Source organism: Pleurodeles waltl, chromosome 10 (assembly GCF_031143425.1).
Source record: "Pleurodeles waltl isolate 20211129_DDA chromosome 10, aPleWal1.hap1.20221129, whole genome shotgun sequence".
Taxonomy (NCBI): Eukaryota; Metazoa; Chordata; class Amphibia; order Caudata; family Salamandridae; genus Pleurodeles; species Pleurodeles waltl.
Window position 1 is genome coordinate 581,006,753 of NC_090449.1, and position 72,089 is coordinate 581,078,841.

Below are 72,089 nucleotides of genomic sequence, written 5' to 3' on the forward strand. Positions count from 1 at the left end.
GTTTGCTACTCCCACAACCTGAACTGTTCTACCTGAAAGGGGCAAATTTAGAACTTCTGCACTTCTCACTGTAGAGTGTGTAGCTCCCGTGTCAACCAAGAATGAAACTCTGTGACTCATGACCTTTCCTTTCACATAGGGACCTCTCTGATCTACTTCTAAGGAAGTTACAAGCAGACATGGCTCCTCATCCAAACTGTCACTCGTCCACTCATCATTTATTCCATTCTCACTGTGTAATGGGAATCGGTGCACTGTGTTACTACTTTGGTTACGCCTCTGACCTGTGACCTGTTGAGAAAGTATCATCTGTTGCTGATCCATTGGAGCTTGAGGTATTTGAATTTGCTGTCTAGGTACCATGGGAACCTGCTGTTGTGTTGGCTTCAACTGTGACATTTGTGCACGTGGCATTTGCACTTGCTGCATGGGCTGAAAATTTTGCACTTGATTCACGTTATTCTGAAAATTTGGAACAGGACCTCTCACTCTCGGTCCTCTCACATTCTGGAATGAGTTGATGTCATTATGCTGCTGAACAACACCTTCCTGCACCATCATAGGACACACCCGTTTCTAATGTCCAATGGCTCCTCAAAGGTGACATGTCAATAATTTCTTCATTCCCTGCACATCATTCCGAACCACTACAGTATTTAAGTCTGGACCACGATTCATATTTCCTCCACGACCTCTACCTATCATTTGGGGCTGAAACATCATGTTTCCCTGCTGCTGCTGAGGCAACTGCTTTGGAAAATTCTCTTGCACTCCTGTTTGAGCTGCTTTAATCTGGATCACCATCACCTTCTCTTCTAACTTTTTCCGTTTCAACTCAATCTCATCACTACAGTATTTTGCATACTGCAACACTTCATCAATCGGCTTTGCTTGCCAGCAAATCAAATGACTCTTAATCATCTGGCTAATTTCAGGTCTCAATCCTTCCACAAATCTGAACACAAAATGGATCATGTCTTTCGCCTAAATTGTCTCTGTACCACTGTAATGCTTGAATGCCTGCAACAATCTCTCATAATACGCATGTATCGACTCCTTTGCTTCTTGAGCTGTCCTGTCAATTCTCTGCCAATCAATATTCTTGGGTTAAATTCTCATTTTCAAAAACTAAATCACCTTATAGTAATATTTCATTATCTCAGGAGATGGTGCACCTGTATTCTTGTCTCTCTCCGGTTCACTTGTTGGCCAATTTACACTCCATCCATAGATCAGCTGGAACCACTATCTCTAGTAATGTGTTCAAGTCTTCCCATAGGCACTTTGCAAGTTTCACAAACCTGTCTGTCTGCTGATATCACTCTACTGGTTTTTCTATCAACTTTTGATAATCATTTGTAATTGACAGAATGTCACTTCTGCTCCACGGGACATGAACAAAATTGCCCCTTGGGATCACTTTCATTGGTAAAATTTTCACGGGATCTTTATCCTGCTGCACATTAGCAGTCCACTCCAAAGAATCCCTTTTTCTCTTGTCTCTTTTCTTTACCCATCTGCCTTCCCACTTGTCTAATGCTCCCCAGGTCTGAGCACTTTGAAGCAATTCCTTAAGGATTCATTCTGGCAGATCTCATGTGTCCAAAAATCTTTAGCCTCAAAATCTAATCTGTATCTCCTGTTCAAATGCTTTGTTTTCTCTATTTCTATGCCGTACTTCTGTGCCAAGTCTGCTAATTTCTGATGCACATTACTCACTTCCCTTGTAATCTTCAGGAATAAATATCTCATCTCTGTCTCTGTATAGAATTCTAACCTGTCCATCCCCATAATTCCCTCAATGAGTTCACCTCCTTCCATGCTTAGCCTAGCATAATTCAAATACTCCTTTCCCTTAGGAACACTCTGTGGGGTATTCAGCTTGTCTAACCATTCAGTCAACTGCTGAGCTGTCAATCCTTGTAACAAAATGTTACTTGCTTGGACTAGTGGCACCTTCTGTGCAACTATATACGGGGTCTGTGGTGTCAACAATTTCAAACTCTGACTAACGTTTAACCCTGTCATAGTATCTGGAAGTGCTATAAATGGACTAAGGTCTAGCAATTATCTTGATCCATCAAAAGTCTGTCCCACAGGAGAGACTACTTGAATATTTTCAATATGTCTTCCCCTCATTATACTCTGGGACATTGCTCCCTGTTCACCTATGGTCACCTTCTTCTGTGCAAATAATGGTACAGCTGGACCAACAGTAATAGTTAGTGATATAGCATCTGGGGCACTCAAACTCTGTGGGAGAGTAACTCCCAGATTTTGATTAATTATCAGAGCCATATCTGACTGTGTCCCTGTTACTGAAGTGAATCTTGGCATTACCTGCGGCTGCACTTGGGGCAGTAAAAGTAGAGTTGGCTCAGTCTGAGCTAACATTGGTCTAGGGAGCACCTGTTCATTTGGCACCATTAAGTTGAAACTCATCTCCATAGTGGGCACATCAGGGTAAATTCTCTGAACCTGTGGCAGATGCAGCTGGTTTTGTACTACAGGAGTGGTCGGCACATTAAGACCATTGCGCATCTCATTCTGTGTCAGGTTAGAATTGACCTGTATCGGACTCATTGTCCTAAAAACCTGTGCCGGGGCTGTCAGATCAGCACTGGTACTCGGACCACTCTCATGTACTGTAAATGGTGGTAGATGATCTCTCAATAACTGTGTAATAAACTCATCATTGTCCGATTCCTCCTCTGCTGTTGAAGACTTTCTAGCCTCCTTACTTTCAGACAGACTTTTGTTTGTTTTCTTAGTAGATTTCCTTCCTTCCTTCTCATTGTCCTGCGTAATTGCTGGAAACAACTTAATTCCTTGCAAAGTATCCATCCTCAAAACTTTCTGAACACAGTCCCATCTAGTCTTTGCTACACTCTCTTCTGTCTTTCTCATCCTCCTCTCGAATTTCTTTTTCTGTCTGGCTACCAGCTCCAAAATAGCTAATGCCCCAAACTGTGCTGGTCTCGGAAGGGGCTTCGATTCGTATAGCACCATCCTTAAATGCTCCAAAACCCTCAAATTGAACGTCCCATTTGTAGGAAACACTAGGTTCCCATCCTTTTCTGTCAATTTGCACCATTGCTTTAGTCAAAGACATGGCGGGACACCCTTCTCTTCCATTACAATGTAAGCTGGTGTACCTTCTGGCTGTGTAGCCTCGCCTACACTTGCTGTAATATATGTATCTCCCCTTAAGGCACTTTCTAGAGCTTTGAAAAATGTCATCTTTTCTACCTTTTTGTTCTTCAAAATCAAATCAGGAAGTGACTTTTAATCCCAAGATTCCTTTGACCTATGTTCTCAACCAATTGCCTCTCATGGACGGCTGCCAATCCGTGCGCGACCCTTTTCACTAACCAACCTATCCCGGCACTGCGCCAATGACATCACACTTACACGTAATGCGGCTGACAAAGTCTTGCAGCTCATCCTCCCAACTCTGATTCACACAACTAATGCAAAAATTGCAAGCACTAAATCAAAAAAACTAAATGCAAAAACAAATCTGCTGGTTTCCTACAGGAAAGGTAACACAATCAGTTCAGAAACCTTACAGATTTTTCACTGATGGCTCTTACCGCACTTACAACTACTCCTTCTTTCTCAGTCTCCCAGATTCGCAAGCAAAATTTGACCCGCAAATTTTACTCTCAACTGATCAATGGGTCTGGCCTGGTGCACATAGGACTTGACAAATCTCAGTCGAAATTTTCTTTCACTCACTTTACTCACACTCTGACTTGTTGACCATGCCCGATCAACCTACTAAACCAAACAGATTACAACATAAAACCAAGTGTCTCATACACTTTTCAATATACTCCGAAGTCTTAGACCACGCAGGGTCCATAAATCAACAACCACATGGAAAATTTTGAGCACAAAGTGCCACATACATGTGAAGTCCAACGACTTCCCTACTTTCAAGCTGCGCAGTATGCACACTCCTTCTACAATTTCATTTGGAGTACGCAAGCTCCCTAAAACACTTACAAACCTCAAAATTCACCTGCGATTTGCAAAAGTTGTGCAAGCGCAACCTACTTCATTCTCACTGTCACTAGAACGCTGAGAACACCCTCAAACAGTCATTAGAAGGGCCCAGGATCTGGGAAAGTCATTTCTGGACTTAAGGGAACATATTCTCTCCAATTAGCATCATGGAAAAATGAAATCCAAATCTCAATAATGAACTCTGCTACCACCTCTGGGATCGTCAATCCTCCTACTATCTCTGTTTGCTTATTATTCTATACCAGGCGTCTATGGTGAGCTCTTAAGGAGACGAACCATTACCTCTCTTACCACCTCTGTTAATATCTATTACTCTGTACCGAACGTCTATGATAAGCTCTTAAGGAGACTACCCATTACCTCTGCTATCATCTCTGTGAACGCGTCTAACCTTAATAAGTAAACTTACAAGGAGACGCAAATAGGTCGATGAACCTTTTGACTCTCAATTAAGATGTTCTTACCATAACTCCAGTACATATTCAATAATCAATTCACAATAATCAATAATCAACATTAATCCATAATCATTGGAGTCAGTTATTGTCACGAACCATGACATTTCAGTCATGAATACCCACCCCTTTAGTAAAAGTTAGAATATTTATTTTCCTAAATTAACAATGCCAAGGTCATGTAGATTAATCTCAAAATCAAATGAAACACATACGGGAACAATACTGGCTGTCCAAAGCGGAGGAAGAAATGTAATCTAATCAAAGCTTGACCTACAACACATTCTAAAGTTATGGTGCAAATCAGTAACAAAGTCAACTGTGTCAATGTGATTACATATATTAGGTTTAGCAGATAAATTAATCAAGCATTAATCCCTATTAACATGATTTCCTTAGTGAGGATCCTTAACTAACATCAGATTAGCATCAGCATGTCGGGCTTCAAGCAAAACAATTTAGTAACACAAATTCAGAAAAACATCTAACTATGGCTGTATCAAAACAATGCAGTTGTTACCTAGGAAAAAAAGCAAATATGCATAATAACCAACAGTCTATTACATTATACCTATCCTTAGTGTCGATCAGCAAGCAGAGTAAGTCTTCGTCCTCAGGACATCAATCGATCAGCAAGGCATTAGGATTCAGCATCAAAATTCAGAAAACGAAAAGTGTCTAAGCATTAAAGTTAAGCATGCCTCATGTCGAGATGCACAAGAAATATTGACCTTTCGGACAGCAAAAAAATGGGCAATGGGCAACAGCAAAATGCAAAGGCAGAAAGTCTAGCTAAAAATGTGGCTTTCTTCTCAATGTAGTCCCGTTAAGTCAAAACTGCCAAAACTATTTCCCAAATCCCTATTTGTCAGTTAATCGCATGTTCTCACTCTGACCAATAAAACTAAAACTCCAAATCTATGAATTCTACTATTACTCTGTTCACATGTCATTGATTGGTTTGTCTTGTAATGTCCTCATCATCCGGCTTGTCAGGTAACAATATTGTTGCAGCTTCCACTCTTGTCAGTATCTCCATTGTTCTCCTCCTGAGAAAGTCAGTCTCACACACATTACACACAAAATGTTACATTAATAGAAACATCATCTTCTTGTCAGTCGGTTCTCATGAGAAAGCTTCCGTTATGAGCACATTTAAACAATACAATAGAAATCACAGTTTAACTCTGTAGGACAGCCATTTTATTAAACGTTAAGAAATACAGCTTTCACATGAGGCCTGGCAAGGAGGCCGAGACACTCGCTAAGTTAAAGCCTACAATTAATAAAGTTAAAGCTTACTGCATAACCCTTGATATGATGCACTACTACGTTAATCTACCAAATGCTCAATATTTCATATTATTGAATCATTGATTAGTACATTTTGTTAACATTGGTGGCCATTCTTTGTAATCACATTTTCAAATGCTCGCATTATTTTTCTATGTTATTATATTTTCTACACAATCTTATTATTCAGAACGCATGAACACTCATTAATAATTTTTATTATTATACCTGCGCTAGCAAAAGTAAGGATGAAAAGAATGTGCAAAAGTGGGGAAGATGCAAGAAGTGTCTGTGGTGGATTAGAGAGTCATGAGGTGGATTCACAACTACTTAGCATTAGTATGAGGAACCCTGACCTTTAATAGTGTCAGCTGTGGTATTCTCAACAAAAGTTTGAGCCCCAGCACTTATTCTTTTATAAGCAAGCACTGTCCTTGATGTTAGGAGATAATTCACCTGTGATCTCCTGTACTTCCTAAATTACATATTGCAAGATCTTACTGATATTATTTAGGAGAGAAAAGTAATAGAAATCACTTTATTGATATGAACTTCAAACTTACGCTGTTTATACACAATGACATCCATGTGGCAAGCATATGGCACAGGTGAGGAAGAGGGCCTAGAATGTCTAGCTACTAGTCACGGGAAAGGGTCGCTGAAGATGTGCATTTGAAATTGGCAATTTCACAGAGACATTAGATGGTTATTTCAGTGACCCTACATCATCTTCTAAAAAAAGGAAGATTTTTATGTTATTTCCATATGCAAAGAACTTGAAGGTGAAGACATCAATAGGCTTCACAAAGAAGAGAGGCAAAGCTGAAAACAGTATAACTTAAGGCAGAGCCTTATAGCACTCTTTGACAGATTTCAAAAGAGAACGAAAGTTGGCAAGAGATAGCAACTGCCTGCGATTAGTGAGAAATTAGGCAAATCAATTAGAGATACAATATCACTTTTCATTACTTCTGTTCCAATAATTTGTGTAAAAATGTTCATGAAGTATAAACCCCACAAAAATGTGTAGAACTGGTAAGGGTGAAAACGTAGGGGCATATTTACTAGAATTGGCGCAGTGCGGTGGCTGCACCAAAATTGGCAGCCCCGTACCACGTCACTTTTGAAATGGAGGGGTGCATCGTATTTAAAAGAATACTGTGCATCCCTGCATTTCTCCCTGCACCAGTGAAAAATTAGCTGCCAAGTGCCTACGCAGCCACCCTTGCCCAAGGGTGCAAGGATAGCTGAGTTGCGGGGGAGATTATTTTTGTGCAGGAAGGGATACGTGCTGCAGAACGAAGACGTGCTGCAGTACATCGAGGAAGATAAGAGTTTTTTTATATATTCATATTGGTGTGCATGTTATGTGTGTATGTTATGTTATATGTGTATGTTACCTATGTTATGTGTGTATGTTATATTGTGTGTGTATGCTGTAGTTTCTTGCACCCCTCCAAATTATTTTGCTCCCAGCTGCCACTGAAAATTTGTAGCTGAGTTGTGAAGTATATCCAATTGGCCTGTAAAGTAATTTAAAAATAACTATTGTAGTCCTATTATTTGTTCATCCAAGATTATCGACTGCTTTCAGGTTTTGTGATATTCTTGGCACTCGTTCTCTTTTTTTGTATGTTTTATCTTTTTTATCAATTAGCAATTTTAATTGTTCACAAGTGTGAATATAATCGAATTACTCTTTGGCTGGTGTAATCTTTTTTTATTTTTAATATGATGAATGTTGTTAGTTTGATAGTAAAATTTATGAGTACGAGCAATGGCGTAAAAACTATCTTTTCAAGCAACAGTTATCGTGCTGTTTTCATTTACTTACGGACATTCTTGATCCTGGGTGAAGCCATAGGAGAGGCACGTGCCATCTTGAACAATGAGACATTCTAAATTCAAATGTTCTAGTAGTGTCCCTCAGCTCTGATCCATGTGCATACATGACTTCTTACATATGCTGAAGTTAGAATCAGCAGCTATTGTTAAATCAGAACTTTTTTCTTATACTTTTCTACTTGGTTAGCTTCCTCCACATGGCGCAGTAAGATGTAGGGTCGTTTTTGTTAATTCACATAGTGTATGAAGCTATTTTTCACTGCCTAAAAATATTCAATATCCTTATTCGTCCTTGAAGAATTTGTTTTCTTGGTACTACGTGGAGAGTTATTCAGACACTGTTTCTATTTTTCCTAATAAATAATATGAATTAATCTGTTGCTATGATTTAAGCCAGACAGAAAATTGCAAATAAAGATTGGCAATGTTGGTAATATTTGCTAGACAATGAGTCAGACCCTTTGGGTTAGAGCTGAGTTTATTACTATTCCAAGGTCATCCTTGAACTTATCAACATTCTTATTGAATATCTCCCTTTTTCAGGGTCGAGCGCCCAAGCACTCTGGCCTCTGTTGTTATCTCTCTTTAGGCTTTTGACCACGCCCATGTCACACCTTCACTTTCATTGGTTTGTTGGCTTATCTTTTAAAATTCCCTTGATTTCATTCATACGTCATGCCTTTTCCGGTATTTAGCCCTCCTCGAGCGCACTGGCCAACTACTGAAAACATACAAGGCTCCATGTTTTCAGCATGGTTTCTGGACTACTATTTCTTTTTAGGAATTGAGTGCAGTGGTCACTACAGGCAACTGCTGTCTCAGAGAAGAGAAAATTAGAGAGTTCTTAACATACGGGCATGTGTAGCAAACTATTCTTCAGTCGCTAACTGAAACTGTAGCGCCCACCTCGGACCTGGGAATTTGGAGCCATGCTCACTGAAGTGCTGCAGTTTACCTAACAGGAACAGGAATATGTATGAGGGATCGTACATCTGTAGATTTGGTGCTAGAGATTTGAAACTCGCTGTTAGTGTGCCTAGTGATCAGTTTCCAGGTGCCTTAAGTTCTACTGTGTTCAGAAACAAAAGACAAGCTTCGACAAGGTCCTTTCATCCCTTAGCGCCGAGTCCAGAGCACCGTATCGAATATGAGAAAAACGCTGTTATTGTCACTACTTTGACTGCCTCTGCACACAGGCTCACAACAGGGGCAGTATCATAATGGGACAAGTGTCTATTTTGTCTGTGTAATGTTCAAATATAAAACTCAAAATTCTTCAAAGTTAATGCATGAATTTTAGACAGTATTATATTAAATAATATTTTCCATACAAATTAAAATAAATGGATCATATGTATTAACACTTAGCAAGATGCGAAAGGGGTATATTACGTCCATATTAGCTTATAGATAAGATTATAGTGCACAAGGTGCAGAACTAACTCATTGGACTCTAGAAAATATGATTCATTCATACACATGTTTTGAGTCCTGGTGTTTTAGAAAACTTTTTTTTTAAATAAAATGTATTTGCTTATATTTTGCTATTTTAATTGCACTTCATTAATCAGTTACCCTATTACCCACTAACAATTTTTCCAAGTTTCAGTTGACAAGTGTTTTGCTCACACCGAGGATCACATTAGGAAATAAGTGGCGTGGGGCTGGATCAGAAAGCAGTTTTGCCTGTTGCTGTTTCATGTTGCTGGTAGTACGGACGGCAATGCTTCTCCATTTACCACCACACCATGAAAGCAGATTCCTGGAGTTGGTAGTATGTGACAAGAATGTGTATTATACAATGTTTTGTTTGTGGTGATGGTTTGTTATCTTGTTTTGCTCTGGTGATTTTGTGCCACAATATTTCAATGTTGTGTTGTACTGTGGTTGTTAAATTGAGTTCATTTCTTTTCTTTTATGTTGTGTTCTTCCCAATTATTTTATAATTTAGCTGTTGTGTTGCTTTGTGTGCTCAGTAATAGCAACAGAAATTATAGCAATTCTGAAAGCTTTTAGAAAATAATGCTAATTCTCAAAAATCTCCCTTTCTATACCTAACTAATAAAACACAAGCATTGATAGCAAAAATATCAGTTAAAAATATTTACTTTTACTTATATCAATTAAAAACCATTGCAATAAAATGGTGTCCTATAAAGAAACAAATAAGTTGTTAGAAATATTACATCACACAATATTGACTATGTAATATCACCAAAAATAAAGATGTTTCTTTACTAACCATTAGAATAACAACATTTTACATTACCAAAAATTAAAAATAAACTTAAAAACTATATAAATACTCTAAAAGCACTATTACAATTTCATATCAATAAAATAGACTTAAAACACCCCCAAATAAACCCTACAGTTCAGTACATCAAAAATATATCTGCAAGTACTAACATATAGAAGTAAAAAATAAATGTAAATATATACAGAAATAACACATCCAAAATAATCCAAAGAAATAGAAATATGTATTCAACATTATAAAATAAACACTAATTAGCATTCGCCACAAAAGGCAATACTTGAAAAAAAACATTTAATCAAAATGAAGACTAACCAATAAAACAAACCACTAAAAGTAACCACTAAAATTATATCATCAATTAAACTAGCAAATAAAACGCACACAGAATATGGGGCCAGATGTAGGAAACGTTTAGCGACTCGCAAACAGCAAAAATTGCCGTTTGCGAGTCGCTAAACGCGTTTCCCAATGCAGAAATGCATATTGCGAGTCGGTACCGACTCGCAATATGCATTTCTGAATCGCAAATAGGAAGGGGTGTTCCCTTCCCATTTGCGATTCTGAGTGGTATGCAATACCATTTGCGACCGCATATGCGGTCGCAAATGGTGTCGCAGTTACCATCCACTTCAAGTGGATGGTAACCCACTCGCAAATTGGAAGGGGTCCGCATGGGACCCCTTCCAGTTTGTGAATGGACCCAAAAATATTTTTTCAGGGTAGGTAGTGGTCCAAGGGACCACTACCTGCCCTGAAAAAAAACCGAAACTAAAGGTTTCGGTTTTTTTTTTAAGTGCAGCTCGTTTTCCTTTAAGGAAAACGGGCTACACTTAAAAAAAAAAAAACTGCTTTATTGAAAGCAGTCATGAACATGGAGGTCTGCTGACGACAGCAGGCCTCCATGTTTGCGAGTGCCTATACTCGCTATGGGGCCGCAATTTGCGACCCACCTCATGAATATTCATGAGGTGGGTCATTGCGACCCCATAGCGAGTCGCAGTCGGTGTCTGAGACACCGTACTGCATACCAATTTGCGACTTGCAAATTGCGAGTCGCAGGGACTCGCAATTTGCAAGTCGCAAATTGCCGTTTTGCTACATCTTGCCCATCACTACTTACTACACCAAAACTACAAAAGTTGCAAGATGACAGGACTGAGCTGGAATTGCCAAAGACAATCTGAAAACAGACAAGGAAGAATACATACAACTAGCCCTTAAACTAAGTAAAAGGTTTATTCAAACTAATGTATAAATGAATACAATAAAAATATTAAATAATAAATAACAAACAAAGCACTCTATTTCTTTCATCTCCTAAATTTTAGATACTACAAAGACATTAATATACCACTACTAATCAACCTAAAACTTACAGCTAGCACACATCTGGAGAAAGGCACACAAAAAGTAAGTAACGAAAAATATTTCTAAAGACCAATTCACCTCAAAATGCTAAAAATAAAACTAAATTCCCTCTGCACCCGCTAGCTACCAACAAACAAATATTTAAAATAAAACTGAAACAACATTTTCTCCATCATTAAAGGAGCCACCTGACCCACTCCACCACAACCAGAAACTGCAATTACCAGCAGCAACACCTATGAAAGTATGAAATAGAAAGGAAGTACCACAATGTTGCTTGTCAATAATAAATGTAATATAAATTTTTTGACATTTAATATTGACAGAAACAGTAAGATGCAATGCATCATAGATATGGAAATGATTACTCTCTCAAATGAGCAAGACTTGCAGTCAAGATTGTAAATGCACAGAAACTATCAATTGGAAATGTACTAAATATTATTCTAATGCTTGCTACGGGAGTGTGAATGCAAAAGATGATGTAGGTATTAATGTAAGAGAAAACAACCACCATCCAAATGTCACCAGAATCTAAGGGAAGAATGTATTACAAGATTCAAGCGAGGTCTGCACTAGTTTCCAAGAGCCCACAACTAAAACACAAAAAGGTATACTCACTAAAGTCCCTGAACATATCGCAGGCAAGCTACCAGGTATATACACTTTAAAAAGCTCAACAGCACAAACTTAAAAAGCCACCATTGGTACCCCTCCTTCTCCTATAAGATACCAAGGCATCTAACTTTCTGAACACTTAACTACCACACATAATGAAGAACACTTCCTCTGACATGATAACCTAAACAAGGAAAAGCGCATTATATTTGCTACAGCAGATAATTAATTAAAGCTAAGCAAATATCAAACATGGGTCATGGTTGGGACATTCAATATGTGCTCCAACCCATCCACTCAGATATGAACAAGACATGGAGAATATCAAAGTACTAATATACCATTCATATACGCCCTGCTACCTAATAAACAAAGGAGCACTTACTACGAACTACTAAACCACATTTAAATTAAAACAACAACTACTCCCCATATTAGACAATAATCAATCTTGAAGAAGCCAGGATCCAAAGTATCCTTAAATTATAACCACACACACATCCTTACAAAGCTGTTACTACTATTGTAATCAAATAATTTGGAGGCACCTCCAACAATCTGCACTACATGTAGAATATGAAACAAAAAAACAATTTGCCATTGAAATTAAAAAAATAATTGCACTAGCCAATGTCCCTGTAAAAGACATAGCTAACTACTAAAACTTACTTATAGAAAGCCAATTTTACCATGAAAACTAACATGAACCCAGCCTACACCCTACAAATTCATAGAAGCTCTACAAAAACATCAAAGCTATTGTTGGAAATTGGGTTATTGGTTGACTTGGGTGTGAGCCCTGGTCAAGCAGGAACCACAATCCTAATTAGGGCACAGGCAAACCCCAAACTAACCAGTGCCCACCCTCTGGTAGCTTGGAACAGAGCAGTTAGGCTTAAAATGGAAGCAATGTGTAAAGTATTTGTGTAACACTACCAACAGTAAAACAGTGAAAACACCACACAAAAAGGACCCCATACCAAGTCAGACAAATAGAACGTGGTTTAATGAATAAATAAAACATGGCCAAAATGAACTGGAGATATGAATGTTTAAAGATTAAACTGTAAAATAGCTATTGAGAGCAAGAAGTGCCAACTGGGGCTGTCTAATTGCACTGGACTGGGACAAAGTTAAAAGTTCAGGCTGATTGCAATGGAATGCAGACTAGGTATAGGGACCCAGCTGGGTCAACAGAACCAAAGTACCTTACAATCCTGGTTGCAGAGCATTATGCTGGTTCGGAACCACACGGTGGAGGCGATGTGTCAATTCTGCTCCAAACAGCATCAGCAATGTGTCTGTTCAGAGATGCGGCGAGGCTGCGGAGCCAGTTCCTGCTGTGTTGAAGATCCGCTGTGAGGTTAGGGTGATGTTTCAGTTCAGAAGAGTGTAGAGGCTGCGATGCAGAGTTTTGGCGTTATTGTCAAGGCTGCCATCAATGGGAATGTGTGGACTTTGTGCTGGGAAAAGCATTGCAGTGACAGTTCCAAAGACTATTAACGAGGCCTAAGATGCAAGATGCAGAAGCGATGCGAGTCTAGTGGCACACATTACATGTGATCATCGGTTCTGTGCCTCGCAACAGTGGCTATGCATTGGTTCTGCTCTCGTAGCAGAAGGTGCATTCTTTCTGCTGGAGAAAAGCACCTCACACCCACTTCCAAAGGTCTAAAACTTGAGTGGCACAACTTAGCAGGATAGACTCAAAGTGAGCAGAGTTCAGGTGCAGGAGCATGGTGGTTGGAAGTCTTCTCTGTTCCTGAGACTTCAGATCAGAAGGTCCGCCAACAGGCCCTTGAAGTCACTCTGTACTCGAACGGTGCAAGTCCAATACTTCTCACTTCCGAGCAAGAGTGCAGAAGGCACAGGTCAGCAAAACAGGAGTCCAGCAAAACAGCAGTCCAGCAGAATGGCAGGCATTGAGCAGCACTGTTGTCCTTCCTGGCAGAATATCATAGGCCCAGAAAAGTACTGAAGTGGTTGTGTCTGAGGTCCAGTAATTAAAATTTGGTGCCCTGGTTCTGTAAGGGAGGAGAACCTTTTAGACAGAGGCATTGAAGTACAAGAAATCCCCTTTTTCCCCACCCTGGCTGCAAGCTAGCTAGAGTTACAATACAGAGTTGGTAAGCCCACTGTGTGTGGACAGGACACAGACTGTTCGGGTGTAAGTGAGACTGTGTCCAGCTTCTCCCTTTCATCCTGCCCAGGATGACCCATTACATCACACCTAAGCTCCCATTGTGTGTGGCTGTCTAGGAACTCACAAAGCCCAACTGTCAACTTTACCCAAAGACAGGCTGCAGGCACCAAATGGCTAAGGCAAGAAAAAGTCAACTTTCTAAAAGTTGCATTTTCAGACTGCAATTTTAAATCTGACTTCACACCATAAGGTAGGATTTTAAATTGTGATTCCAGAGACACCAAACATGAAAGGGGTATCTATTTCCATTTGGAAGCTTAACTCATAAAATGTAATAAGGCAACTCCAATATTATCCTATGGAAGAGATAGGGCCTGCAGTAATGAAAAATTAACTTAAGATGGTTTCCCTACCAGGGCATGTAAAATTAAAAAGTGCATGTCCTACCCTTTGCAAACATTTCACACTGCCTTCTGGGCTGCCCATGGCATACCCTGGGCATGCCTTATATGTATTAGAGAGGAAGGTTTTGGCCTGGCAAAAGGCTTTTTTTGCCAGGTTGACATGGCAGTGTAAACAGTGGCCGGCTTGAGACGTTTTAAAGGGCTATGTAAGCCGGTGGCACAATAAGTGCTATAGTCATACTAGAAGCATTTAGGCCCATATTCATTGCTAGAAAAAGGGTCTTTGTTTTGCAGTCGGGTTATCCCCTGTGCAAGCAAGGGCCCTCACTCTAGTCAGGGCAAAGAAGAAACACACCTGATTACCCCCATGGTAGCTTGGCACGAGCAGGCAGGCTTAACTCAGAAGCAATGTATAAAGTATTTGTACCAACACACACAGTAATACAGTGAAAACGCTACAAAATGGGCACCACACCAGTTTAGAAAAGTAGGTAACAGTTATCTAAATCAAACAAGACTAAAATGACAAAAATCCAACATACACAAGTTACAATATGAATTTTCAAAAGACTGAGTCTTACTCCATAGAAAATAATGGAAACGATGATTTTGCACAAAGTACCTGGTTAGCGTAAAAAATAAAGCTGCACAGGTGAGTGTCAGAAAAAGCAGTGATGCGTTGATTACCTCCTCGCAAGGGAGTTCATGCATCATTTCTTCTCCGCTCGGGTCGTCGATGTGTCGTTTTTCTCCCTTTTAAGAGAGAGATGTGTTGATTTCTGGACGGGTCACCTCGGATCAACGCAGAATCGGCTTGACTTTGATGCATAGAAAATCGTGTTGCACGGTGTTAGAAAATCACGCTGCATGGGGTTTGCATTGTTATCAGCAGCCGCAAGCGGGTGTTGCGTGTTGTTTCTCCAGCCACGATGCCTCCATCTCCCAGCCATGATGTAGCTGGAGCATCGATTTTAGCCACGAAGCCAGTGGTGCATCGTTTATCAACCGTGTTTCAGATGGTGCATCGAAAATTTCCCAGCACAGCATCCTGTTCATGGATTTTCAGCTCTTCTCTGCCAACTTCACCTTTCAAGGGCCCACGGACAGGATAGGACACCACTTGGCAGGACAGGAGTCTCAGCAAAGAGTCTAGATGTTAGCAGAGGAAGTCTTTGATGGCTATGAGACTTCAAATCAGGAGGCAAGCTCAAGTCAAGCCCTTGGAGATTCTTTACAAGCAGGAATATACCATAAAGTCCAGTCTTTGTCCCCTTTCACAGGCAGAAGCAGCAACTGCAGGATAGCTCAACAAAGCACAGTCACAGACAGAGAGGGGCAGCCCTCCTCCTCAGGTCATCAGCTCTTCTTCTTGGCAGAGGTTCCTCTTGGTTCCAGAAGTGATCCAATTTTCAGGGGTTTTGGGTCGAATACTTATACCCCTTTCTGCCTTTGATGTAGGCATACTTCAAATGAAAGTCTCTGTTGTTCACAAGATCCTGCCTTGCCAAGTCCAGGCCCCAGACACACACCAGAGGGTTGGAGACTGCATTGTGAGAGGGCAGGCACAGCACATTAAGGTGTAAGTGACCACTCTTCCCTCTACTCTAGCATAGATGGCTCATCAGGATATGCAGGCTACTCTCCAGCTTCCTTTGTCTCACTGTCTAGAGGGGATTTGCAAATAACCCAACTGTCAAACTGACAGAGACAGGCAATCCACAAACAGACAGCGTCACAGACTGGTTTAAGCAAGATAATGCCTACTTACTAAAAATGGCACTTTCAAACTATCAATCTAAAAACCAACTTCACTAAAAGATGTATTTTTTAATTGTGAGATCAAAGATCCCAAACTCCAAATTTCTATCTGCTCTCAAAGGAAATATGCACTTTCATAATATTGTAAGGCAGCCCCCATGTTTACCTATGAGAGAGATAGGCCTTTGCAAAAGTGAACACTAAATTTAGCAGTATTTCAATGTTATGACATGTAGCACACATCAGTACATGTCCCACCTTTAACATACATTGCAACCTGCCCATGGGGCTACCTAGGGCCTATCTTACGGGTGACTTACATTTATAAAAAGGGAAGGTTTAGGCCTGGCAAGTGTGTACACTTGCCAAGTCGAATTGGCAGTTTAAAACTGCACACACAGGCACTGCAGTGGCAGGTCTGAGCCGTGTTTACAGTGCTACAAAGGTGGGTGGCACAACCAGTGCTGCAAGGCCACTAGTAGCATTTGATTTACATACCCTGGGCACCTCTAGTGCACTTTACTAGGGACTAACTAGGAAATAAAATATGCCAATCATGGATAAGCCAATAACACATATATTTTACATAGGAACACTTGCACTTTAGCACTGATTAGCAGTGGTAAAGTTCCCAGAGTATCAGAAAAAAACAGCAGCACACATTAACAACCTGGGAAGCAAAGGCAAAAAGTTAGGGTAGACCATGCCGAGGATGGTAAGTCTAACATTTATGAAAAATGGCACACAGCTAAGCTAACACAGTTGTGTTTAATTTTTAACACCAGCTAATGCACTGTCTTAAAGCCATCCATGTTCCTTATTTATTACATGAGGCACGATAGCGCTAAGATTGGCTAGTGTGCTAGCCGGTGGAGGATGGCATTAGGGGAAATGGCGCGAGTGGGTAAGAAATTACATTAGGCTGGTTAGTGGCAAAATGTATGCTGCTAATCAGCCTGGCATCATTTTTTTACACACAAGCAGCCAAAAAATCACTCCTGCCTAAGTATAGACAGGAGTCATTACCACCACCCCAGTGCCCACTACAGGGCACCAGTGTCGCCTGGGCAAGGCCTACATACCCAGTGCCAGGCATGAGGCCCCCTGTAAGGGGCCCCCAATGGCACACCATACACATACACATACCCTTACCTGCAACTAACCTGGGATGGGCTCCCTCCTTCAGAAGTGTCCCTGTGGTGTGGGTGGTGGTGGGGTTGGGGTGGGCATCTTTGTGCCCATTCCATGGTGTTTCCCCATGGAAGTGGGCCTACCTGCACTTTAATGTCTCTTCTGATCAGACGTTAAATAACAGCGCTATGAGGGCTTAGCACCATTATTTTGGTCAGCCTCCCACCCGCGCCTTGTTTTTGCACCTGGGGTTAAATAAGGTGCTGGGGAACTAGCATCATTTTTAGGACTGTAACGCCTAACTTACTTATCGCTGATGAAAGGTGGGTTGGCACATTCTTAAAATGGTGATAACACCAATATTTTGACACTAGGCGGGTCTAGCGTTAAAATGTAAATATGGAGTTAGGTTTGCACCACTTTAGCGTAAAAAAATGACACTTAGGCGGTGCAAACATTTCATAAATATGGGCCTTAATTTACAGGTCCTGGGCACATGTAGTGCACTTTACTAGGATTTATAGGTACATTAAATATGCCAATTGCAGTTAAACCACTGCCACAGTTTAAGGAGTGAGCACATGCACTTTAGCACTGATCAGCAGTGGTAAAGAGATAAAGTCCCAGGGCCATCAAAAATAGGTGCAGTAAAATGGAGGAGGAGAGGCACAAAGTTTGGAGGAAGACCACCTTAAGGCTGACAGGTTTAACAGCTACCACAAATGGTGCAATCAGTAACCGAAATTAAACCTAAAATTAGCAAACAAAGCAAATGAATGTACAGTATGCTACAATGTACTGTAAGTAAAACCCTTAGTTAACAACAAGGGAGTACACTACTTAGAAAAAAAGCACTCTACATAGTAAGCAATAAGGCGAAGGCAGAATTCAAACCAGCAAAACTAGAGTATTTGTAACTAAATATTATACAAATTATACTTATAAATCATCATCATTCATCATTCATTTTCACTTTATTTCGGTAAGTAAAAGACATACCATGAAAGTACAATGCACAACAAAGAGAAAAGAGGCTTTTTAAGAGCAGGAGGATACTAAAAAATCAAAACACGGTTGAAAAGAACAAAAAAAGTTTAAAAAATAAACAAAATAAACAACCAGATGAGCACCACTTAATGTAAAAAAGGTCCACTCAGCAAAAAAACTGGTTTCATAAATCAGTGAATAATAGATAATATAATGAACCAATATCTATATCCTGAAGAGTAAAGACCAAAATCACGCATCCGATTTGATAAATATACACAAATAAGTCTAAAAATTGGTTCCCCAATCTTACTCCTTAAAATTGCTAATCTCAACCGTCAGAATAATACAAAAGATTTTACCACTAATAAAACTATCTGGACGGATGAATCACATTTTAAAATTCTCACAACATAAAACAAAGGACCGGTTCCATAGATCAATAAATAATCAATAATATAATGAACCAATATCTATATCCTATGAAACAAAAAACAACAATCATACATCCAAGTTTAATAAATATACATAGATAAAACTAAGAATTAACTACACAGTCTTATTCCTTAAAATTGCTAATCTCAACCGCCAGATTGACTCGAGAAATCTTGCCACTGGTAAGACTATCTGGACGGACGGGTCGCATTTTAAGATTCTCTCAGCATGAAAACAGGATCTAACCCCTATTTGTTTGCAAAGCGGGATGAGCCATAGTGCTCTTTGTTTATGATACGCATGACAGTGGAAAAAAACATGTGAAACGGTCTCTTCACTTTTACAACCCATCGGGCAATATTTAGATCTGTTAATTGAGCTGGACCATTTGTACGTTAAACAGCACAAAGGAAGAGACCCAATTCTGAACCTAATAAAAAGGGCACGAGCAAATGGAGATAACGCTGCGTCCATAAAAGGCTCAAATTCATAATGACATTTGACAAGTAAAAAATTGTCAGACATAGACAATGGGATGGAACTGACAAATCGGCCAACCTGAACATTATGCCAAAAAGCATCCTTTAACTGCTGTGCAGCATTTTTAGGAATGGAAATAGGATCCTGCCAATAGGACCCTAAGCCGAGCTGGGAAAAAGATTGTTCGACAAAGACACACCATTTAGTTTTAATAGTAGAATCACGGCCCACCAAATTAAGAAGGCCACAACGAAAAGGGATTAGGGCATCTGTTGTCCATAACCGAATCCAAAACAGCAGAGGCCTTAAGGCAGCAATCTGTGAAATTGAGAAAAGGTTTAGGTCCAGGCGAATGGGCAAGGATGGAGTGCTCGATGGAACCTTTAGCAACATTTTTAAAAACTGATTTTCCGCCCTTGCCAAATTCGCCAAATTACAGTGGCCACAGAGTTCGGCGCCATATAAGGCACCCCCCCTAGCTTGAGATTTGTATATTTCCAGGGCAGGGGACACTGCAAATTTGGGGGATCTGGAGGCAAATCTGGCAATGCCACCCGCCCTCTGCTTCAGGCATAATAAAGATTTTTGGCGTTGAGCATGCCAAAGATGTGAAAAAGGACTGCTGCCGGGTGCCTGGAATCCTGGGGGTGGGGCTGAGAGCCCTTTAAATCTACAGAGCGCGCCCGCTTCGCGGGTCGCGCGTTTGTTCAATTCAAGAAAGGACTGCTACCGGGTGCCTGGAATCCTGGGGGCGGGGCTGAGAGCCCTTTAAATCTACATCGCGCGCCCGCTTCGCTGGTCGCGCGTTTGTTTAATTCAAGAAAGGACTGCTACTTATAAATCAGTCATAGTATTGTACAACTAAAATAGCAAATAAGACTGATGCATAAATTAATATGTATAATAATAATTAGTTAAACATCAAAAAAGTCACCATCCACAAAGCACAAAATAAAAAAAATAAAAAACTTAAATAAAACTTTCAGTTCTGTAGTTGTAGATCTTCATCGGTATCTGTAAAGTGAAAAATATAATCCATCAAAACCGGGAAAAATAATTTCCAAAAGGCCTCTCAAAAAATTCAAAGCTAAAATAGGTTCTTTGTAGATCCAAAGAAGCAATCCAAAGTTTAAAGGAACCATAAAAAATGAACAAATTGCAAAAAAATAAAAAGAAACACTCTTGAAAACCTGAAAAATCAAAGGAAACCAAAATTAAAAAATGGCCCACTAGAAAACAAAATGATTTCCTTAAAAATCAACTTCTAAATACACATACAATAACTTCAGATCTGTCAACCTGTAAAAACATACAATATCCACCCACATAAACACTATCTTCAAAGGTAACATAAACAGTACAATAAAACTATGCAAAACACATGACATAATATTATATGAAATAAATATAAATTACTACCAAATTTTAACTAGGCCTAGCAGAGAACACTAGTAAACGAAACAACACAAACTACAAATAAACTTTCAGAAAACTTGAAAGCAATACTATGGCTACCATTTACTAGAACTCACAACATTTCTACTGTTTCCAAAACCTTACAGAACACATTAAAAAAGGTCGCACCTGATTCGACAAACAGCAATGCCTTCACATGACTCACTTCCAGGAAAATGAATGAAAACTGAGACAAATAGACTACAAAAGTTAAGTTAGAGAGAACTAAATGGTGACTAAAGGAAACAAAATAAAAGACTATGGTGGTCATTACAACCCTAGCGGTCGGTGTTAAAGAGGCGGTAAGACCACAAACAGGGCGGCAAAAAAAAAAATGGAATTACGACTGTGGCGGAAACCGCCAACAAAGACAGCCACTTTAACACTCCGACCGCCACGGCGGTACAAACAAACAGCGCAGCGGTCACCGCCATCAGACAGGCGGGAGACAATGTACCGCCTACAGTATCACAACCTACCAATCCGCCACCTTTTACGGGGCGGATTCACCGCGCACAAAAACACGGCGGAAACAGGACTTCGAAGGGAAACCGCTCACCTCTGCACACCCCACGAGGAACCCGGACACCATGGAACCAGAGCTCCACATTTTACCAGCCATTATCTTCTTGCTCCTCTACCAGGAGCACGAAAGCCGGCGGCAAAAACCACGGTGAGTACTGCACCTATGACACAGGGGAGGGGGGAGGGAAAAAACAGTGACACACACACGCAACACGCAACACCCCCACCCTCACCATCACCCACAACAACAAACACACTAATACAGCATGATACATTACAGTTACACCCACCAACCCCCCCGGAAGAATGCAAAAACAAAAGGAAATGAGGTGAACGATTGTAATATATTAAAATTTAGTAGTCAAATAACATACACACACTATTTACAAATATATCCACCAAGAATATTAGTCCAGGGTATTCCACCCTTAAAGTCCGTGGACCACTGGGCCCACACTGCATGGGCGAGGCCCACACAAGATACCGGAACATGACATAGAGAACACTGCAGGGGCATCAGATAGAAATAAAACTGGCACCTCAGGGGGAAGGGAAGGTGGGGGCACCTCAGCCGGTTGAGTGCACAACATCAAATCCACGAGGGGGCCCCATGCCCACTGTTTAATCCTGGGGAGTGCAAAGCCACAGTCTCAGAAGTCTCTACAGCGGGTGGTTTGCCCACTGTTCAATCCTGGGGAGTGCAAAGCCACAGTCTCTCAAGTCTCAACAGTGGGTGGTTTGCCCACTGTTCAATCCTGGGGAGTGCAAAGCCACAGACTCACAAGTCTCTACAGTGGGTGGTATGCCCACTGTTCAATCCTGGGGAGTGCAAAGCCACAGTCTTTCAAGTGGATAACAGTCTCCACTGGTTCTGGAGGGGGCCTTGTTCCCAGAGTGCTTCATCCTGCCAAGGACAGAGGTAGTGGATGCCTTACTCCACTGGTTCTGGAGGGGGCCTTGTGCCCAGAGTCTTCATCGTGCCAAGGACAGAGGTAGTGGATGTAAATCTCCACTGGTCTGGAGGGGGCCTTGTGCCCAGAGTGCTTCATCCTGCTCGTGGCAGCCTCAGTAGCGTCAGTGCTTTTGGCGCTCATGTGCTTGTGGCCGCGGTGTCTTTGGCAGCGGTCCTTGTGGCGGCTGTGTCCTTGGCAGCGGTGCTTGTGGCGGTCTTGTCTTTGCCAGCAGTGCTTGTGGCGCTCCTGTTTTGGGCAGGGCTTCAGCTGCTGGCGGTCCAGTCTTTGGCAGCGGTGCTTGTGGCGGTCATGTCTTTGGCAGCGGTGCTTGTGGCGGTCCTGTCTTTGGCAGCGGTGCTTGTGGTGGTCCTATCTTGGGTAGCGCTTCAGCTGCTGACGGTCCTGTCTTTGGCAGCGGGGCTGCTGCTGGCTGTCCTGTCTTTGGCAGTGGTGCTGCTGGCGGTCGCCTCCTGGGCAGCGGGGCTGCTGCTGGCGGTCCTGTCTGGGCCAATGGGGCTGCTGGCGGTCGCCTCCTAGGCAGCGGGGCTGCTGCTGGTGGTCCAGTCTAGGCCAGCGGGGCTGTTGGTGGTCGCCTCCTGGGCAGCGGGGCTGCTGCTGGCGGTCCTGTCTGGGCCATCAGGGCTGCTGGCGGTCTCCTCCTGGGCAGCGGGGCTGATGCTGGCGGTCCTGTCTGGTCCAGCGGGGCTGATGCTGGCGGTCGCCTCCTGGGCAACGGGGCCGATGGCGGTCTTCTCCGCCGTGATGATCTTCCCAGACTTGCCGGGTTTCTTGTGCTCCTTCCCCACCATGGAAGGTGTCGCTGCTGACTCCACACTTCCACCTGTACCCCTGGGAGCGGATTTGCTGGCTGTTGTCTTCCCCCTCTCCTGCCGTGCACTGGCCAACTTTTGATGCTTGACAGGTGGGGGACTGTCCGTGCTGTGGCACCTTGCCACACTGGATGCCCTGCTGCCTGGTGCACTCCAGAATCTGGTGACTACTGGCACCACTGGTCCCGCCGATGCTGTGGCTGAGGTGCTAGGTTGGGACCTGGAGAGTCGGGTCCTAGGAGACTGATGGGGTGGGGGAGTTGAGGGAAAGAGGTCAAGGGTGGACAGGAAAAGTTTTTTGGGCACACTGCGACGTGTAGATAGCTTCTTTGAAACACTGGGATGGGTAGCTGGAGGGGGTTTGGGAGTGGAGGAAGAGGTTGTGGTTGTAGGATGTGTACGTTTGGTGACTTTGGGTGAAAGTGCATGCGCTGGAGGCTGTTGTGAGGTGGCTGGCTGTTGGGTGGGTGTGTGCCTGAGTTTGTGTACCTTGGGAGGTGGCATCACAGACACACTGGGAGAGGACACGGGGATGTGTGAATGGTAGTGGGGGTGGTGACTGCACATGAGCGGGGTATGGTGGTTGGTGTGATGGTGATGGAAGTAGTGGCTGTAGATGTAGTGCATGCAGGTGTGAGTGGAGACGAGACTGGGAGGGAGGAGGGAGATGAGGAGGAGGGGGACACATTGGAGGCAGTGGATGTTGCTATGTCTGCATGTGTCTGATGCTTGCGTGAGTGCCTGTGGGATGTGTGGTGCTTATGTTTGCCTGAGCTTCCTTTGTGTGTTGAGGTGTGTGCATGCTGGTCGGATCGTGTGCTTGGGGTAGGCTGAGGTACAGGGGATTAGGTCTGGGTTGAGGAAGTTGGAAGGGGAGGCTAGAGACAGGGATAATGGCTGCCATCAGTGCTGAGGCCAGAGTCTGAAAAGCTCGCTGAAGGGCTACCTGACCAGAATGAATGCCCTCCAGCCAGGAATGCATTGGTTTGTTGCAACTGCCTCTCTACACCCTGGATGGCATTCAAAATGGTAGACTGCCCAACAGTGAGGGACCTGAGGAGGTCAATGGCCTCCTCACTAAGGGCAGCAGGGGTGTCTGGGGCAGGGCCTGAGGTGCCTGGGGCGAAGGAGATGCCCACCCTACTGGGTGAGCGGGCGTGGGGCAAAGGCTGAGGGGCTGCTGGGAGGGCAGTGCTGGAGGGGGGGTGGCGGCTGTACCTGTAGATGTGGGGGGCACAGATGGGGCCGCCACCACAAGGGAGCTCCCATCAGAGGACGAGTCCGTATCACTGGTGTCAGCTCCTGTCCCCACCGTGGAGCTCCCCTCACCCTCCAGCCCACTGGTGATATCAGACTCCGTAATGTCGCCCTCCAGGGCCATGTGGGATGCAGCTCCCTCCTGCTCCGGAGGCATTGCTCCTCTGCCTGATGATGCTAAAGCACATATGTACAGGGAGACCACAAAAAGGTGGGGGAAGACAGAAGAAAGACATGTTCAGTGCATGCATTACTGCTACCGTTGGCGGACACGACAGACACAGAAGCCCCCTGTACTACGCCACACACTTGGGGTCCACTATTCAATCCCTGGGACATGGCCTACAAGGCTATGGCCGATATCTGCACACATGGATGTCACAGGAGCCTGACTAGGTGTAGTTGGCACTGTATCCAGGTGGGGTGGGGTGCACAGGGTCTGCCTGAAAAAGGGGACTGAACTAGCACACTCACCCTGGCCTAGGGAAACCCACAGCCCACCTCCCCCACCCAGACACATCCACTGCGTGCTGAATCAGCAGAATGAGTGTGTATTCACCCCCTTGGTGCTGCTGTGATGCCCTCAAGCGCCCATCCAACTCCGGGTACGCCACCGCTAGGATCCTGAACATCTGGGGGGTCATGGTGTGACGGGCACCCCTCCCACGTTGGTAGGTCATCCCCAGCTGGGCTTCCGCCGTCTTCTTGCTCCAGCGGCGAATGTCCTCCCATCTCTTCCGGCAGTGGGTGCTCTGTCTGTGATAGACCCCCAGGGTCCGGACGTCCTTGGCGATGGCACGCCAAATATCCTTCTTCTGGTGGGCGCTGACCTACACGAATTTTGCAGGGGGAAAAGAGAAGTTATTACCAACTGCACCATCACAGTCATTGGCCCGCATCCCTATCCTTGCCATGTGGCACATGCACTCACCGTCGTTTCATGCACGCCTCATTCTCCCCCCCCAACTTTCATCCACACCACTCCACACAGGCATTGCCCATACAGCATGCTCCCAGTGTACTTACCTGTTTGTCTGGATGACCATAGAGTAGCGTGTACTGGGGGAGGACCCCATCCACAAGTTTCTCCAACACCTCCGTGCTGAAGGCAGGGGCCCTTTCCCCAGATGCACGAGCCATTGTCTCTTCCAGACTGAGGTCACAGCAGCACTTGCAGTGTAGGTCCTCTCCTGTCGAAGATCAGGTATCGAGTGATTTAACTGATAGAAAATGGCGGTCACGTCAGCGGCGGTGCGTACCGTCACCATCGGCGTACATCGTCATTGGCTCCTGGGACCCATAGGGTCCAATGTTAACCAATGCAGCATTGCGCTGCGGTCTCCGACCGCCAACCGCGACGGTGTACAACGCAAGCGCAGTTACCTCACATCCCATTGTCCCACTTTACAGGTCAGGCAGGCGCCATTTCAGGGGCCCACATGGCTTTATTTTTAACTGCGTCACAAATACCTAGGCCTTGCCTCAACACTCATACAGGCAAAATTGGGGTTATGAATGGTTTTCAGAGTAAGCTGTGTTTACGTTCCTCTGAGTTGGTTGACTCTGTGCTCGCTGTACTCCTCCATAGGCACCGTCCGCTGGGGCATGTGAGGCGATGGGGGCATCCTCCGGTGTACAGACCGCTGGTGGACCTGTCGACAATGGAGGAAAGACATGAAATCATTGCATACAGGCTTGATCGTGCAACAATCCAGGAACTGTGTGCCCAGTTGGAGCCAGACCTGATGTCAGCTATCCCCCATCCCACAGGAATCCCCCCTCAAGTGCAGGTGCTGTCAGTACTCCATTTCCTAGCAAGTGGGTCTTTTCAAACAACAGTGGCCATAGCCTCAGGGATGTCCCAGCTTATGTTTTCCAACGTATTGTCCAGAGTGTTGTCTGCCCTGCTGAAACACATGCGGAGCTACATCGTTTTCCTTCAGGTGGAGGATTTGCCAACAGTGAAAGGTGACTTCTATGCCCTGGGACAAATCCCCAACATCATAGGTGCCATTGACGGGACACATGTGCCTTGGTCCCCCCCGCAGGAATGAACAGGTGTACAGAAACAGGAAGAGTTACCATTCGATGAATGTGCAGATGGTGTGTTTGGCAGACAAGTACGTCTCCCATGTTAATGCCAAATTCCCTGGCTCAGTGCATGACACTTACATCCTGCGGAATAGCAGCATCCCTTATGTGATGGGGCAACTCCAGAGGCACCATGTGTGGCTATTAGGTGAGGACATGGACCCTATACAGTGTGGATAGTTGTCTGGGTCTGGGGTTGTCCCTAAGGGTTAGTGTGTATCTAACAGTTGTCCATCCCCATTTGCAGGTGGCTCTGGCTACCCCAACCTGTCACGGCTACTGACCCCTGTGAGGAATCCCAGGACAAGGGCAGAGGAACGCTACAATGAGGCCTATGGGCGAACTAGGAGGATTATAGAGCGGACCTTCAGCCTCCTGAAGGCCAGGTTCCGGAGCCTCCATATGACAGGTGGTTCCCTATTCTACTCATCAAAGAAGGTGTGCCAGATCATCGTGGCGTGCTGTATGCTTCACAACTTAGCTTTGGGATGACAGGTGCCTTTTCTGCTGGTGGATGGTCCAGATGGAGGTGTTGTGGCAGCTGTGGAGCCTGTGGACAGCGAAGACGAGGAAGCAGAAGAAGAGGACATCGAAAACAGGAACTCTATGATACTGCAATACTTCCAGTGAGACACAGGAAAGACGACAAACCTGCCTAGTAAATGTACTTTAACACTACTACCTCTCTACTGTCTGTCCTTTTCACCCAGTGTATGGTCACTGAGTTGTCACTTTCCCTTACGATTTCACAGATGTGGGTCCCACTAGGTGACATCTGCTTTGTTTCCTCATGGACTAGAGCTATGTGACATAGGTATGTTGACATTACAATTGAAAGAGCATTTTGTCACTGTAATTGCTAATACACTATTTCGAAATCACAGACTGACTCCAGATTGTTTTGTGCTTTAAGGGTGTTTATTTAAGTGCTCAATATTGGAGGGGGTTGTAAAATGGTGAGGGGTGATGGTGGAGGAATGTCCATGGCAGAGTCCAGTTTTTTAGTCTCACAGGTGCATTGTCCAAAGGGGCATAGGAAGTGGAGCTGGGGCAGTTTGAGGATGGACAGGGTGACAAGGTGGGACAAAAGGATGACATTCAGGGCGGTCTCATTTCTTGGTGGGGGTCTTGGCATCGTTCTCTGTCTTTGTCCTGGATCTCAGGGACCGCTTGCGGGGTGGTGCTCGATCTGCAGCGGGTGGGGTGCTGGTGTGGTGGTCCTGGGCGGTGCCTCCTGTCCACTAGCGCCGGCGGAGGTGGTGGGCAGTTCATTATCCAGGCTAGTGTCAGGGGTCCCTTGTTGTGCCACAGTGTCCCTCCTGGTGTTGAGGACTTCCTTCAGCACCCCTACGATGGTGCCCAGGGTGGAATTGATGGATCTGAGTTCCTCCCTGAAGCCCAAATACTGTTCCACCTGCAGCCGCTGGGTCTCCTGAAACTTGGCCAGTACCGTTGCCATCGTCTCCTGGGAATGATGGTAGGCTCCCATGATGTTGGAGAGGGCTTCGTGGAGAGTGGGTTCTCTGTTCCCTGTCGCACAGCAGCCCTCCCAGTTCCCCTGTTTCCCTGGGCCTCTGTCCCCTGAACAGTGTGCCCACTGCCACTGCCCCCAGGTCCCTATTGTTGATGGGGTGGTGGGTTAGCCTGGGTTCCCTGTAGTGGTGCACACACTGCTGATTGACGTGTCCTGGGGACAGAGGTATGGGCCCGCTGGGTGGGTGCTGTGCTGGTGTTTCCAGAGGGGGCAAGCTCTGTAGTGGCCTGTGCCAGTGTGAGGGGAACCGTCTGTCCCGAGGTCCCAGATGGGCCGGGCTGGTCTTCTAGATCCAGTTGGACAGAACTACTGTCATCACTGTGGGCCTCTTCTGATGGTGGTGTGGACATGTGTGGACCCTCCTGTGCGGTGACGTTGGGTAGGGGTCCTGCAGGGGTGTAAAAGCATGATTATTGCATCTGTGTGTACCATGGTGTGCAATGGGTGGGTGACCATGTACCCCAGTGCTTGCATTCCTGTGTGGGACCTTGTGTGATGATGGTTTAGGGGGTGTATGGGTATGTGCAGTGGCCATGCATTGGTGACGGGTGTCCATGCTTTGTTGTTGCATGCAGGGCTTGGTGTTGGGGTGCATGGTTTGTGATATTGGGACATTTGTGAGGAGTAGGAGTGATGGGGTGAGGGTGGGGGTATGTGAGGGCATGCAGGTAGGGTGGGGGATAAGGTAGTTAAGGTTTGACTTACCAGAGTTCATTCCTCCAGCTACTCCTTCGAGGCCCTCAGGATGCAGAATAGCCAAGACTTGCTCCTCCCATGTTGTTAGTTGTGGGGGAGGAGGTGGGGGTCCGCCACCAGTCCTCTGTACCGCAAGGTGGTGTCTGGAGACCACGGAATGCACCTTCCCCCGTAGGTCGTTCCACCTCTTCCTGATTTCATCCCTATTTCTGGGGTGTTGTCCCACTGCGTTGACCCTGTCTACTGTTCTTCCCCATAGCTCCATCTTCCTAGCTATGGAGGTGTGCTGCACCTGCGATCCGAATAGCTGTGGCTCTACCCGGATGATTTCCTCCACCATGACCCTGAGCTCCTCCTCAGAGAACCTGGGGTGTCTTTGCCGTGCCATGGGGTGGTGTGGGTGATGTGTGGGTTGGTGTGTGTTGTGATATGTGGGGTGATATTTAGTGGTGTGTTGTATGAGGTGCGTGGATGTTATATGGGTGATGGTATTGTGTGCCTGTGGATGCTTGGTTGTAGATTGTAGTGTCTCTCTGTGGCCTTCAGTCGCAATTTCGGTCGTAAGGGTTTGTGGGTGATGTGGGTGTGTGTTTTATATTGTATTGGGTGTGTGCATGTGTATCAGGTGTGTGTATTTAGAATTGTCCAATGTGGCTGTGTTTTGGAGATGTGTGTGTATTTTGAGTGCGGCGGTGTGTACCGCCAATGGAATACCGCGGTTGAAAGACCGCTGCATGGATTCGTGGGTCGTGATAGTGTGGGCGCATTTCTGTTGGTGTGACGGTGGAGGTTTGGTTTTCGCCAATTTATCACTGACCTTTGGTGTGGCGGACTTGTGTGGGTGTCTAGATTTTAGCGGATTCCGAGCTGTGGGTGATAGTGGCTGTGGTGGAATTTCGCGGCGGTGTTTTGGCAGTCTTCTGCATGGCGGTAAGCAGCTTTTACCGCCAATGTTGTAATGACCCCCTATGAGTCTAATTAGGAGTTTGGCGTTCTGTCCTCCAGATCATCAAGGCAGGGGTCCCAAAAAGACTGCTGCAGCAGCAGTCACCAGACTGTCGCTGCATTACTCTGTATACAGTCAGAATCGCCACCCACCAAGCCAAAGTGCTGACAGCCAGCCGTGCGGAAGTCTGTTATCTTATTGGTCTGTACTCTGGTGTTGTCAGCGTCACGGCCAACCACCGAGCTAAATACAAACACACAGTCCACGTGGCAGACCCCTTGTGGTGGATAGACAACCGCAGTCGACCACCGCAGTACGTGTTCAGCAAAGCAACAGACAAGTGTCCATTGGATGAATTAAATACAACACAGAGGACAATCATGGGTCTAGGGAACACACCTATAAATGACACAATAAAACGCACCCCTTCACAGACCATGATCCTTTGCATCTCCACTGCAACCAAGATTTGATTTTGTTCAGAGAGATAAGGCACCCCTTTGTTCACCATCCCTAAAACCCCTTTCACACACTTTCTCCATTTACTCCCCACTTCACTTTCCTTTTGTAAGTAACTTCCTGTCACCCACCAAGTCACATCTCAATAATCCCTGTTTCTCAGAGGATGAGTTGAGATTCAAGGTGGATTAAATCATAGTAAAACCACAATTGTTTGGAGCCCAAGTCCAATAAACTACTCTCAGTAGAAAGTAGAACTGTGGAAAAGGTTGTCGACAAAGTGAATTCTATACGGACAACCCTGCACACAAAGGAGGACATTAGGAATATGTGGAATAACCTGAGGTGCAAGGTGTGTTCCCTGGCCTCCAGGCAACAGATGCAGGTCAACAAGACTGGTGGTGGCCCTCCCAGTACCCATTACAACTCTTTCCCTCGGAGGAGAAGGTCTTGGCCATCCTGCATCCTAAGGGCTTGACAAGGATACGTGGGGGAGTGGAGTCTGGTAAGATACAGCACAAAAACTGTTGTAAAACTGCAATGTCATGCATGTTCACAGCTCAACTTTAGCCACTGTGTCATTCATTGACTTTACCAATATTTAATACCCAGAGTGTCTGAGATGTAAGACTGTCAATGTGTGTTGTTGGACCTAACATCAAAGCTACCAAGTCCCATCACATGCCATAAGTTGGAGTGGTGCCTGCAAGTGTTTCAATATCCAAAATGCAACCCAGGGCTCATGGTATGTCTCAACCTGTATATGTATGCTCCAACCTAAATTCAGTCTAGCAACAGATATGTAATACCCAACATTTGTCTAGTGTGTAAAGTAGAGGGAGTGACCTGACTGTAACTCCCAGGAGGCCTTGTTTCTGTAACTTCAACCACCAGCCCATTGTCCACTTGCCCAAATGCATCTATTGGTGAAGTCACAAATGCTCTTCAGTCACCTGGGAATATACCGATCTTCAACGGTTGGTAAGTAGAAGAAGTGACCTGATAGTAACTCCCAAGAAGCCTTGTTTCTGTAACTCCAACCACCAGCCCAGTGTCCACCTGCCCAAATACACCTGTTAGTGAACTCTCAAATTCCCCTGGGAGTATACCAGTTGTCAAGTGTTGGGAAATTGAGGGAGTGACCTGACTGCAATGCCCAATAGGTCCTGATTATGTAACTCCAAACACCAGCCTGGCATTCACTTTCCCAAATACATCTGTTTGCGAGCTCACAAACACTCTTCACTCACCTGGAATTATATCATTTTTCAAGAATTGGGTGGCAGAGAAAGATAACAGACTGCCACGTGGCTAGTAGTCAGCACATGAAGTGAAGCAGCTGCAGATGGACATGATCTAAAAATTGGATGACCAAAATTCCAACATGGGCACCCAAATGGGGTGCTGAGGGATACCTACACAACTCTGAGCAGTGTTCTTCCACCACCATCCATCCCTTCCTGTGGGCCAACTAACTTAATCTCAAGTACATCTGCAGCAGCCAAAGGAAGGGAGGCCCTGCTAGAGGCACAACCACCCTCAGTGACCCCTGACGTCCATGCAAGAATCCAGGAGTTGCGGATGGCTAGATACCTACGACTGCCAGCAAGAAACCTCTTCCTTAATATCCTCCTTTGTGTGTCACACATCACTCTGTGGACACTGTGGACTGATCCTGAACCACATTCCAGTTCCAATGGGCAGAGTACTTTGGACTTTGGACTTCCAATGATGTGACATCCACTCCAATGATTTCATACACCATGACTGACCCCTTCACTTTACATTTTTGTTTCTTTCTGTCCCAAATGTATTTTCTGTATTAGCATTGTAATACATTCACCTGTCACAAACTCATAGCCTGCAGTCTTAAAATTCACATTTAGCTATGTAGCTATTTAAGACCATGGGAATCATACAATGAAGATACAAGCTACTTGTGCAAGCAGGGATATGTTGCATGTACACAGTGTCCAGCTCAGGATTAAAATTATTACACACCAACACATACATACGAGTGTCTTGTTTCAGAAGAGATTCTATTACATTGCTAAGCACAGAGGCTAAGAGATCAGATACAAAGAAATTCACACATGATCATTTCAGATTGTGTAGGCCACATAATACACTGGTATAGACCCCCAGAACATTGTAGGAATTGGCATATCAGACATTGTCCTGTTAAATAGGCAAAATGGATATAGTTGATGTTGTCTGCGGGAGCCATATCCTCTAACTCTCAGACGGAAGCCCACCTCATAGAATGCAACACCCAGACAGATGGCAGTACATCTGTCCCTGATCACTGTCATTACAAGTCATTGCTACTGTATCAGTTGGTATGACACAAACAAAAGTCAGTGATGTGTCATAGGCACTTTGGCCTACAGTGATGAAACACATTAACAGCTACAAACAGTTCAGACAAAAAGAGTGTTTAGCTAATGTGAAGGGGAACTGACATGAATTTGGCCTACAACAACATTTTACTGACCGCATGATGACACACAATGTGCATCATGGCCACCACCGAACAACAACAAGTTCAACTGAGTCTTCTACACATCCACCCTATCGCTGTGCTAGCTATCTTGACACAGGTCGTCTACACCCAAAGTCTGTGAAATACATTCCAAGGAACAATCCAGGTCCACTTTGTATGTTCCAACAGCACAATATACATGCCAATTTCACAACTCTAAAATTCCCAAATGAGGATCTCATGGTAAAGGTACCTGAACAAAGAACCAAGCAGGGACTATATTTATGTAACTATACATATCACACAAAGCAAATGTCTCGAGAACCAAGGCACATCAGGGTAAATTCTCTGAACCTGTGGCGGATGCAGCTGGTTTTGTACTACAGGAGTGGTAGGCACATTAAGACCACTCTGCATCGCATTCTGTGTCAGGTTAGCATTAACCTGCATCATACTCATTGTCCTAATGACCTGTGCCAGGGCTGTCAGATCAGCACTGGTACTCGGACCACTCTCATGTACTGTATATGGTGGTGGATGATCTCTCAATAACTGTGTAATAAACTCATCATCGTCCGATTCCTCCTCTACTGTTGAAGACTTTCTAGCATCCTTACTCTCTGACGGACTTTTGTTTGTTTTCCTAGTAGCTTTCCTTCTTTCCTTCTCATTGTCCTGCGTAACTACCGGAAACAACTTAATTCCTTGCAAAGTATCCATCCTCAAAAATTTCTGAACACGGTCCCATCTAGCCTCTGCTAGAGTCTTTTCTGTCTTTCTCATCCTCCTCTCGAATTTCTGTTGCTGTTGCTATCTGGCTACCAGCTCCCAAATAGCTAATGCCTCAAACTGTGCTGGTCTCGGAAGGGGCTTCGATTGATATAGCACCATCCTTAAATGCTCCAAAACCCTCAAATTGAACCTCCTATTTGTAGGAAACGCTAGGTTCCTGTCCTTTTCTGTCAGTTTGCACCCTTGCTTTAGCCAAAGACATGACGCAACACACTTCTCTTCCATTACAATGTAAGCTGGTGTACCTTCTGGCCGTGTAGCCTCACCTACAATCGCTGTAATATATGTATCACCCCTTAGGGCACTTTCTAGAGCTTTGAAAAATGTCATCTTTTCTACCTTTTTGTTATTCAAAATCAAATCATGAAGTGACTTTTAACCCCATAATTCCTTTCACCTGTGTCAACCAATTGCCTCTCATGGACGGCTGCCAATCCGTGCGCGACCCTTTTCACTAACCAACCTATCCCGGCGCTGCTTCAATGACGTCACACTCACATGTAATGGGGCTGACAAGTCTTGCGGCTCGTCCTCCCAACTCTGATTCACACAACTAATGCAAAAATTGCAAGCACTAAATCAAAAAAAAAAAACACAAAATCAAATCTACTGGTTTAATACAGGAAAGGTAACACAATCACTTCAGAAACCTTACAGATTTTTCACTGATGTCTCTTCCCACACTTACAGCTACTCCTTCTTTCTCGGTCTCCCAGATTCGCAAGCAAAATTTGACCCGCAAATTTTACTCACCACTGATCAGTGGGTCTGGCCTGGTGCACACAGGACTCAACAAATCTCAGTCGAAATTTTCTTTTACTCACTTTACTCACACTCTGACTTGTTGACCACGCCCGATCAACCTACTAAACCAAACAGATTACAACATAAAACCAAGTATCTCATACACTTTTCAATATACTTCGGAGTCTTAAACCACGCAGGGTCTGTACATCAACAACCACATGGAATTTGTTTTTGCACAAAGCGCCACATACATGTGAAGTTCGATGACTTCCCAACTTTCACGCTGGGGAGTACGCACACTCCTTCTACAATTTCACTTGGAGTACGCAAGCTCCCTAAAACACTCACAAACCTCACAATTCACCTGCGATTTGCATAAGTTGTGCAAGCGCAACTGTGAAGTATTCGGCGTATAGTGAATACTCGGGAGTCGGTTGTCGGTGAGTTATGTAGTTTTATTTTCAGATAGTTTTGAGGGTACAGTCTCTCTCTGTTCTCTTCTCCGGAGCTCTGGTTCTCTTCCTGTCTTCTTTTCTCTAGTCTTTACGGAGTTAGTCTTTGGACTGCTCTTCACAGTCTTCTCTTTGGCTTCCTTCGTCTCACAGGTTCCCCGGGAAACCGCATGTGGAGAGACAGAAAGATACACCGGTAAATACTTTGGGTTACGTTCCTTTCGTCTTTACCTGCCTTTCTTGTCTTTCTTTCCTTTCGTATTCAGACCTCTGTTTTCCCTCCTTCGTTTCTCCTGAACTGTCTCCTCTTCTCCCTTTTCTTTGCCTGTTGTATTCGGTTTGCTCTGCTCTATCTGTCTCTGTTTCCAGCTCTTCTTGTTTCTTTCTTTCTAGGGCATCTTTTCTTCCTGTCTTATTTCTCTTGTCTCTTTTGTGTGTTAACCCACAAACCTTCTGTCTTGTACTATGTAGTTTAAATTTCTCCGTGCTATGGTTTTGTGCGCTACCCCTTGTCTATGTGCTATATAGTGGTTTGTGCATTAGTGCCCAGTCCAGCCCCACCCCCCTCTTTTACCCCCGTTTTCTTCCCCTTATTCACCCTCCCGCTTCCTCTACTCTACAGGTCCCACGCACCTGGTAGAGCCACGCTTCTCCAGAAGCGTGGCTGGAAATAGCGCTTCGCTTCCCCGGGGTCTCTCAATGCTGAGGCTTCCGGTGTTGTTGTTGGATGCCCGTTGTGATGTTCGATTCCTCGCGTCAGGCCACCGGTTTCCCTCGCCCTCCAGGTCAGCCTGATAGTCTTCTTCTCTTCCTCATGTGCTTTCTGCTTCCTTCTGGTCGTCTTCTTCTCGTCCTCGTGTGTTGTCGGTGTCCTTCAGGTCTCCTTCTCCACCTCCTACTACCAACCACTCAGGTGCTGGCGCTGCCACTTTTGACCTCCCGTCTTCCTGTGACTGGAGTGGAACCAGCCAATCGGGGGTAAGGAAGTCAGGAAGGCTGGAGTCAGATGGGGCAGAGACAGCACAAGTCCGGTTCCTGTGCGGGCGGGTCACTTTCAGCCCGTCACAGCAACCTACTTCATTCACACTGTCACTAGAACGCTGAGAACATCCTCAAACAACCATTAGCAGGATCCAGGATCTGGGAAAGTCATTTCTGGATTTAAGGGAACATCTTCTCTCCAATTAGCATCATGGAAAAACGAAATCCAAATCTCAATAATGAACTCCACCTCTGGGATCTTCAATCCTGCTACTATCTCGGTTTGCTTATTATTCTATACCAGGCGTCTATGGTAAGCTCTTAAGGAGACGAACCATTACCTCTCTTACCACCTCTGTTAATTCCTGTTACTCTGTACCGAACATCTGTGATAAGCTCTTTAGGGGACTAACCATTACCTCTGCTACCATCTCTGTTAACGTGTTAACCGTAATAAGTAAACTTACAAGAGGACGCAAATAGGTCGATGAACCTTTTGACTCGCAATTAAGATGTTCTTACCATAACTACAGTACATAATAAATAATCAATACACAATAATCAATAATCAACATTAATCAATAATCAGTGGAGTCAGTAATTGTCACGAACCATGACATTTCAGTCATGAATAACCACCCCTTTAGTAAAAGTTAGAATATTTATTTCCCTGTGTCAATATGATTACATACATTAAGTTTAGCAGAGAAATTCATCCAGCATAAATCCCTATTAACATGATTTCATTAGTGAGCGATCCTTAACTAACATCAGATTAGCATCAGCATGTCGGGCTTCATGCAAAACAATTTAGAAACACAAATATGGAATGATTAATATACCTGCGCTAGCAAAAGCAAGGATGAAAAAGAATGCGCAAACGTGGGGCAGATGCAGGAAGTGTCTGTGGTGGATTAGAGAGTCATGAGGTGGACTCACAACTGCTTAGCATTAGTATGAGGAACCCTGACCTTTAATAGTGTCAGCTGTGGTATTCTCAACAAAAGTTTGAGCCCCAGCACTTATTCTTTTATAAGCAAGCACTGTTCTTGATGTTAGGAGATAATTCACCTGTGGTCTCCTGTACTTCCTAAATTACATGTTGCAAGATCTTACTGATACTATTTAGGAGACAAAAGTAATAGAAATCTCTTTATTGATATGAACTTCAAACTTATGCTGTTTATACACAATGACATCCATGTGGCAAGCATATGGCACAGGTGAGGAAGAGGACCTAAAATATCTAGCTACTAGTCACGGAAAAGGGTCGCTGAAGATTTGCATTTGAAATTGGCATTTTCACTGAAGCATTTGGGGTCATATTTATATTATTGGGCACACAACTGCTGGTCAGTAAAAAATTACTCAAACCAGGAAGCGCCGGCTTAGGGGAAAATGGGGGTTGTGCGTCAAAAAATGGTGCAAGTCAGGTCTGTGGCAAAAATCATGCCTCAAACCGGACTTGCGCCATTTTTTGATGCACAACCCCCATTGAAATGACTCCTGTCTTAGCAAAGACAGGAGACATGCCCCCTTGCCCAATGGCCATGCCCAGGGGACTTCTGTCCCCTCGGGATGGTCATTGGGCACAGTGGCATGTAGGGGGGCCCAAGTTAGGCCCCCCATGCCACTTTAAAAAAAATAAAAAAATACTTACCTCAACTTACCTGTACTGACCTGGGATGGGTCCCCCCATCCATGGGTGTCCTCCACGGGTGGGTGATGGTGGCAGGGGGTGTCCCTGGGGGCAGGGAAGGACTCCTCTGGACTCCTTCCGAGCCCACAGGTCCCTTAACGCCTGCCCTGACCCAGGCATTAAAAAACGGCGCACATCAGCCTGTGCGCCGTTTTTTTAAGGCCCACCCCCTCCTGTGTGTCAAAATGACGCTGGAGTATAAATAAGGCGCAGAGGCTTTAAAGTCATTTTTTGGGCGGGAACGCCTACCTTGCCTATCATTAACGCAAGGCAGTTTCCCGCCTCCAAAAAATGACGCACACAGTGGAATTTTGACATCCGCGGGGTCGGGCGTCAGAGTTTAAATATGGGACAAGGTTTGTGCCGAATGTGCGTCAAAAATTTTGACGCACATTCGGCACAAACAGAGTATAAATATGCCCCTAAATGGTTATTTCACCGACCCTACATCATCTTCTAAATAAAGGATGATTTTTATGTTATCTCCATATGCAAAGAACTTGAAGGTGAAGAAATCAATAGGCTTCACAAGGAAGAGAGGCGGAGCTGAATACAGTATAACTTAGGGCAGAGCCTTATAGCACTCTTTGTCAGATTTAAAAAGAGAACAAAAATTGGCAAGAGATAGCAACTGCCTGCGATTAGTGAGAAATTAGACAAATCAATTACAGATACAATATCGCTTTTCATTACTTCTGTTCCAGTAATTTGTGTAAAAATGTTCATGAAGTATAAACCCCGCAAAAATGTGTAGAACTGGTAAGGGTGAAAACGTGGGGGCGTATTTACTAGAATTGGCGCAGCGTGGTTGCTGCACCAAAATTGGCAGCCAGTACTGCATCACTTTTGAAATGGAGGGATGCATCGTATTTAAAAGAATACTGTGCATCCCTGGATTTCTCCCTGCTCCAGCGAAAAATTAGCTGCCAAGTGCCTACGCAGCCACCCTAGACCAAGGGTGCAAGGATGGTTGAGTTGCGGGGGAGATTACTTTTGTGCAGGAAGGGATACGTGCTGCAGAACGAAGACATGCTGCAGCACATCAAGGAAGATAAGTGTTTTTTTTATATATTCATATTGGTGTGCATGTTATGTGTGAATGTTATGTAATATGTGTATGTTACATATGTTATTTGTGTATGTTATATTGTGTGTGTATGCTGTAGTTTCTTGCACCCCTCCAAATTATTTTGCTGCCAGCTGCCACTGAAAATTTGTAGCCGAGTTGTGAAGTATATCCAATTGGCCTGTAAAGTCATTTTAAAATAACTATTGTAGCCCTATTATTTGTTAATCTGAGATTATCGACTACTTTCAGGTTTTGTGATATTCTTGACACTCGTTCTCTTTTTTGTATGTTTTATCTTTTTTATCAATTTGCAATTTTAACTGTTCGCAAGTGTGAATATAATCGAATTACTCTTTGGCTGGTGTAATCTTTTTTTATTTTTAATATGATGAATGGTGTTAGGTTGATACTAAACTTTATGATTATGAGCATGCGCGTAAAGACTAACTTTTCAAGCAACAGTTATCGTGCTGTTTTCATTTACTTACGGACATTCTTGATCCCGGGTGAAGCCATAGGAGAGGCATGTGCCATCTTGAACAATGAGACATTCTATATTCAAATGTTCTAGTAGTATCCCTCAGCCCTGATCCATATGCGTACGTGACTTCTTACATATGTTGAAGTTAGAATCAGGAGCTATCTTTATATCTGAACTTTTTTCTTATACTTTTCTACTTGGTTAGCGTCCACCGCATGGCGCAACAGTAAGATGTAGGGTTGTTTTTGTTAATTTACATAGTGTATAAAGCTATTTTTCACTGCCTACAAATATTCTATATCATTACTCGGCCTTGAAAAAAAAAAATTCTTGGTACTACGTGGAGAGTTATTCAGACACCGTTTAAATTTTTACTATTAAATAATATAAATTCCTCTGTTGATATGATTTAAGCCTGACAGAAAAATGTAAATCAAGATTGAAAATGTTGGTAATATTTGCTAGACAATGAGTCAGTCCCTTTGGGTTAGAGCTGGGTTTATTATTATTCCAAGGTCATCCTTGAGCTTATCAACATTCTTATTGAATATTATTAGCGTGTCAGAGCCTTAATAAGTAAACTTACAAGGAGACGTGTTTAGGTCGACAAACCTTTGGACCACGTTTGGGGACTTCCTAGCACGAAATATCTTCTTGATATCACAAATCAATAAATCAATAAACAAACAATAAAAACAATCGCTAATCAATAAACATTTAGTAAGAATTAATCATCGAACTCACCATAACTTCTCAGTCACGAATAACCACACCAGTTTAGTCAAAAGTAAGATATTTATTTCCCTATTGGTTACAATCTAACATCATGTCTGTTAATCTTATTAACAATAAACCACGCCAAACAATCCTAATTAGTAATCAAAGCATGACTTTGATTAATGCATCAGTTATATTCATTCAGTATTCAGGCACATCATTAATATGAAGCAACTTAGCAGAGTCCCATTAGTACATGATTCAACAAAGCAAGAACTCAGTCATTTTTCTATTTGCATAAGATATTTGTGAACGCCTTAACTAACCACGCATTAGCATTAGCATGTTGGGCTTCATGCAAAACATTTTAGTGAACACGAATTTAGAAAACATCTAAACTAAGGCCTCTATCAAAAAAAACAGCAGTTGGTACCTAGAAAGAAAAGGCAAACAGACAATCACAATTTTGCATCGGATAGTTACCAATCCAACAGATCAGCAAACAGCGTCAGTCTTCGTCCTCAGGACATCAGTCGACTCACCATCAGTAGAAATAGGACGGGGTAAAGTCTCAAGATAGCATAACTAAGAAACAAATTACTTCCCTCGAATGGAGGCGAAGTAAGTATCAGGCAAGAATGGGATAGAGGATGGTTTAAAGTGGCAGGACAATTAAACTCTAAAGTATGGGTTTGGAGTGTCCGGAAGAATGGCAAATGGCAAAAGTCTTATGGCAAAGGAAAATGGCAAATGTCCCGATTTCTTCTTGAGTCACGCCGTTAAATCAAAACTGTCTAACTATTCCCTAATTCCTCATTGGATAAAGTTTGGTGCATTATTATCTCTGTCCAATAATTCGGTAAGCACATTACTAGAATTTTCCACCGTTTACAGTTCCCATGTCGCAGATTGGTACATGTTATTGACGTCTTCAACGGTTAGAATGTCAGGTAGAAAATGTTAGACTTTACGCTCCAGTCAGTGTCTTCATTGTCTTCTCCTAGTACGGTTTACCTTGCACCTGTTGCGAATTACACTGTTGCATCCAGCAAGAATCTCACCTTGAGCAAGCCGGTTCTCATGAGAAAGAATTTACTACGGCTACACACATATAGCTCCTGGAAAAGTACAGCTTTGTGTCCTTCAGGAAAAAAGCGCATTTACACGTTAGAAAATACAATTCAATATGAGGCCAGGCAGCTAGGGCCATACCCTTGCTAAGCTAAGGCCCTCTGAGTTAATAAAGCAAACTCTTAACATATAACTCTAATTATGATATACTAATACAAATTCAAAGAATTATTGCATAAAAATTCAGAATTAATAAGTCTTTCATTAGTCTTTGTTTATATTGGTAGCCACTTCCTGTGGGCATATTTCATACGTGTGCATTATTTTCTATGTTAACACATTTTCTATGCAGCTTCATCACACAATATATTGTCAGATTATGTAATTAATATTGTTTTTAAAAGACACACTCAAATAATATCTCCCTTTTTCAGGGTCAAGCGTGCAAGCACTCTGGCCTCTGTTGGTATCTCTCTGTGGGCTTTTCACCTTGCCCATGTCACGCCTTCACTTTTATTGGTTCGTGGGCTTGCCTTTTAAAATTCACTTGATTTCATTTGTGAAAGACATGCATATGTCATGCCTTTTCCGGTATTTAGCCCTCCTCGAGTGCACTGGCCAACTACTGAAAACATACAAGGCTCCATGTTTTCAGCATGGTTTCTGGACTACTATTTCTTTTTAGTTATTGAGTGCAGTGGTCACTACAGGCAACTGCTGTCTCAGAGAAGAGAAAAACAGAGAGTTCTTAACATACGGGCATGTGTTACAAACTATTCTTAAGTTGAATACTGAAACTGTATCACCTACCTCGGGCCTTTGAATTTGGAGACACGCTCACTGAAGCGCTGCAGTTTACCTGACAGGGAAAGGAATATGTATGCAGGATCTTACGTCGGTAGTTTTGGTGCTGGAGTTTTGAAACTTGCTGTTAGTGTGCCTAGTTATCCGTTTCCAGGTGCCTTGTGTTCTACTGTATTCAGAAACAAAAGACAAGCTTTGACAAGGTCCTTTCATCTCTTAGCGCCGAGTCCAGAGCACCGTATCGTATCTGATCGCTGTTATTGTCACTACTTCGACTGCCTCTGCACACAGGCTCAGACCCGGGGCAGGATCATAATGGGACAAGTGTCTATTTTATCTGTGTAATGTTCAAATATAAAACTCAAAATTCTTCAAAGTTAATGCATGAATTTTAGACAGTACTATACTAAATAATATTTTCCATACAAATTAAAATAAATGGATCATATGTATTGTCACTTAGCAAGATGCGAAAGGGGTATATTACGTCCATATTAGCTTATGGATCATATTATTGTGTGCAAGGTGCAGAACTAACTCATTGGACTCTAGAAAATATGATTCAGTTGTACACATGTTTGGTGTCCTGGTGTTTTAGAAAACTTTTTTTTATAAATAAAATGTATTTGTTTATAATTTGCTATTTTAATTGCACTTCATTAGTCAGTTACTCTATTAGCCACTAACACTTTTTCCAAGTTTCAGCTGACTAGTGCTTTGCTCACACGATGATCACATTAGGAAATAAGTGGCGTGAGGCCGGATCACAAAGCAGTTTTGCCTGTTGCTGTTTCATGTTGCTGGTAGTACGGATGGCAATGCTTCACCATTTACCACCACACCATGAAAGCAGATTCCTGGAGTTGGTAGTATGTGACAAGAATGTGTATTATACAATGTTTTGTTGGTGGTGATGGTTTGTTATCTTGTTTTGCTGTTTCAATGTTGTATTGTACTGTGGTTGTTAAATTGAGTTCATGTCTTTCCTTTCATGTTGTGTTCTGCTCAATTATTTTATAATTTAGCTGTTATGTTGCTTTGTGTGCTCAGTAATAGCAAATGATAATTCTCAAAAATCACGCTTTCTATACCTAATGCAACACAAGCATTGATAGCAAAAATATCAGTTAAAAAAAATTACTTTTACTTATATCAATTAAAAACCATTGAAATAAAAATGGTGTCCTATAAAGAAACAAATAAATTGTCATAAATATTACAGCACACAATATTGTCTACGTAATATCACCAAAAATAAGGACGTTTCTTTACTAAACATTGGAATAACAACATTTTACATTACCAAAAATTAAAAATAAACTTAAAAACTATATAAATACTCTAAAGGCATTATTACAATGTCATATCAATAAAATAGACTTAAAACACCACCAAATAAACTCTACAGTTTAGTACATCAAAATGTTATCAAACATATATCTGCAAGTACTAACATATAGAAGTTAAAATGTTTTAAATACATACAGAAATAACACATCCAAAATAATCCAAATAAATAGAAATTTGTATTCGACCTTATAAAATAAACACTAATTAGCATTCGCCACAAAAGGCCATACTGGAAAAAAAACATTTAATCTAAATGAAGACTAACCAATAAAAACAAACAGTAAAAAAGTAACCACTAAAATTATATTATCAATTAAACTAGCAAAATAAAAGGCACACAGAATATGACTACTTACTACACCAAAACTACAAAGGTTGCAAGATGACAGTACTGAGCTGGATTTGCCAAAGACAATCTGAAAACAGACAAGGAAAAACACATACAACTGCCCCTTAAACTAAGTAAAAGGTTTATTCAAACTAATGTATATATTAATACAATGAAAATATTAAATAATAAATAACAAACAAAGCACTCTATTTCTTTCATCTCCTAAATTTTGGATACTACAAATAAATTAATATACCACTACTAATCAACCTAAAAATTACAACTATCACAAATCTGGAGAAAGGCACACAAAAAGTAAGTAACGAAAAATATTTCTAAAGATCAATTCACCTTAAAATGCTAAAAATAAAACTAAATTCCCTCTGCTCCTGCTAGCTACCAACAAACAAATATTTAAAATAAAACTGAAACAACTTTTTCTCCATCATTAAAGGAGCCACCGGACCCACACCACCACAAACAGAAACTGCAATTACTAGCAGCAACACCTATGAAAGTATGCAATAGAAAGGAAGTACCACCATGTTGTTTGTCAAAAATAAATGTAATATACATTTTTTGACATTTAATATTAAAAGAAACAGTAAGATGCAATGCATCATAGATATGGAAATAATTACTCTCTCAAATGAGCAAGACTTGCAGTTAAGATTGGAAATGCACAGAAACTATCAATTGGAAATGTACTAAATATTATTCTAATGCTTGCTACAGGAGTGCGACTGCAAAAGATGATGTTGGTATTAATGCAAGAGAAAACAACCACCATCCAAATGTCACCAGAATCTAAGGGAAGAATGTATTACAAGATTCAAGCGAGGTCTGCACTAGATTCCAAGAGCCCACAACTAAAACACAATAAGGTATACTCACTAAAGCCCCTGAACATCTCACAGGCTAGCTACCATGTATATGCACTTTAAAATGCTTAACAGCACAAACTTTAAAAGCCACCATTGGTACCCCTCATTCTCCTAAAGGATACCAAGGCATCTAACTTTCTGAACAATTAACTACCACACATAATGAAGAACACTTCCTCTGACATGATAACCTAAACATGGAAAAGCGCATTATGGGGATCATTACAACATTGGCGGTAAAAGCCGCTTACCGCCGTGCAGAAGACTGACAACACACTGCCGCGGCCGTGGAATTCCACCACAGTCATTATGACCCACAGCTCAGAATCCGCCAAAATCCAGATACCAACACAAGTCCGCCACACCAAAGGTCAGTGATAAACTGGCGATAACAATCCCTCCACCGTCATGCCAACAGGAATATGCCCACACTATCACGACCCACAAATCCACGTGGCGGTCTTTCAACTGCGGTATTCCATTGGCGGTACACACCGCCGCGCTTAAAATACACACACATTTGCAAAACACTACCACATTGGACAATTCGAAACACACACACCTGATACACATACACACACCACTCCCACACATCCAATACAATCTAAAACACACACCCACAAACCCTTACGTCAACAATTGCGACAGAAGGCCAGAGAGAGACACCAACAGAAAGAACAATAGCATCCACAGGCACCCTACACCATCACTCACACAACATCCAAGCACCTCACACAACACACCTCTAAATATCACCCCACACATCACAACACCCACCACCCCACACATTACCCACACTACCGCAAAGCCACCCCAGGTTCTCTGAGGAGGAGCTCAAGGTGATGGTGGAGGAAATCATCCCGGTAGAGCCACAGCTATTCGGATCACAGGTACAGCACACCACCATAACTAGGAAGATGGAGCTATGGCGAAGAATTGTGGACAGGGTCAATGCAGTGGGACAACACCCAAGAACACGGGATGACATCAGGAAGAGGTGGAACGACCTACGGGGATGGTACGTTCCGTGGTCTCAAGATACCACCTTGCGGTTCAGAGTACTGGCGGCAGACCCCCACCTCCTCCCCCAGAACTCACTGCATGGGAGGAGCAGGTCTTGGCTATACTGCATCCTGAGGGTCACGCAGGAGTAGCTGGAGGGATGGACTCTGGTATGGCAAATCTTTACTACCTTATCCCCCCCAACCCACCTGCATGCCATCACATACCCCCACCCTCGCCCTCACCCCATCACTCAAACTCCTCACGTATGTCCCAATATCAGAAACCACACATCCCAAACCCAAGCCCTGCATTTAACACCAAAGCATGGACACCCATCACCAAAGCATGTCCACTGCACATACCCATACACCCCCCTAAACCATGATCACACAAGGTCCTACACAGGAATGCAAGCACTGGGGTACAGGGTCACCCACCCATTGCACACCATGGCACACACAGATGCAATAATCATGCCTTTACCCCCCTGCATGACCTCTACCTAACGTCACCGGACAGGAGGGTCCAGACATGTCCACTCCACCCACAGAAGAGGCCCACAGTGATGACAGCAGCTCTGTCCAACTGGATCTAGATGACCAGCCTGGCCCGTCTGGGACCTCGGGACAGTCGGTTCCCCTCACACTGGCACAGGCCACTACAGAGCTTCCCCCTTCTGGAAACACCAGCACAGCACCCACCCAGTGGGCCCATCCCTCTGTCCCCAGGACACATCAATCAGCGTGTGTCCACCACTACAGGGAACCCAGGCTAACCCACCACCCCAACAACAACAGGGACCTGGGGGCAGTGGGCACACGGTTCAGGGGACAGAGGCCCAGGAACACAGGGGAACTGGGAGGGCTCCTGTGCGACAGGGGGAGGACAGGCCCAGGGAACCCACTCTCCACAAGGCCCACTCCAACATCATGGGAGCCTACCACCATTCCCAGGAGACGATGGCAATGGTACTGGCCAAGTTTCAGGAGACCTAGCGGCTGCAGGAGGAATAATATTTGGGCTTCAGGGAGGAACTAAAATCCATCAATTCCAACCTTGGCACCATTGTAGGGGTGCTGAAGGAACTCGTCAACACCAGGAGGGACACTGTGGCACAACAAGGGCCCCCTGACTCTTGCCTGGATGATGAACTGCCCACCACCTCCGCCGGCGCTAGTGGACAGGAGGCACCGCCACAGGACCACCACACCAGCACCCCACCCGCTGCAGATGGAGAACCACCCGGCAAGCGGTCCCTGAGATCCAGGACAAAGACAGAGAACAATGCCAAGACCCCCGCCAAGAAATGAGACCACCCTGATTTGTCATCTTCTGTCCTACTTTGTCACCCTGTCCATACTTAAACTGCCCCAGCTCCACTTCCTATGCCCCTTTGGACAATGCACCTGTGAGACAAATAGACTGGACTCTGCTATGGACATTCCTCCACCATCACCCCTGACCATTTTACAACCCCCTCCACTATTTAGCACTTAAATAAACACCCTTAAATCACAAAACAATCTAGAATCAGTCTGTGCTTTCACAATTGTGTATTTGCAATAACTGAGGGAAATAGCAATGTCCATTGTATTGTCAACATACCTATGTCACACAGCTCTAGTCCATGCGGAAACAAAGCAGATGTCACACAGTGGGACCCACATCTGTGAAATTGTAAGGGAAAGTGACAACTCAGTGACCATACACTGGGTGAAAATGACAGACAGATGAGAGGCTGTAGAATTGAATCAGATGTAGCAGGCTGTGTCTCACTTGAAGTAGTGGTGGATCACTGTGTTCCTGTTATCTATGTCCTCTTCTTCTGCTTCCTCGTCTTCACTGTCCACAGGCGCCACAGCTGCCACAACACCTCCATCTGGACCATCCTCCTGCAGAAAAGGCACCTGTCGTGGCAAAGCCAAGTTGTGAAGCATACAGCAGGCCACGATGATCTGGCATACCTTCTTTGGTGAGTAGAATAGGGAACCACCTGTCCTATGGAGGCACCGGAACCTGGCCTTCAGAAGGTCGAAGGTCCTCTCTATAATCCTCCTAGTTCACCCATCCGCCTCATTGTAGCGTTCCTCTGCCCTTGTCCTGGGATTCCTCACAGGGGTCAGTAGCCATGACAGGTTGGGGTAACCAGAGTCACCTGCAAATGGCGAGGGACAACTGATAGACACACACTAACTCATAGGGACATCCCCAGACTCAGACACATATTCACACTGTATAGGGTCCATGCCCTCACCTAATACCCACACACGGTGCCTCTGGAGTTGCCCCATCACATAAGGGATGCTGCTATTCCTCAGAATGTAAGCGTCATGCACTGAGCAAGGAAATTTGGCATTCACATGGGAGATGTACTGGTCGGCCAAATGCACCATCTGCACATTCATCGAATGGTAACTCTTCCGGTTTCTGTACACCTGTTCACTCCTGCATGGGGGGACCAAGGCCACATGTGTCCCATCAATGGCACCTATGATGTTGGGGATATGTCCCAGGGCATAGAAGTCACCTTTCACTGTAGGCAAATCCTCCACCTGAGGGAAAACGATGTAGCTCCGCCTGTGTTTCAGCAGGGCAGACAACACTCTGGACAACACGTTTGAGAACATTGGCTGAGACATCCCTGATGCTGTGGCCACTGTAGTTTGAAAAGACCCACTTGCCAGGAAATGGAGTACTGACAGCACCTGCACTAGATGGGGGATTCCTGTGGGATGGCGGATAACTGACATCATGTCTGGCTCCAACTGGGCACACACTTCCAGGATTGTGGTACAATCAAGTCTGTAGGTGATGATCACATGTTGCTCCTCCATTATTGACAGGTCCACCAGCGGTCTGTACACCAGAGGATGCCGCCATCTCCTCACCTGCCCCAGCTGACATTGCCTATGGAGGAGAACAGCGAGGAGAGAGTCAACCAACTCTGAGGTACATAAACACAACATAATCGGAAAATGTTTGCAAATCGACATATGGCTGTATTAGTGTTTAAGCAAGGACTAGATATATGTGAAGCAGTCCAAAATAATGCCACGTGGGCCCCTGAAATGGCGGCTGCCTGATCTGTACTGTGGGACAAGGGGATATGAGGTAACTGCGCTGGCGTTGTACACCGTTGGGGTAGGCGGTCAAAGACCGCGGCGCAATCCTGCATTGGTTAACATTGGACCCTATGGGTCCCAGGAGCCAATGACGATGTACGCCGGCGGTGACGGTACGCACCGCTGCGGACGTGACCGCCATTTTGTCTCTGTTCAATCACTCGATACTTGATCATCGACAGGAGAGGACCTACACTGCAAGTGCTGCTGTGACCTCAGTCTGGAAGAGAAAATGGCTCGTGTGTCTGGGGAAAGGGCCCCTGCCTTCAGCACAGAGGAGTTGGAGAAACTCGTGGATGGGTCCTCCCCCAGTACACGCTACTCTATGGTCCTCCAAAAAAACAGGTGAGTACACTGCGAGCATGCTGTATGGGCAATGCCTGTTTGGAGTGGTGTGGATGAAAGATGGGGGGGGAGAATGAGGCGTGCATGAAACTACGGTGAGTGCATTTGCGTCATGGCAAGGGTAGGGATGCGGACCAATGACTGTGATGGTGCGGACGGTTATATCTTCTCCTTTTCCCTTGTACTATTCCTGTAGGTCAGCATCCACCAGAAGAATGATACTTGGCGTGCAATCGCCAAGGAAGTCCGGACTCTGGGGGTCTACCACAGACGGAGCACCCACTGCCGGAAAAGATGGGAGGACATTCGCTGCTGGAGCAAGAAGACGGCGGAGGCCCAGCTGGGGATGGCCTCCCAACGTCGGAGGGGTGCCCATCGCACCATGACCCCCCTGATGTTCCGGATCCTGGTGGAGGCGTACCCAGAGTTGGATGGGCGCTTGAGGGCATCACAGCAGCCACAAGGGGGTGAGTACACTCTCATTCAGCTGATTCAGCACGCATTGTAGGTGTCTGAGTGGGGGAGGTGGGCTGTCTGTTCCCCTAGGCCAGGGTGAGTTTAGTAGGCAAGGTCCCTTCTGAAGGCAGGCCCTGTGGCACCCAACCCCACCTGTGTACAGAGCCAACTACACCTAGTCAGGCTCTTCTGACATCCATGTGTACAGCAATCGGGCATAGCCTTGTAACCCATGTCCCTGTGATTGATTAGGGAACTCCAAGTGCACAGCGTAGTGCAGGGGGCTTCTGTGTCTGTAGTGTCCGATCTACGGTAGCGATATTGCATGCACTCAACATGTTTTTGTTCTGTCTCCCCCCCCCTTTTTGTGGTCTCCCTGTTCTTGTGTGCATTAGCATCATCAGGCGGAGGAGCAGTGGCACCGGAGCAGGAGGGAGCTGCATCCCACATGGCCCTGGAGGGCGCCACAACGGAGTCTGAATTCACCAGTGGGACGGAGGGCGAGGGGAGCTCCACGGCGGGGACCGGAGCTGACACCAGCGAAACGGACTCGTCCTCTGATGTGCCCCCGCATCTACAGGTACAGCCGCCACCCCCTCCTACCAGCACCGCCCTCCCCTCAGCCCCTCAGCCTTTGCCCCGTGCCAGCTCACCCAGGAGGGTGGGCATCACCTTCGCCACAGGCACCTCAGGCCCTGCCCCAGTCACCCCTGCTGCCCTCAGTGAGGAGGCCATTGACCTCCTCAGGTCCCTCACTGTTGGGCAGTCTACCATTTTGAATGCCATCCAGGGTGTAGAAAGGCAGTTGCAACAAACAAATGCATTCCTGGAGTGCATTCATTCTGGTTAGGCGGTATTTCAGCGAGCTTTTCAGACTCTGGCCTCAGCACTGATGGCAGCCATTGTCCCCTTCTCTAGCCTCCCCTCTCCAACTTCCTCCACCCAGACCCAATCCCCTGTACCCCAGCCTATCCCAAGCACACCTTCAGACCAGCATGCACAGACCTCAACACACAAGGGAAGCTCAGGCAGACATAAGCACCACACATCCCACAGGCACTCACACAAGCATCATACACATGCAGACATACCAACATCGACTGCCTCCACTGTGTACCCCTCCTCCTCGTCTCCCTCCTCCCTCCCAGTCTCGTCTCCACTCACACCTGCATGCACTACATTCTCAGCCACTACCTCCATCACCAGCACACCCACCACCACACCCCGCTCACGTGCACTCACCACCCCCACTACCATTCACACATCCCCTGTGTCCTCTCTCAGTGTGTCTGTGAGCCCACCTCCCAAGGTACACAAACGCAGCCACACACCCACCCAACAGCCATCCACCTCACAACAGTCTCCAGCCCATGCACCTTCACCCAAAGTCAGCAAACGTACACTTCCTACAACCACTACCTCTTCCTCCACTCCCAAAACCCCTCCATCTACACGTCGCAGTGTGCCCAAAAAACTTTTCCTGTCCAACCTTGACCTCTTTCATCACCTCCCCCACCCCTTCAGTCTCCTAGGGCCCGCCTCTCCAGGTCCCAACCCAGCAAATCAACCACAACATCTGCGGGAACAGTGGTGCCAGAAGTAACCGGCTTCTGGAGTGCGCCAGGCAGCAGGGCAGCCAGTGTGGCAAGGAGCCAGAGCACGGACGGTCCCCCACCTCAAAAGCAGAAAAAGTTGGCCAGTGGCCGGCGGGAGAGAGGAAAAAAATCTGCCACCAAAGCCGCTCCCAGGGGTACAGTTGGGAGTGTGGAGACAGCTGCGCCACCAACCAAGGTGGGGAAGGGGCACAGTAAAACCTGCAAGTCTGGGAAAACCTGCACGGCGGACAAGACCGCAACAAGCACCGCTGCCAAGGACACCGCTGCCACCAGCACCGCTGCCAAGGACACTGCCGCCACCAGCACCGCTGAACAGGACACTGCCGCCACCAGCACCGCTGCACAGGACACCGCCGCCACCAGCACCGCTGAATAGGACACCGACACCACTAGCACCGATGAACAGGACACCGCCACCACCAGCACCGCTGAACAGGACACCGCCGCAACAAGCGTCGCAAGCCAGTGAGCGCCAAAGATTCCGACGCTACTGAGGCCGCCACGAGGAGGATTAAGCACTCTGGGCACAAAGCCCCCTCCAGAACCAGAGGAGAATGACATCCACTACCTCAGTCCTTGGCAGGATGAAGCACTCTGGGCACAAAGCCCCTTCCAGAACTAGTGGAGACTGTTATCCACTTGAGAAACTGTGGCTTTGCACTCCCCAGGATGCAGCAGTGGGCAACCCACCCACTGTAGAGACTTGAGAGACTGTGGCTTTGCACTCCCCAGGATAAAGCAGTGGGCAAACCACCCACTGGGTAGACTTGAGAGACTGTGGCTTTGCACTCCCCAGGATAAAGCAGTGGGCAAACCACCCACTGGAGAGACTGTGGCTTTGCACTCCCCAGGATAAAGCAGTGGGCAAACCACCCACTGTAGAGACTTGAGAGACTGTGGCTTTGCACTCCCCAGGCTACATCAATGGGCATGGAGCCCCCTCGTGGATCTGGCATTGTGCACTCACCCAGCTGAGGTGCCCCCCTTCCCTTCCACCTGAGGTGCCTGTTTTATTTCTATTTGATGCCCCAGCAGTGTTCTCTCCGACTTGTTCGGGTATTGAGTGTGGGCCTCGCCCATGTATTTTGGGCCCAGTGGTCCACGGACTATGATGGTGGAATCCCTTGGACTTGTATTCTTGGTGTATATATTTGTTTATAGTGTGAATATCTTTATATATGTATATATTTTTGATTCATGTATTTGAATATATTACAATCATTCAACTCATTTCCTTTTGTCCTTGCATTCTTCCGGGGGGGTTGGGGGTGTAACTGTAATGTATCATGATGTATTAGTGTGTGTGTTGTCGTGGGTGGGGGTGGGGGTGTGGGTGTTGCGTGTTGCGTGTGTGTGTCACTCTCTTTTCCCTCCCCCCTCCCCTGTGTCGTAGGTGCAGTACTCACCATGGTCTTCGCCGCCGTCTTTGTTGTTCCTGGTAGAGAAGCAGGAAGATAAAGGCTGGCAGTATGTGGAGCTTGGGTTCCATGGCGTCCTGATTCCTCGTGGGGTGTGTAGAGGTGAGCGTTTTCCCTTCCAAGTCCTGTTTCCGCCTTGTTTTTGTTCGCGGTGAATCCGCCCCGGAAAAGGTGGCGGATTGGACTGTTGTAATTCTGTGGGTGGCACATTGTCCTCCGCCTGGCTGTTGGCGGTTACCGCCGCGGTGTTTGTTTGTACCACCTTGGCAGTCGGAGTGTTAAAGTGGCTGTCTATGTTGGCGGTTTCCACCACGGTTGTGATTCCAATTTTTTTACGCCGGCCTGTTGCCGGTTTTACCGCCGCTTTAACACCAACCGCCAGGGTTGTAATGACCACCTATATTTGCTACAGCAGATAATTAATTAAAGCTAAGCAAATATCAAACATGAGTCATGGATGGGACATTCAATATGTGCTCCAAACCATCCACTCAGATATGAACCAGACATGGAGAATATCAAAGTATTAATATACCATTCATATACGCCCTGCTACCTAATAAACAAAGGAACACTTACTATGAACTACTAAACCACATTTAAATTAAAACAGCAACTACTCCCCATATTAGACAATAATCAATCTTGAAGAAGCCAGGATCCAAAGTATCCTTAAACTATAACCACACACACTTCCATACAAAGCTGTTACTACCATTGTAATCAAATAATTTGGAGGCACCTCCAACAATCTGCACTACATGTAGAATATGCAACAAACAACCAATTTGCCATTGAAATTTAAAAAATGATTGCACTAGCTAATGTCCCAGTAAAAGAGATAGCTAACTACTAAAACGTACTTATAGAAAGCCAATTTTACCAAGAAAACTAACATGAACCCAGCTCACACCCTACAAATAGAAGCTCTACAAAAACATCAAAGCTATTGTTGGAATTTGGGTTGTTGATTGACTTGGGTGTGAGCCCTGGTCAAGCAGGAACCACAATCCTAGTTAGGACACTGGCAAACCCCAAACTAACCAGTGCCCACCCTCTGGTAGCTTGGAACAGGGCAGTTAGGCTTAAACTGTAAGCAATGCGTAAAGTATTTGTGTAAAACTACCAACAGTAAAACAGTGAAAACACCACACAAAAACGACCCCATACCAAGTCAGACAAATAGAACTTGATTTAATAAATAAATAAAACATGGCCAAAATGACAAAAATCCAAATTAGTAGAACTGGAGATATGAATGTTTAAAGTTTATACTGTAAAATAGCTATTGAGAGCAAGAAGTGCCAACTGGGGCTATCTCATTGCACTGGACCGGGACAAAGTTAAAAGTTCAGGCTGACTGCAATGGTATGCAGGGTAACTATAGGGACCCAGCTGGATCAACAGAACCAAAGTACCTTCCAATCCTGGTTGCAGAGCATTATGTTGGTTCGGAACCACACAGTGGAGGCAATGTGTCAATTCTGCTCCAAACAGCATCAGCAATGTGTCTGTTCAGAGATGCAGCGAGGCTGCGGAACCAGTTCCTACTGTGTTGAAGATCCGCTGTGAGGTTAGGGTGATGTTTCAGTTCAGAAGAGTGAGGAGCCTGCGATGCAGAGTTTTTGCGTCATTGTCAAGTCTGCCATCAATGGGGATGTGTGGAATTTGTGCCGGGAAAAGCATTGTAGTGACAGTTCGAAAGACTATTAGCGAGGCCTAAGATGTAAGATGCAGAAGCGATGCAAGTCTAGTGGCACACATTACATGTGATCATCGGTTCTGTGCCTCGCAACAGCAGCGATTCATCGGTTCTGCTCTCGTAGCAGAAGGTGCATTCTTTCTGCTGGAGAAAAGCACCTCAAACCCAGTTCCAAAGGTCTAAAACTCAAGTGGCACCCCTTAGCAGGACAGACTCAAAGTGAGCACAGTCCAGGTGCAGGAGCATGGTGGTTGGAAGTCTTCTCTGTTCCTGAGACTTCAGATCAGAAGGTCCGCCAACAGGCCCTTGGAGTAACTCTGTACTTGAACGGTGCAGGTCCAATATTTCTCACTTACAAGCAAGAGTGCAGAAGGCACTGGTCAGCAAAGCAGGAGTCCAGCAAAACAGCAGTCCAGCAGACTGGCAGACATTCAGCAGCACAGTTGTCCTTCTTCCTGGCAGAGCATCCATAGGCCCAGAAATATACTGAAGTGGTCGAGTCTGAGGTCCAGTAATTATAATTTGGTGCCCTGGTTCTGTAAGGGAGGAGAACCTTTTAGACAGTGACATTGAAGTACAAGAAATCCCCTTCTTCCCCACCCTGGCTGCAAGCTAGATAGAGTTACGATACAGAGTTGGTAAGCCCTTTGTGTATGGACAGGACACTGACTATTAGGGTGTACATAAGACTGTGTCCAGCTTCTCCGTTTCATCCTGCCCAGGATGACCCATTACATCACACCTAAGCTCCCATTGTGTGTAGCTGTCTAGGAGCACACAAAGCCCAACTGTCTACTATACCCAAAGACAGGCTGCAGGCACCAAATGGCTAAGGCAAGAAAAAGTCAACTTTCCAAAAGTTGCATTTTCAGAACTGCAATTTAAAATCTGACTTCACACCATAAGGTAGGATTTTAAATTGTGATTCCAGAGACACCAAACATGACACGGTTATCTATTCTCATTTGGAAGCTTCACTTCTAAGATGCAATAAGGCAACTCCAATATTATCCTATGGGAGAGATAGGCCATGCAGTAATGAAAAATGAACATAAGATGTTTTCCCTATCAGGGCATGTAAAATTAAAAAGTGCATGTTCTACCCTTTGTAAACATTGCACACTGCATTCTGGGCTGCCCATGGCATACCCTGGGCATGCCTTATATGAGTTAAAGAGGAAGGTTTGGGTCTGGCAAAAGGCTTTTTTGCCATGTTGACATGGCAGTGTAAACTGCACATATAAGCTCTGCAGTGGCAGGCTTGAGACGTTTTAAAGGGCTATATAAGTCGGTGGCACAATCAGTGCTATAGGCATACTAGAAGCATTTAGGCCCATATTTATTGCTGGAAATAGGGTATTTGTTTGGCAGTCAGGTTATCCCCTGTGCAAGCAAGGGCCCTCACTCTAGTCAGGGCAAAGGAGAAACACACCTGGTTATCCACCACTCACCCCATGGTAGCTTGGCACGAGCAGGCAGGCTTAACTCAGAAGCAATGTAAAAAGTATTTGTACCAACACACACAGTAATACAGTGAAAACCCTACAAAATGGACACCACACCAGTTTAGAAAAGTAGGTAATGGGTATCTAAACCAAACAAAACCAAAATGACAAAAATCCAACATACACAAGTTACAGTATGAATTTTCAAAAGAATGATTCTTACTCCATAGAAAACAATGGAAATTATTATTTTGCACAAAGTACCTGGTTAGCACAAAAGATAAAGCTGCATAGGTGAGTGTGCGTCGGAAAAACCAGTGATGCGTAGATTACCTCCTCGTAAGGGAGGTCATGCATCATTTCTTCTCCGCTCCGGTCGGCAATGTGTGGTTGTTCTCCCTTTCAAGAGAGCGATGTGTCAATTTCCGGATGGGGCACCTCGGATCCGCGCAGAATTGGGTTGACTTTGATGCATGGAAAATCTTGTCGCCCGGTGTTAGAAAACGGCGCAGCATGGGGTTTGCAATGTTATCAGCAGCCTCAAGCGGGTGTTGCATGTTGTTTCTCCAGCCACGATACCTCCATCTCCCAGCCGTGATGTAGGTGGGGCATCGATTTTAGCCACCAAGGCAGCAGTGCATCGTTTATCAACTGTGTTGCAGATGGTGCATCAAAAATTTCCCAGCACGGCATCCTGTTCATGGATTTTCAGCTGTTCTCTTCCAACTTCGCCTTTCAAGGGCCCACGGACAGGATAGGACACCACTTGGCAGGACAGGAGTCTCAGCAAAGAGTCCAGATGTTTGCAGAGGAAGTCTTTGATGGCCCTGAGACTTCAAAACAGAAGGCAAGCTCACCTCTAGCCCTTGGAGATTCTTTACAAGCAGAAATATACCAGAAAGTCCAGTCTTTGTCCCCTTTCACAGGCAGAAGCAGCAACTGCAGGATAGCTCAACAAAGCACAGTCACAGACAGGGAGGGACAGCACTCCTCCTCAGGTCTTCAGCTCTTCTCCTTGGCAGAGGTTCCTCTTGGTTCCAGAAGTGATCCAATTTTCTGTTGTTTTGGGTCCAATACTTATACCCCCTTTCTGCCTTTGATGTAGGCATACTTCAAATGAAAGTGTCTGTTGTTCCCAAGATCCTGCCTTGCCCAGGCCAAACCCCAGACACACAACAGGGGGTTGGAGACTGCATTGGAGACTGCATTGTGAACGGGCAGGCACAGCACATTCAGGTTTAAGTGACCACTCCTCCCTCCACTCTAGCACAGATGGCTCATCAGGATATGTAGGCTACTCCCCAGCTTCTTTTGTCTAACTGTCTAGAGGGGATTCACAAATAGCCCAACTGTCAAACTGCCCGAGACAGGCAAGCCACAAACAGGCAGAGTCACAGAATGGTTTAAGCAGGATAATGCCACTTTCTAAAAATGGCCCTTTCAAACTATCAATCTAAAAACCAACTTCACTAAAAGATGTATTTTTAATTGTGAGTTCAAAGACCCCAAACTCCACATTTCTATCTGCTCTCAAAGGAAATATGCACTTTAATATTATTTAAAGGCAGCCCCCATGTTAACCTATGAGGGAGATAGGGCTTTGCATCAGTGAAGACTGCATTTAGCAGTATTTCAATGTTGTGACATGTAGCACATATCAGTACATGTCCCACCTTTAACACACATTGCACCCTACCCATGGGGCTACCTAGGGCCTATCTTAGGGGTGACTTACATTTATAAAAAGGGAAGGTTTAGGCCTGGCAAGTGTGTACACCTTTTAACACACATTGCACCCTACCCATGGGGCTAAATAGGGCCTATCTTAGGGGTAACTTACATTTAATAAAAAGGGAAGGTTTAGGCCTGGCAAGTGTGTACACTTGCCAAGTCGAATTGGCAGTTTAAAACTGCACACACAGGCACTGCAGGTCTGAGCCATGTGTACAGTGCTACAAAGGTGGGTGGCACAACCAGTGCTGCAAGACCACTAGTAGCATTTGATGTACAAGCCCTGGGCCCCTCTAGTGCACTTTACTAGGGACTAACTAGGAAATCAGATATGCCAATTATGGATAAGCCAATAACACATATATTTTAAATAGGAGCACTTGTACTTTAGCACTGGTTAGCAGTGGTAAAGTGCCCAGAGTATCAGAAAAAACAGCAGCACACATTAACAACCTGGGAAGCAGAGGCAAAAGGTTAGGGTAGACCATGCCGAGGATGGCAAGTCTAACATTTATGAAAAATGGCAGACAGCTAAGCTAACACAGTTGTGTGTAAGTTTTTTAACACCAGCTAATGCACTGCCTTACAGCCATCCATGTGCTATATTTTTGACATGATGCACGATGGTGCTAAGAATGGCTAGTGTGCTAGCTGGTGGGGGATGGCATTAGGGGAAATGGTGCTAGTGGGTACGAAATTACGTCAGGCTGGTTAGTGGCAAAATTTATGCTGGTAATCAGCCTAGCATCATTTTTTGACACACACGCAGCCAAAAAGTCACTCCTGTCTAAGTATAGACAGGAGTCATTACCACCACCCCAGTGCACACTACAGGGGACCAGTGTCCCCTGGGCAAGGCCTACATACCCAATGCCAGGCATGGGGCCCCATGTAAGGGGCCCCCAATGGCACACCATACACATACCCTTAACTGCAACTAACCTGGGATGGGTTCCCTCGTTCAGAAGTGTACCTGAGGTGTGGGCGGTGGTGTTGCTGGGGGTTGGGGTGGGCATCTTTGTGCCCATTCCATGGTGTTTCCCCATGGAAGTGGGCCTACCTGCACTTTAATGCCTCTTCTGATCAGGCGTTAAATAATGCCGCTATGAAGCTTAGCACCATTATTTTGGTCTGCCTCCCACCCACGCCTTGTTTTTGCACCTGGAGTTAAATAAGGCGCTGGGGACTTAGCATCATTTTTAGGACAGGAATGTCTACCTTACTTATCGCTGATGAAAGGTGGGTTGGCACATTCTTAAAATGGTGATAACACCAATATTTTGACACTAGGCAGGTCTAGCGTCAAAATATAAATATGGAGTTAGATTTGCACCACTTTAGCGTAAACAAATGACACTAAGGCGGTGCAAACATTTCATAAATATGGGCCTTAATTTACAGGTCCTGGGCACATGTAGTGCCCTTTACTAGGCTTTATAGGTAGATTAAATATGGCAATTGCAGATTAAACCACTACCACAGTTTAAGGAGTGAGCACATGCACATTAGCACTGATTAGCAGTGGTAAAGAGATAAAGTCCCAGTGCCATCAAAAATAGGTACAGCAAAATGGAGGAGGAGAGGCACAAAGTTTGGAGGAAGACCACGTTAAGGCTGACAGGTTTAACAGCTACCAACAACTACAAATGGTGCAATCAGTAACCCAAATTAAACCTAAAATTATCAAACAAAGCAAATGAATGTACAGTATGTTACAATGTAAGTAAAACCCTTTGTTAACAACAAGGGAGTACACTACTTAGAAAAAAAAACAATCTACATAGTAACCAATAAGGCAAAGGCAGAATTCAAACCAGCATTACTAGGGTATTTGTAACTAAATATTATGCAAATTATAGTCATAAATCAGTCATAAAATTGTACTACTAAAATAGCAAATAAGACTGATGCATAAATTAATAAGTATAAAAATTAACCATCAAAAAAGTCAACATCCACAAAGCACAATATAAAAAAAATAAAAAACTTAAATAAAACTTTCTGTTCTGTAGCTGTAGATCTTCATCCATATCCATAAAGTGAAAAATATAATCCATCAAAACCGGGAAAAATAATTTCCTAAAGGCCCCTTATAAAAGTCAAAACTAAAATAGGTTCTTTGTAGATCCAAAGAAGCAATCCAAAGTTTAAAGGAACCATAAAAAATGAACAATTTGCAAAAAAAATAAAAAGAAACACTTGTGGAAACCTGAAAAAAAGGAAACCAAAATTAAAAATGATTTCCTAAAAAATCAACTTCCAAATACCCATACAATAACTTCAGGTCTGTCAACCTGTAAAAACATGCAATATCCACCCACATAAACACTATCTGCAAAGGTAACATAAACAGTACAATAAAACTATGCAAAACACATGTCATAATATTATATGAAATAAATATACATTACTACCAAATTTTAACTAGGCCTAGCAGAGAACACTAGTAAACAAAACAACACAAACTACAAATAAACTTTCAGAAAACTAGAAAGCAATACTATGGCTACCATTTACTAGAACTCACAACATGTCTACTGTTTCCAAAACCTTACAGAACACATTAAAAAAGGTCATACCTGTTTCGACAAACAGCAACGCCTTTACATGACTCACCTCTAGGAAAATGAATGAAAACTGACACAAATAGACTACAAAAGTGAAGTTAGAGAGAAATAAATGGTGACTAAAGGAAACAAAATAAAAGACTATGGTGGTCATTACAACCCTGGCAGTCGGTGCTAAAGCGGCGGTAAGACCGTCAACAGGCAGGCGGTAAACAATTTGCAATTACGACCATGGTGGAAACCGCCAACAAAGACAGCCACTTTAACACTCGGACCGCCACGGCGGTACAAACAAACAGCGCGGCGGTCACCGTCAACAGACAGGCGGAGGATAAAGTACCGCCTACAGTATCACAACAGGCCAATCCGCCACCTTTTCTGGGATGGATTCACCGCGGATAAAAACACGGTGGAAACAAGATTCCGAAGGGAAAACGCTCACCTCTACACACCCCACGAGGAACTAGGACACCATGGAGCCGGAACTCCAAATTCTCCCTGCAATAGTTTTCCTGCTCCTCTACCAGGAGCACGAATGCCGGCGGCGAAGACCGCCGTGAGTACTGCACCTATGACACAGAGGAGGGAAAAAAACAGTGACACACACACGCAACACGCAACACCCCCACCCCCACCATCACCCACTACAACACACACACTAATACAGCATGATACATTACAGTTACACCCCCAAGCCTCCCGGAAGAATGCAAAGACAAAAGGAAATGAGTGTAACCATTGTAATATATTAAAATCAAGTAGGCAAAAATATATATATACACCATAAACAAAATATACACCAAGCATAGTAGTCCAGGTAGTGCTCCAATTAAGTCAGTGGAACACTGGGCCCACACGGTATGGGCGAGGCCCACACAAGATCCCCGACCATGACGGAGAGAACACTGCAGGGGCATCAGAGAGCAATAAAACAAGCACCTCAGGGGGAGGGAAAGGGGGGGCACCTCAGCCGGTTGAGTGCACAACGCCAAATCCACGAGAGGGCCACATGCCCTCTGTTCATTCCTGGGGAGTGCAAAGCCACAGTCTCTCAAGTCTCTACAGTGGGTGGTTTGCCCAATGTTCAATCCTGGGGAGTGCAAAGCCACAGTCTCTCAAGTCTCTACAGTGGGTGGGTTGCCCACTGTTCCATCCTGGGGAGTGCAAAGCCACAGTCTCTCAAGTCTCTACAGTCGGTGGGTTGCCCACTGTTCCATCCTGGGGAGTGCAAAGCCACAGTCTCTCAAGTCTCTACAGTGGGTGGGTTGCCCACTGTTCAATCCTGGGGAGTGCAAAGCCACAGTCTCTCAAGTGGATAACAGTCTCTACTGGTTCTGGAGGAGGCATTGTGCCCAGAGTACTTCATCCTGCTAAGGACTGAGGGAGTGGAAGTATCTCTCCACTGGTTCTGGAGGAGGCATTGTGCCCAGAGTGCTTCATCCTGCTAAGGACAGAGGTAGTGGATGTATCTCTCCACTGGTTCTGGAGGGGGCTTTGTGCCCAGAGTGCTTCATCCTGCTAAGGGCTGAGGTAGTGGATGTGTCTCTCCACTGGTTCTGGAGGGGGCTTTGTGCCCAGAGTGCTTCATCCTGCTAAGGACTGAGGTAGTGGATGTATCTCTCCACTGGTTCTGGAGGGGGCTTTGTGCCCAGAGTGCTTCATCCTGCTAAGGACAGAGGTAGTGGATGTATCTCTACACTGGTTCTGGAGGGGACTTTGTGCCCAGAGTTCTTCATTCTGCCCGTGACGGACTCAGTAGCGCCAGTGTCCTCTCTGTCCCAGCGAGGCTTGTGCTGGCAGTCCTCTCTGTCCCAGCGGGGCTTGTGCTGGCCGTCCTCTCTGTCCCAGCGGGGCTTGTGCTGGTGGTCCTCTCTGTCCCAGCGGGGCTTGTGCTAGGGGTCCTCTCTGTCCCAGCGGGGCTTGTGCTGGTGGTCCTCTCTAGCCCAGAGGGGCTTGTACTGGCGGTCCTCTCTGGCCCAGTGGGGATGATGGCGGTGGCCTCCTGGACAGCAGGGATGATGGCTGTGGCCTCCTGGGCAGCGGGGATGACGGCTGTGGCCTCCTGGGCAGCGGGGATGATGGCGGTCTCCTCCGCCGTGCTGCTCTTCCCAGACTTTCCTGGTTTCTTGTGGCCCTTCCCCACCTTGGAAGGTGTCGCAGCTGACTCCACACTCCCACCGGGACCCTTGGGAGTGGCTTTGGTGGCTGGAGTCTTCCCCCTCTCCCGCCGGGCACTGGCCAACTTTTGATGCTTCACAGGTGGGGGACTGTCTGTGCTGTGGCTCCGTGCCACACTGGCTGCCCTGGTGGTCGGTGCACTCCATATTCCGGTGACTACAGGCACCACTGGTCCCGGAGATGTTGTGGCTGAGGTGCCAGTTCGGGACCTAGGAGACGGACGGGGTGGGGGAGGTGTGGGAAAGAGGTCAAAGTTGGACAGGAAAAGTTTTTGGGAGACACTGGGACGGGTAGCTGGAAGGGGTTTGGGAGGGGAGGAAGAGGTTGTGGTTGTAGGAGGTGTTCGTTTGCTGACTTTGGGTGAAGGTGCATGCGCTGGAGGCTGTCGTCAGGTGGATGGCTGTTGGGTGGGTGTATGCCTGTGTTTGTGTATCTTGGGAGGTGGCGTCACAGACACACTGGGAGAGGACACAGGAGACGTGTGATTAGTAGTAGGGGTGGTGACTGCAAGTGAGCGGGGTGTGGTGGTGTGTGTGCTGGTGATGGCAGTAGTGGCTGCAGATGTAGTGCATGCAGGTGTGAGTGTAGACAAGACTGGGAGGGAGGAGGGAGACGAGGAGGAGGGGGACACAGTGGAGGCAGTGGATGTTGGTGTGCCTGCATGTGTGGGTTGCTTGCGTGAGTGCCTGTGGGATGTGTGGTGCTTATGTCTGCCTGAGCTTCCCTTGTGTGTTGAGGTGTGTGCATGCTGGTCTGAAGGTGTGCTTGGGATAGGCTGGGGTACAGGGGATTGGGTCTGGGTGGAGGAAGTTGGAGAGGGGAGGCTAGAGACGGGGACAATGGCTGCCATCAGTGCTGAGGCCAGAGTCTGAAAAGCTCACTGAAATGCCGCCTGACCAGAATGAATGCACTCCAGGAATGCATTTGTTTGTTGCAACTGCCTTTCTACACCCTGGATGGCATTCAAAATGGTAGACTGCCCAACAGTGAGGGACCTGAGGAGGTCAATGGCCTCCTCACGGAGGGCAGCAGGGGTGACTGGGGCAGTGCCTGAGGTGCCTGTGGCGAAGGTGATGCCCACCCTCCTGGGTGAGCGGGCACGGGGCAAAGGCTGAGGGGCTGAGGGGAGGGAGGTGCTGGTAGGGGGGGGTGGCGGCTGTACCTGTAGATGCGGGGGCACAGATGTTGCCGCCACCACAAGGGAGCTCCCATCAGAGGACGAGTCTGTGTCGCTGGTGTCAGCTTCTGTCCCCGCCGTGGAGCTCCCCTCGCCCTCCATCCCACTGGTGAACTCCGAGTCCATAGTTTCGCCCTCCAGGGCCATGTGGGATGCAGCTCCCTCCTGCTCCGGTGCCACTGCTCCTCCGCCTGATGATGCTAATGCACACAAAACAGGGAGACCACAAAAAGGGGGGGGACGACAGAAGAAAGACATGTTGAGTGCATGCATTACCGCTACCGTTGGCGGACACGAAAGACACAGAAGCCCCCTGCACTATGCCGTGCTCTTGGGCTCCACTGTTCAATTCCTGGGAAATGGCCTACTAGGCTATGGACGACATCTGCACACATGGATGACACCGGGGCATGACTAGGTGTACTTGGCACTCTACAGAGGTGGGGTGCCACACGGCCTGCCTTACGGAGGGACCTTGCCTACTAAACTCGCCCTGGCCTATTGAAACGCACAGCCCCCTCCCCCACCCAGACACCTCCACTGCGCGATGCCGTCTTCTTGCTCCAGTGGCAAATGTCCTCCCATCTTTTCCGGCAGTGGGTGCTCTGTCTGTGGTAGACCCCCAGGGTCCGGACGTCCTTGGCGATGGCACGCCAAATATCTTTTTTCTGGTGGGTGCTGAACTACATGATTTGTACAGGGGGAAGAGAAACTTATTACCAACTGCACCGTCAAAGTCATTGGCCCCCATCCCTACCCTTGGCATGTTGCACATGCACTCACCGTCATTTCATGCATGCCGCACTCTCCCCCCTTCCTTCTTACATCCACCCCTCTCCACACAGGCATAGCCCATACAGCATGCTCCCAGTGTACTTACCTGTTTGTCTGGAGGACCGTAGAGTAGGTTGTACTGGGGGAGGACCCCATCCACAAGTTTCTCCAGCTCCTCCGAAGTGAAGGCAGGGGCCCTTTCCCCAGACACTCGAGCCATTGTCTCTTCCAGACCGAGGTCACAGCAGTCACCGCCGGCGTACATCGTCATTGGCTCCTGGGACCCATAGGGTCCAATGTTAACCAATGCAGCATTGCACCGCTGTCTTCGACCGCCTACCGCGACGGTGTACAATGCCAGCGCAGTTACCTCACATCCAATTGTCCCACTTTACAGGTCAGGCAGCCGCCATTTCAGGGGCCCACATGGCTTCATTTTTAACTGCGTCACACATATCTAGGCCTAGAATCAACACACATACAGGCCACTTTTTGGATTATGATTGGTGTTCTGTGTAAGCTGTGGGTACGTACCTCTGAGTTGTTTGACTCTGTGCTCGCTGTTGTCCTTCATAGGCACCGTCCGCTGGGACATGTGAGAAGATGGCGGCATCCTCCGGTGTACCGACCGTTGGTGGACCTGTCGACAATGGAGGAAAGACATGTGATCATCACCTATAGGCTTGACCGTGCCACAATCCAGGAACTGTGTACCCAGCTGGAGCCAGACCTGATGTCAGCTATTGGCCATCCCACAGGAATCCCCCCTCAAGTGCAGGTGCTGCCAGTGCTCCATTTCCTTGCAAGTGGGTCATTTCAAACAACAGTGGCCATAGCATCAGGGATGTCCCAGCCTATGTTTTCCAACGTGTTGTCCAGAGTGTTGTCTGCCCTGCTGAAACACATGCGGAGCTACATCCTTTTCCCTCAGATGGAGGATTTGCCTACAGTGAAAGGTGATTTCTATGCCCTGGGACATATCCCCAACATCATAGGTGCCATTGATGGGACCCATGTGGCTTTGGTCCCCCCCCACAGGAGTGAACAGGTGTACAGAAACTGCAAGAGTTATCATTTGATGAATGTACAGATGGTATGTTTGGCACACCAGTACATCTCCCATGTGAATGCCAAGTTCCTTGGCTCCGTGCATGACACCTACATCCTGCGGAATAGCAGCATCCCTTATGTGATGGGTCAATTCCAGAGGCACCGTGTGTGGCTATTAGGTGAGCACCTGGAAGCAAGACAGTGGGAATGGTTGTCTCGGTCTGGGGATATCCCTACAGGTTAGTGTGTGTCTAACAGTAGTCCCTCACCATTTGCAGGTGACTCTGGTTACCCCAACCTGTCATGGCTACTGACCCCAGTGAGGAATCCCAGGACAAGGGCAGAGGAACACTACAATGAGGCACATGGGCGAACTAGGAGGGTGATTGAATGGACCTTCGGCCTCCTGAAGGCCAGGTTCAGGTGCCTCCATATGACAGGTGGATCCCTATTCTACTCACCAAAGAAGGTGTGCCAGATCATTGTGGCCTGCTGTATGCTTCACAACTTGGCTTTGCGACAACAGGTGCCTTTTCTGCAGGAGGATGGTCTAGATGGCGGTGTTGTTGCAGCTGTGGAGCCTGTGGACAGTAAAGACGAGGAAGCAGAAGAAGAAGACACGGACAACAGGGACTCAGTGATTCAGCAATATTTCCAATGAAACACAGGTAAGAATACAAACCTGTCTACTACATGTACTTAAACACTACTACCTCTCTACTGTCTGTCGTTTTCACCCAGTGTATGGTCACTGAGTTGTCACTTTCCCTTACGATTTCACAGATGTGGGTCCCAATGTGTGACATCTGCTTTGATTCCTCATGGACTACAGCTGTGTGACATAGGTATGTTGACATTACAAATGAAAGAGCTTTTTGCCACAGTAATTGCTAATACACTATTCCGAAATCACAGACTGACTCCAGATTGTTTTGTGCTTTAAGGGTGTTTATTTTAGTGCTCAATATTGTAGGGGGTAGCAAAATGGTGAGGGGTGATGGCGGAGGAATGTCCATGGCAGAGTCCAGTCTATTAGTCTCACAGGTTCATTGCCAAAATGGGCATAGGAAGTGGAGCGGGGGCAGTTTCAGGATGGACACGGTGACAAAGTGGGACAGAAGGATGACATTCTTGGTGGTCTCATTTCTTGGCGGGGGTCTTGGCATCGTTCTCTGTCTTTGTCCTGGATCTCAGGGACCGTTTGTGAGGTGGTTCTCCCTCTGCAGGGGGTGGGGTGCTGGTGTGGTGGTCCTGTGGCGGTGCCACCTGTCCACTAGCGCTGGTGGAGGTGGTGGGCAGTTCATCGTCCAGGCTAGTGTCAGGGGTCCCTTGTAGTGCCACAGTGTCCCTCCTGGTGTTGAGTACTTCCTTCAGCACCCCTACGATGGTGCCCAGGGTGGAATTGATGGCTCTGAGTTCCTCCCTGAAGCCCAAATACTGTTCCTCCTGCAGGCGCTGGGTCCCCTGAAACTTGGCCAGTACTGTTGCCATCGTCTCCTGGGAGTGGTGGTAGGCTCCCATGATTTTGGAGAGGGCCTCGTGGAGAGTGGGTTCCCTTGGCCTGTCCTCCCCCTGTCGCACAGCAGCCCTCCCAGTTCCCCTGTGTTCCTGGGCCTCCGTCCCCTGGACCGTGTGCCCACTGCCCCAAGGTCCCTGTTGTTGCTGGGGTGGTGGGTTAGCCTCGGTTCCCTGTAGTGGTGGACACACTGCTGATTTACGTGTCCTGGGGACGGAGGTATGGGCCCGCTGGGTGGGTGCTGTGCTGGTGTTTCCAGAGGGGGGAAGCTCTGCGGTGGCCTGTGACTGGGTGAGGGGAACCGACTGTCCTGAGGTCACCGATGGGCCGGGCTGGTCATCTAGATCCAGTTGGACAGAGGTGCTGTCATCACTGTGGGCCTCTTCTGTTGGTGGTGTGGACATGTGTGGACCCTCCTGTCCGGTGACGTTAGGTAGGGGTCCTGCAGGGGTATAAAAGCATGATTATTACATCTGTGTGTGCCATGGTGTGCAATGGGTGGGTGACCGTGTACCCCAGTGCTTGCATTCCTGTGTGGGATCTTGTGTGATGATGGTTTAGGGGGGTGTATGGGTATGTGCAGTGGCCAAGCTTTAGTGATGGGTGTCCATGCTTTGTTGTTGCATGCAGGGCTTGGTGTTAGGAAGTGTGGTTTGTGATGTTGGGACATTTGTGAGGAGTTAGAGTGATGGGGTGAGGGTGGGGGTATGTGCTGGCATGCAGGTAGGGTGGGGGATGTAATAGTTAAGATTTTTACTTACCAGAGTCCATTCCTCCACCTACTCCTGCAAGGCCCTCAGGATGCAGAATCGCCAAGACCTGATCCTCCCATGTTGTTAGTTGTGGGGGAGGAGGTGGGGGTCCGCCGCCAGTCCGCTGAACCGCAAGGTGGTGTCTTGAGACCACAGAACGCACCTTCCCCCGTAGGTCGTTCCACCTCTTCCTGATGTCCTCCCGATTTCTTGGGTGCTGTCCCACTGCCATGACCCTGTCCATTATTCTTCGCCATAGCTCCATCTTCCTTGCAATGGAGGTGTGCTGTTCCTGTGATCCGAATAGCTGTGGCTCTACCCGGACGATTTCCTCCACCATGACCCTGAGCTCCTCCTCCGAGAACCTGGGGTGTCTTTGCCGTTCCATGGGGTGGTGTAGGTGATGTGTGGGGTGGTGTGTGGGGTGATAAGTGTGCTGATATGTAGTGGTGAGTAGTGTGAGGTGTGTAGAAGTTATGTGGGTGATGGTGTTGTGTGCCTGTGGATGCTAGTATTGTTGATGGTGGTGTCTCTCTCTGGCCTTCTCTCAGTAATTGTGGTCGTAGGGGTTTGTGGGTGATGTGGGTGTGTATTTTATATTGTATTGGGTGTGTGGGAGTGGTGTGTGTATGTGTATCAGGTGTGTGTATTTCGATTTGTCCAATTTGGCAGTGTTTGTTATGTGTGTTTGTATTTTGAGCGCAGCGGTGTGTACCGCCAGTGGAATACCGCGGTTGAAAGACCGCCGCATGGATTAGTGGGTCGTGATGATGTGGGCGTATTTCTATTGGCGTGACGGTGGAGGTTTTGTTTTCGCAGTTGATCACTGACCTTTGGTGTGGCGGCCTTCTGTGGGTGTCTGAATATTGGCGGATTCCGTGCTGTAGGTCATAATAGCTGTGGCGGAGTTCCGCAGCCGTGGCGGTGTGTTGGCAGTCTTCTGCACGGCGGTAAGCGGCTTTTACCGCCAATGTTGTAATGACCGCCTATGAGTCTAATTAGGAGGTTGGCGGTCTGTCCTCCAGGCCGCCAAGGCAGAGGTCCCAAAAAGACTGCTGCAGCAGCAGTCACCAGACTGCCGCATTACTATGTAAACAGTCAGAACCGCCACCCACCAAGCCTAAGTGCTGACAGCCAGCCGTGTGGCAGTCTGTTATCTTGTTGGTCTGTACTCTGGTGTTGTCAGCGTGACGGCCAACCACTGAGCTGATTACAAACACACAGCCCACGTGGCAGTCCCCTTGTGGTGGATAGCCAACCGCAGTCGACCACCGCAGTACGTGTTCAGCAAAGCAACAGACAAGTGTCCATTGGATGAATTAAAAAACAACACAGCTGACAATCATGGGCCTGGGGACACACCTGTAAGTGACATAATAAAACACACCCCTTCGCAGACCATGATCCTTTGCATCTCCACTGCAACCAAGATTTGATTTTCTTCAGAGAGAAAAGGCACCCCTTTGTTCACCATCCCTAAAACCCCTTTCACACACTTTATCCATTTACTCCCCACATCACTTTCCTTTTGTAAGTAACTTCCTGTCACCTACCAAGTCACATCTCAATAATCCCTGTTTCTCAGAGGATGAGTTGAGATTCATGGTGGATTAAATCATAGTAAAACCACAATTGTTTGGAGCCCAAGTCCAGTAACCTACTCTCAGTAGAAACTAAAACTGTGGCAAAATAGTGTCAACAAAGTGAATTCTATATGGAAAACCCTGCACACAAAGGAGGACATTAGGAATAGGTGGAACAACCTGAGGGGCAAGGTGTGTTCCCTGGCCTCCAGGCAACAGATGCAGGTCAACAAGACTGGTGGTGGCCCTCCCAGTAGCATTATAACTCTTTCCCTCGGAGGAGAAGGTCTTGCTTGGCCATCCTGCATCTTGAGGGCTTGACAAGGATACGTGGGGGAGTAGAGTCTGGTAAGGTACAGCACAAAAACTGTTGCAAAACTGCAATGTCATTGCATGTTCACAGCTCAACTTTAGCCACCATGTCAATCATTAACTTTACCAATATTCAATACCCAGAGTGTCTGAGATGTAAGACTGTCAATGTGTATTTTTGGGCCTAACATCACAGCTACCAAGGCCCATCACATGCCATAAGTGTGTGCCTGCAAGTGTTTCAATATCCAAAATGCAACCCAGGGCTCAGGGTATGTCTAAACATGTAAATGTATGCTCCAACCTAAATTCAGTCTAGCAACAGATATATAATACCCAACATTTGTCTAATGTGTAAAGTAGAGGGAGTGACCTGACTGCAACTCCCAGGAGGCCTTGTTTCTGTAACTTCAACCACCAGCCCAGTGTCCACTTGCCCAAATGCATCTATTAGTGAACTCACAAATGCTCTTCAGTCACCTGGGAATATACCGATCTTCAACGGTTGGTAAGTAGAGGGAGTGACCTGACAGAAACTCCCAAGAAGTCCTGTTTCTGTAACTCCAAACACCAGCCCAGTGTCCACCTGTCCAAATACACCTGTTAGTGAACTCTCCAATTCCCCTGGGAGTATACCAGTTGTCAAGTGTTGGGAAATTGAGGGAGTGACCTGACTGCAATGCCAAATAGGCCCTGTTTCTGTAACTCCAAACACCAGCCTGGCATTCACTTTCCCAAATACATCTGTTTGCGAGCTCACAAATGCTCTTCACTCACCTAGAATTATACAATTTTTCACGAATTGGGTAGCAGAGGGAGATAACAGACTGCCACGTGGCTAGCAGTCAGCACAGGAAGTGAAGCAGCTGCAGATGGACATGATCTAAAAATTGGATGACCAAAATTCCAACATGGGCACCCAAATGGGGTGCTGAGGGATACCTACACAACTCTGAGCAGTGTTCTTCCACCACCATACACCCCTTCCTGTGGGCCAACTAACTTAATCTCAAGTACATCTGCAGCAGCCAAAGGAAGGGAGGCCCTACCAGAGGCACAACCACCCTCCGTGACCCCTGCCTCTGCAGCAGCTGATTTCCCCCTCACAGGCGGGGACGTCCATGCAAGAATCCAGGAGTTGCTGATGGCTAGATACCCACCACTGCCAGCAAGAAACCTCTTCCTTAATATCCTCCTTTGTGTGTCACACATACACTCTGTAGACACTCTGTGGACTGATCCTGAACCACATTCCAGTTCCAATGGGTGGAGTACTTTGGACTTTGGACTTCCAATGATGTGACATCCACTCCAATGATTTCATACACCATGACTGACCCCTTCACTTTACATTTGTGTTTCTGTCTTTCCCAAATGTATTTTCTGTATTAGCATTGTAATAAATTCACCTGTCACAAACTCATAGCCTGCAGTCTTAAAATTCACGTTTAACTATGTAGCTATGTAAGACCATGGGAATCATACACTGAAGATACAAGCTATTTGTGCAAGCAGGGATACGTTGCATGTACACAGAGTCCTGCTCAGGATTACAATCATTACACAGCAACACATACATACGAGTGTCTTGTTTCAGAAGAGATTCTATTACATTGTTAAGCACATAGGCTAAGATATCAGATACATAGAAATTCACACATGACCATATCAGATTGTGTAGGCCACATAATACACTGGTAAAGACCCCCAGAACATTGTAGGAATTGGCATATCAGACATTGTCCTATTAAATAGGCAAAATGGATATAGTTGATGTTGTCTGCGGGAGCCATATCCTCTAACTCTCACACGGAAGCCAACCTCATAGAATGCAACACACAGACAGATGGTAGTACATCTGTCCCTGATCATTGTCATTACAAGTCAGTGCTACTGCATCTGGTGGTGTGACACAAACAAAAGTCAGTGATGTGGCCTACAGTGATGAAACACATAAACAGCTATAAACAGTTCAGACAAAAAGAGTGTATAGCCAATGTGAAGGGGAACTGACATGAATTTGGCCTACAGCAACATTTTACTGACCTCATGATGACACACAAGGTGCATCATGGCCACCACAGAACAACAACAAGTTCAACTGAGCCTTCTGCACATCCACCCTATCACTGTGCAAGCTGTCTTGCCACAGGTCGTCTACACCCAAAGTCTGTGAAATACATTCCCAGGAATAATCCATGTCCACTTTGTATGTTCCAACAGCACAATATATGTGCCAATTTCACAAATCTAAAATTAATTCCCAAATGAGGATCTCCTGGTAAAGGTACCTGAACAAAGAACCAAGCAGGGAGTACATTTATGTAACTGTACATATCACACATAGCAAATGTCTCAAGAACAAAGGCCATTAGAAACATTTTACACAAACAAAGCAACATCATAAAAATGTGAATGTGTCAAAAGCTTCCTCACCAAACACCCTTTGACAGATTTTCCCTGAGCATCAGCTCTCTAACTATTTCTAAATATATACTCCACACATTATCACAACTGCAGCTCTTTGTTCAGTTAAAGTCATGCCATCTCATTACATTCTTACACTCATGAGAAGAAGCTGTCAATGGGATCTTGTTGCAAGTCAGCTCCTCCCTCTTCACCACTATCATCTTCATTTGGCATTTCAGTATTCTCACCTGGTGGCACCGCAGGCTCCCCCTCCTCTAGGATATAAGTGATGTTCCTCTGCAGGGTTTTGTTATGGAGCATGCAGCATGCCACAGTGATCTGACTCATCTTCCTGGGTGAGTACAGGAGGTCTCCCCCAGTTTTGTCAAGATAGCAAAATCTGGCCTTCAAGAGCCAAGAAGCCCACTACACTGCCTGCCATGTTCTTCCATGGGCCTCATTGAAACCGACTTCCCCTGGTGTAGTTTGATTCCTCAAAGGTGACAACAACCAAGGACGGTTTAAACGTGCTGAGTCTTCTGTTTTTGAAATGAGACATAAGTGCCACAATGAGTCACTCACTTCATGATTATAGCACCTGACAATGGGCACTCAAAATCAGGACAGATGTCACTTACCAACCAGCCAGGCCCTCTCTGGTGGTAGTTGTAATATCAGCTGGGGTCTGGTGCTCTTCTGAAAAACAACGGAATCATGGGCTGAACCTGGAAATCGAGCACAGACGCTTGAGATGTAGAAATCTGACAAGCAGACAACTTGCACATTGATAGAAGTACGTACTGTTGTAATAGACTTGTTCACTTGCCTGTGGTGGCACCAAAGCAATATGTGTACCATCAATGGCTCTCACCACATCTGGCAGTCGACCAAAACCATAGAAGTCAGCCTTCAAATTGGCTAAATCCTCACGTTGGGGAACATGATATAGCTGTCAGTCTGTTTCATCATTGCTGATAGCACGTCTCTGTAGCAGGGAAACGCCTCCTGTCATGGGAGCTTACAAGGCTGAGGACCTCAGACCGCCGTCCCAGTGCCCTCTGGGGACGAAGGAAAGAATCATGTCGGTATGCACAGGAAAATGTATAAACATCAGAGAAG